This window comes from Cornus florida, unplaced genomic scaffold (assembly GCF_030987335.1).
Source record: "Cornus florida cultivar Cherokee Brave unplaced genomic scaffold, ASM3098733v1 CherokeeBrave_3.0.0_Hap2_Chr06, whole genome shotgun sequence".
NCBI classification, from domain to species: domain Eukaryota; kingdom Viridiplantae; phylum Streptophyta; class Magnoliopsida; order Cornales; family Cornaceae; genus Cornus; species Cornus florida.
The window spans coordinates 58,964,451-59,036,539 of NW_026775576.1; the positions used below are offsets into that span (position 1 = coordinate 58,964,451).

Consider the following 72,089-nt stretch of genomic DNA (forward strand, 5'->3'; position numbering starts at 1 on the left):
GGTTGGATTTGCAAATCGGTGCATCATTGAAGGCGTAAAATCCAGTGTGTCGCGGTCCATGGTAGTATGGTGAGCCGCAGATCAGCACCATGGATGCTGCTCGATCTAAGGAAGATGAATCCAGTGTGTACGGCATATTATAAGGTTGTGTGAAAACTAATCCAGTGGCTGAGAAGAGTTGATGGAAGGGCGGTTGATTCAGTGCTTCGCGGCACATGATGGGCTGGTACACGTTAGCATCTGGACCATAGATATGGTCCAGCCAACTAAAAATGATCTGGTGCGAGCAAGTGCACCAGAACGCAGAAGGGCAACCAATAGGGACAAGCCACACACGCGCTGAGAGTATAACAGGCGCGTGAGGGCGCGTGCAAGCGCGTGGACGCGCCTGCCGGTAAGGGGAAGCGCGTGGAGGCGCGTGGGAGTAGTCTAGGGCTATGTGGCGGCGCGTGAAGGCGCGTGGGGATGCGTGTGACGTCCTGGAAAGTTGCTTGAGACTCCGGTGAAGTTCCAGTATTTATCTTAAGCTTGTTAGGGTTAAAATTAATCATTAGAGGGTGTGTTCTTGATATTTTGAGAGCCTCAGAGTGTTACTAAGATACCTAGTAGCATTTAGTGGTATAAATATAATTAATTAAATATTTTTGCAATGAAAGGAGGTGTATATATGTGTATATATATGTAGATATGATTTTAAATAGTCAACGATTGGTATGGAATGTATGATACACACATATATATATATATTACAAAATATATGTGTATATATATATATTATTTAAGATTATTAAATATTATAAATCTTGTTTGGTATGACTTGATTCGTGTATGGTATGGTTGATTTAAAATCGTAATAGATACATGGTTATTAAATTAAGGACATGCTTATTATATGCATGTGAAGTCTAGTATAATTATACCTAGAGTTAAGTTTAAAATTAATACATGGTTGAATTGTAGGCATGGATGAGTTGCCAAAGGCTTTGATATACTGCCTTATTGGTTATGGATAAATTTCATATATGGGAAGCATGGTTGAATTGCTAATTAATTGTAAAAGTAAATATATTGAAGGAAGCATGGTTGAATTGCTAGTATATAAATAAATATACTTATAAATGGTATGGTTGATTTGCCGGTGCATATTTAAATTGCTATATATGTAGATGACTAAATTACTGTTTAGGATGGAGTTAAGGTGAGTGGAGTTTACTTTATGAGAAAATTATAAAAGGGGGGGCTTGGTCTAGATATGACTAATAATTAATTATTGGTGAGTGGTTTTGACAATTTAATGCCCTATTAACAGATAGGATTCTTGTACTATATATATAAGTATTTATATATATTGGTAGCATCGTATATTAAAGTTAAAGCTTAATTAGGGATGGTTTTGGTAAAGATGATCTGTTTATTGGTTTTCAGAGGCTTGGTAGAGAGAACTTGCTCGTAGGGTTTAACCCGCGATTTATTTTTCAGGTTGTTAGAAGGTCAAGTCTCAAGGTTGAGGATCCGCAGCTGGAGGACTTATCCATTCCTTCTATTTGCTTAAAAGTAGGATATTAGTTTTGTTTCAGTTGATATTAGTATTTATTTGGTTGAAATTCTAAATAGTAACTTTTGGTTAAGGGGTCCTTGAGTTACGGGATTCCCGAGTTGTAACCATTTGGAAGTTATTAATGGATTTACTATTAATTGGATTTCTTCAGCGTTTTATTTTATTCTTTATTTCATTTTGTAATCCGTGCTTGTTTAAATACTTTAATTGGTTTGATATCCCCTGATTTTGTGCGCGGACTTGATCAACCCGTGTTCCGAAATTAGGGGGTATTACAGTTGGTATCAGAGCACTCCAGGTTCAAGTGTCCCTAGGGTGTCTTTCGTTATGTGAATTCCGCTTTGTGTACTCGTTTCTTTAGAGCTTAAGTTTAGGATACATTGTATTCCTTTACGGTCCGTTAAAATCGTACTGATGTCTGTCGTTCTATGTTAACAGCATGGTTAACACTGGAAGAGGACAGAATCTGAACCGTCGACAGAGGAGAGCTGCACGTAGGCAGCAAGAACACCTGCAACGTTAGCAAATGGAGGAAGAGCAGCAACGACTTGAGTTTCAGGATGAGGGTCAGCTTCAGGAGGAGCAAGAGGAAGTTCAGGCTCCGGCTCAGGGCAGGGATCCAGAGTATCCTCCTCACATCAATGACCTCATTGCTCGGGCTATAGAAGCTGGGGTAGCAGCTGTACTTCAGAATCAGCCTCAGGTACAGCCGGCACCGTTACCAGCACCGGTTGTTCAGACTGATACTTGGGAGAAGGCCAGGAGTTCCTTCACAAAAGGGAGTCCACCTGAGTTCACGGGCTCCACGGATGCGAGAGCAGCTCACCAGTGGAAACAGGACATTGAGCGACATCTTCGCTTGGTTCAGTGCACGGAGGTTCAGAAGCAGATGCTTGCTACCTTCAAGCTAGTTGGGGATGCACTGCAGTGGTGGGAGTCAGTTACCACCATAGAGGAGAGGATGGCATTGACTTATGATGAGTTCAGTGCACGCTTTGAAGAAAAGTATTTCCCTTATGCAGTTAGGGCAGCCATGAAGACTGAATTTCTTAATCTGCAGCAAGGGAACATGACAGTGGCGGAGTATGAACAGCAGTTCACACGCTTATCTCTCTTTGCACCGGAGGAGGTGGATACAGAGGAGAAGAAGCGCAACAGTTTTGTCAAGGGACTGATGTGGTCTATCAAGAGAGCTATTACTGGTAGTCCAGCCTACACTACTTATGCTCAAGTGGTGGACGCAGCTTTGCAGCTTTATCAACTGAATGAGGATTTCAGACAGACTAGGGCTGAGAAGCGGGGTGGCAAAGATTTTGCTAATCAGCCAGCTGCGAAAGTGAATGATAATGGGAACCGACAGAATGACAAGGGCAGATTCCAGGGCCAGCAGCCTTGGAAGAAGCACAAGAGTAATTCAGAAGTTTAGAGAGAGGGAGTTTCCACTCAGCAGACTGGAGCACCTCAGACTGGACTGGGACAGCTACAGGGTAATCACCAGGAGGGGCAGTCAAGTATATTTAGGGGTCATTGCTATAAGTGTGGAGATTATGGGCATTCAGCCAAACGGTGTCCTGGGTTGGCTCAGAAACAGCATGGGCAACAGGGACAGTGGCAACCATTACCTACTCCACAGATTCCACGTGTGCAGGCTCAGACATTTTCGGCCTTACCAGCACCACCGCCACCACAGGGACAGCCTATACAGCAGTTGCATCAGGGTATGGTGTACAATGCCACACCTTGCAATGCATGGGTACCTCAGAAGAATTGAGGTATGTTTTTTTTTTATTTCAAGGTAGATGTAGAAATGACTTAGTAGATATAAGTGCATCATGTTCATTAGTATCTGGATGGTTTTGGCTTATGATGGTGATATATATTTATACATATATATACAAATCATTGACTGTTAGTATATTACACCACTAAGTGTTTAAGTAATTTACACAATTGTGAGCATTTTATTATAGATATTTACATATTAAATATCTTACATGGCAAACAGTGGAATAAGGGAAAATGAAAGTTTGGGACAAATAATCAAAATTTCATTTCATGGATTCGTGAATTCCGAGGACGAAATTCCTTTTATTAGGGGGGAAGAATGTAATACCCCGATATTGTAAAAAGGATTTCTTAATTAAATTAATTTATATTATATTTATTTTTAAGTGATTTGTTTTATTTAATTAGGTGCTTGATAGTTGTGATTTGTTTTATTTAATTAAGTGCGTAGGTAAATTGTATTGTTTTAATTAAATTATATATTTTGTAATTTTATTTGTTAAATTTATACGGTGTTTGATTTGTGGAATGCTAGTTAGTGAAGTGTTTATTTGATTTGCGTGATTTTATGTTGGTGTACCTTTATTGTTAATTATTGGTAGCTATTAAATTTAATTTCATTATTTTAGGTATTTAAGTTATTTGTATTGGGATTAAAGGAAGTTGGACCAACGGATGTGGTATTGGGCTTGAAGGAAGCCTTTTTGGGTTAATTGGTAAAGGCCCGTGGTTGTGAGGATATTTAATAATTATCTTTGCATAATGATACCTATATAATTACATGTGTATATTAATTCATTATTAAATCATGTGGAGGGGTATATATGTCAATATAATTATATATTGATATATATAGGTATATATAATTTATTTAACTAATGGTTATATATGGAAGGTAATATATATATGTTTATAGTAAAATATATGTATGTATATATATTATTTAAAAGATAAATATTATTTATTTTATATGATAATCCTAATGGGAAAAGGATTTAGTTTTTGTATGTATATAAATAGACACATAGGACTCTAGGGTTAGGAGTTTTTCCACGTTAGAAAAATAAGAGAATTAGAGAGAGAAGAAGAAGGGCTAACGAAGAGGAGGCCGGATCAAAGAACGTAAGAGGAGACCGGATTTGGAAAGGAAAAGGCGAGTTCTTCTCTACTTCTCCTCTTAGAACTCATAAGCTTATCACCTTAATTATCGAAATTTTAATTTTAACTTATTAAATCAAATTGTTAATCAGTGTAGATCAGCATGTTTATTCTTTACAAAATTATAAATTTAAGCATGTGAATTGTTCTGAATATTTAAATATTGTATGTGGGGTTAGGTTAATTAAATTTTATTTCTGAAATTTTTTATAGTTTGCTTTAACCTTGTGTGGTATGATGAATTAAATTAAATAGATCTTAATTTAATTATATATGTTTAATTATGCCCAAAATAATAAATAAAGCTTTTGGGATTTTTTTAGGATTTTCTGGAAATTTTCTAGAATTAATTTATATTTTGAATGTTATTTTAGAAATTGTTTTATTATATACTGTTATATATATATAAAGATTTGTAGTATAAACAACATACTGGGGTTGGATTTGCAAATCGGTGCATCATTGAAGGCGTAAAATCCAGTGTGTCGCGGTCCATGGTAGTATGGTGAGCCGCAGATCAGCACCATGGATGCTGCTCGATCTAAGGAAGATGAATCCAGTGTGTACGGCATATTATAAGGTTGTGTGAAAACTAATCCAGTGGCTGAGAAGAGTTGATGGAAGGGCGGTTGATTCAGTGCTTCGCGGCACATGATGGGCTGGTACACGTTAGCATCTGGACCATAGATATGGTCCAGCCAACTAAAAATGATCTGGTGCGAGCAAGTGCACCAGAACGCAGAAGGGCAACCAATAGGGACAAGCCACACACGCGCTGAGAGTATAACAGGCGCGTGAGGGCGCGTGCAGGCGCGTGGACGCGCCTGCCGGTAAGGGGAAGCGCGTGGAGGCGCGTAGGAGTAGTCTAGGGCTATGTGGCGGCGCGTGAAGGCGCGTGGGGATGCGTGTGAGGTCCTGGAAAGTTGCTTGAGACTCCGGTGAAGTTCCAGTATTTATCTTAAGCTTGTTAGGGTTAAAATTAATCATTAGAGGGTGTGTTCTTGATATTTTGAGAGCCTCAGAGTGTTACTAGATACCTAGTAGCATTTAGTGGTATAAATATAATTAATTAAATATTTTTGCAATGAAAGGAGGTGTATATATGTGTATATATATGTAGATATGATTTTAAATAGTCAACGATTAGTATGGAATGTATGATACACACATATATATATATATATTACAAAATATATGTGTATATATATATTATTTAAGATTATTAAATATTATAAATCTTGTTTGGTATGACTTGATTCGTGTATGGTATGGTTGATTTAAAATCGTAATAGATACACGGTTATTAAATTAAGGACATGCTTATTATATGCATGTGAAGTCTAGTATAATTATACCTAGAGTTAAGTTTAAAATTAATACATGGTTGAATTGTAGGCATGGATGAGTTGCCAAAGGCTTTGATATACTGCCTTATTGGTTATGGATAAATTTCATATATGGGAAGCATGGTTGAATTGCTAATTAATTGTAAAAGTAAATATATTGAAGGAAGCATGGTTGAATTGCTAGTATATAAATAAATATACTTATAAATGGTATGGTTGATTTGCCGGTGCATATTTAAATTGCTATATGTGTAGATGACTAAATTACTGTTTAGGATGGAGTTAAGGTGAGTGGAGTTTACTTTATGAGAAAATTATAAAAGGGGGGGCTTGGTCTAGGTATGACTAATAATTAATTATTGGTGAGTGGTTTTGACAATTTAATGCCCTATTAACAGATAGGATTCTTGTACTATATATATAAGTATTTATATATATTAGTAGCATCGTATATTAAAGTTAAAGCTTAATTAGGGATGGTTTTGGTAAAGATGATCTGTTTATTGGTTTTCAGAGGCTTGGTAGAGAGAACTTGCTCGTAGGGTTTAACCCGCGATTTATTTTTCAGGTTGTTAGAAGGTCAAGTCTCAAGGTTGAGGATCCGCAGCTGGAGGACTTATCCATTCCTTCTATTTGCTTAAAAGTAGGATATTAGTTTTGTTTCAGTTGATATTAGTATTTATTTGGTTGAAATTCTAAATAGTAACTTTTGGTTAAGGGGTCCTTGAGTTACGGGATTCCCGAGTTGTAACCATTTGGAAGTTATTAATGGATTTACTATTAATTGGATTTCTTCAGCGTTTTATTTTATTCTTTATTTCATTTTGTAATCCGTGCTTGTTTAAATACTTTAATTGGTTTGATATCCCCTGATTTTGTGCGCGGACTTGATCAACCCGTGTTCCGAAATTAGGGGGTATTACAATCCTGATCCTCACCATCATAGCATCAAGCACACAAAATTTATTGTATTCTACTATTGGTGTGTAGGAATGGAATGCTCATTCCAACCATTCCTTTGTTTGGTCATAGTCGAGCCGAGCTTGGGCGGCTGGGCCTCAAAAAAGCAGTGTGTGTAATTGTGTGTGTATAAATAAGTCACAGGGTTAGGGTTAGGAGTAAGGGAATAGGGAGTAAAAATGATATCTTCTTATATAAAAACGGCTGCAGTAGATACCCAATCTACGGTAGTTATATCTTTTCACCGATTACGTTGATGTAGGCCGACGAATCCAGCGATTTTTTAAAGCCTCCTCCTCCTCCGGTAGTGTTGGTTTGACTCCTTTTCCCATCCAGATCCAATGTGAGACAAGCTCTCTTGTAAGACTAGTCCACTACTCAAATAATTATGGAAGTCATTTTAAGGTAAAAATTTGTAACTATGGCAACCTTCCATCTCTAAGATGTATGTACATAAATTTTTTTCTGTTTTCCTTTTTCCCGTGAACTTCCAAGAATATAAACCAAAGTCTACAAACACATGGAAGGCACCACCAACAACATAGCGAACTGAAAAACCAGACCATTACAAAGCAAAATAACCAAAGGAAAAAAACAGAGCAAATTGAAAGAACATCATGGAATACTCCTGAAGAACAAACCAACAAAATAAGGAATTATAGCAAACACAAATAGATGTATGTTCGTTTGCCTCTTGCTTTGACGTGAATATTAATTTATGTAATATATTTTAAGCAAAAGTGTAAAAAAAAAACTCCTCAACTATCACAAAAAATGAAAAATACCTATCTGAGATTACAAATTGGACCATCTAAACCAACTTTGCAAAAAGGACCCTCCAGTGAGATGGTCAAAATTACCAAAATACCCCCACTTATTAATTTATATAAAAATTGTAAAATATCATAATGTACAATACCCATAATACCCTTCAGAGGCCATATTAAAACTAACCAATAGTTTAGGAATTTTTTTTTGCAATTTTGCCTAATAATAATAATAATAACTAATAATATTAGTAGTAATAATCTAAGTTACACAATCTTTCTCAACAGGTATTACTCTCATGCTCCGAGTGCGCTCTCGCTCAAATTCTTACTACTTATCACTTAATTCTGCTACTCTCACGCTTACGAATTCACTCTCGCTCCTGCTCCCGCTTTATGTGACTTAGGTAGTAATATTAATAATAATTATTATTGATATTTTTGTTATTATTATTATTATTATTATTATTGATATTGTTTAACATTATTAGGTAAAAAAAATACTCTGAACTATTGGTTAGTTGCATTATAGTTCCTAAAGGGTATTATAGTAATTTTAACCCTCTGGGCGCCGAAAAATGTGGTCTGGTGACCGATAGGGTCCTTTTTGCAACGTTGATATAGATGAGGATTTGATTTGTAACCCCAAATAGTTTAGGGGTATTATACACTTCCGGTGATAGTTCACGAAAATTTTTTACAATTTTGTCAATGTTTTATGATTTTTTTTAATGGATTTTGTTTTTTTTTTTTTTTTTTTTTTTTTTCATTGTTTAATATGTGAATGATTTTGTTTCCATTTCCTTTAAATCTTATTTTTCAGCCCTAATTGCTTCAGATGAATTTTCAATCCTAGGTTTCTTAGTGACAGAAAAAAATATAGGACTACAAATGTATGAGAGAAAATTGGATTGGGGATGGAGTATAGAAGTGAACCAATGAGAGAACAAAAAAAATTGAATGGATTGTGAGACTGAACCAGAGAGAACAGAGGGGAGAGAGAGAGAGAGAGAGAGAGAGAGGTAAGGGGGGTTTGGAAGTGTCCCACTAAATTTTTCTTTCCACGTCAGTCGGTGCGGAGTCGGGAAATAAATTGTCGTTCAATTACCATTTTCCAATAAACATAGGTCATAGTCGAGCCGGGGCGGCTGGGCCTCACAAGAATGCGGTGCATGTGTGTAACCGTGTGCGTGTATAAATAAGTAACCATTTTCCAATAAACATGGGTTATACTCGAGCCGAGCCTGGGCGGCTGGGCCTCAGAAGAGTGCGGTGCTGTGTGTGTGTATAAATACGTCACCGCGTTAGGGTTAGGGTTAGGGTTAGGGTTAGGGTTAGAAGTAAGGAATTGGGAGTAAAAATGATTTCTTACAGAGAAGCGGCCGCGGCAACTTTCCACCGATTACGTCGATGTAGGCCGACGAATCCAGCGAGATTTTTTAAACCCTCCTCCTCCTCCTCCTCCTCCTCCGGTAGTGTTGGTCTGACTCCTCTTCATGGAATCAGTTCCTTGTCAGCATCGGCGGTTAGATCAATTTCATCGTCATCGCTCGGATACCCCCTTTCTCTCGGAGAAGGCTTTGGGAGATCATCTGTTAGCTTTTCGTCGATGCCTCATCCGGCGACGGAAGGAAAAGAAATCCTATTGCCAAACAATAGGATGCCGCCGTGTTTGATGGTACCTTCTGGCTTATTGTTAGCTGAGGGCGAGAAAAAAGTGTCCTTTGTCAGGCTTACTACTTCTAAAATGGTTGAGAAAGAGGAAGAGGAAGAGTACAATAGTGCTAGTACTAATAATGATTATTATGACTTGTTGAGTGTTGCAGGTAACAAATTAGTATTGAAGAAGAAGATGAAGAAGATGAAGAATGTTCCCCTTCCATGGCAGAGAGACTTTCTTCCAACAGACGATGCCATTTGCTTTGGTTCCTCTCATGGTTGGTTAGCATTTATTCACCCTCGCAACGCTTCCATCTACCTCTACAACCCATTAACCATGGATCACTCTTTCCCTTACATACCCCTTCCTCCAGCCGAGACTCTTCCTTGTGTCATTTCATCTGTCCGCCGCTCCTGCAAAAACTCCACCACCACCACCTCTATTACTACGGAATTCACCATTCGAGAGCAGATTTCGCCAGTCTCGTCTGAACACCTATGTCGAGGTCTGTTGCAAAAGATAGCTTTCTCCTCACCCCCTCCATATGATTGTACAGTGATGGCGATCGTAGTTGAGCATCAACTCGTTTTCTGCAGGATTGGGGACCCTTCATGGACTGCCTTACGGGGAAATGAGGTAACCGCCATAGACATGGTATACTACAGAGACATTGTATACATGAGTGAGCACCAAATGTTTTATACTTATGGCAGCAATGGTTTAGAAGCTTGGGATCTTCGGAATCCTGCATCTCCGAAGTCTACTTTGTTATTTCAAGATCCCATGCCTCAGGAAATTGGAGTTGTGCGAAGGGTGGTGGGATGTTATCGTTCCAGAACATATCTAGCGGAGTCGTCAGGGGATCTGTTACTGGTTCACAGGTACGGTTCTAATGTTGATGACAAGACGGTTGCATTTGATGTGTTCAAGTTCGACTTTGTGAGGAAGGAATGGGTGCATGTGCCAAGATTTGTTGATGATCAAGTATTATTCGTTGGTCCAAATCACTGTCAGTCTCTCTCTCCCCGTGATTTCCCTCCTGGGACGTTCATCCCCAATTCCATTTACTTCACTAACGAACCTGTGGAAAAATGCCACGGTTTTGTATCTAATGATTTGGGTTTCGTGAACTTGAAAAATGAAACTAAAACAATCTATAGCCGCCACCACTTGAAGGAGGCGGCGAAGGTTCAACCGCATGCTACTTGGCTGCTGTATTAGCGTCCTTGGTTGCCTAAATCTCTAAAAAATATATGTAGTAGCGTGGTCTTTTGCTTTTGCTCTCCTCTATTTTGGTTCCTAGTATTTTCTGTGGTACGTGAAACTGTTTCCTTAAAAATACTGTCCGTTCTTTATTGCCTTGTGAATGGATGGATAGCAGACCCTGTTGGATCTAAATTCTGTTTTCCATTACTTTTTCAAAAGAAATGGCCTCAATCCTGTTTAACACCATGATGAAATTCCTTCTAGAATTGAATTTCCCATACTAGTCATATTTAACTAATTTGTTTCCTTACAATATATTGTATGGTCGGCCATAACTATTCAAATAAATAAAGCATTAATCAATCAATATATACCAAGTAAAAAACATGCAAGCAAAACAATGAAAATATGCCACCAAACCCTTTGTTTGGGTGGTGGCTCCTCCGCGTCTCCAAAATAAAAGTATGAGGCTTCATCAACAAGCACAACATAAATATACCTGTAAGAGAAGGTGAGAGACGCAGAATAGATTATTGCAAGTAAACACGCAATTAATGGTTCGTCATAAGTACTGTACTCAAGCGTATAAATAACTTTTTGAAACGAAGGAATGTAGCTATTTTATTTATTAGCTTACATCTTAGAACGATAGCAGTAGGACAAGGTCCATCCAAGTTCAACCAGACACGCTCATTCCTCCTCTTCTGCCTCCTCCAGCCATGTTACAAAGGGCTCCAAAGCCTTCACAAAGGTTTGCCTGTAACATTTTATTAACAACGGATAATATCACAAAATTCAATAGGAACCGGACAAAAAACATAAAAGGCGCAGGTAATGCTACAAGCAGAAAAAATTATCTTAACTTGGGCATCCAATGGACCTGGTTCAGGTCACATTAAAAAATAAAAAAAAGTCCACCTTTCCTTATCATCTGTAATAAACCAGAGATGTTGTGCCGGTGAAAACCTGAGTCCCATAGGGCTTGCGGAAGCGGTCTAGCAATAATGAGGTACATTAAATATCACATGCATTGCTCACTAATATCTAAAGTGATTTCTTTATCAATTATATGTGATTAAGTGGATCCACCGTCAAGAAGTATGATTAAGAAAAAGAACTAAAATGCCACCTTGGTTAACCATCCCACCTGTGCGGATAGACATTTTAGATTTTCATCATAAATTTTGGTGATGGATCACCGAAACACTAATATTATCAATATGAAAATCACTCAACAATAATGGAATACAACAATAAGAAGCCAGACTTTTTTGTGGCATTCCACAGTGACAAGCAAACTAAGAGTAGACTTGTTCCTTCCCGTTAAAAAAATTAAATGGACACTATTATTATCTTGGAAATTTCAATTATAATACACAACAAAATCTAAATAGGGAAAGAAGACTTCAACAAGTATGAGGATTGCTGGTTTGTTGGACATGCGGGCACTTTATTTCTTCTTTTCAATAACTAATCAATTAGTAAAACAAGCGCCAATATAATTAACTTAATTATTAAAACAAGTATCACATAGCTACCCTTCGGGTTCGATCCTTTACGGAACCAGTGAAGAATGGTGTCTTCTGCAAGCACATCCTGGTCGTATAGGGACCTCACAATTTCAGGGAATAACTTCATCAGCTTAGTATCCTCATAGCATTGGACCTGGACTTTGTACAAGAGTTCCAGCTCAAGCTTTCCACTGGTGCAGAAGGTATTTAATAAATTTGCCCAAGTTATCACCTGGATATAAATTTGGAATTTTATAATGAGTTCCAGCTCAATTTTTGCTGATATCATCAATTTGAAATTTTAGAATATCTACTTTTGCACTCGTAATGCATGTGAAGACTAGGGATGGCAAACACTGAGGATTTGGGACGGATTTGCTTAAACCCTACCCCAGCTACCCCACCCATCCTAAAAAAAAATTATCCCATCCCAGTCACAAACACGGGATGGAGATTTAGTCGCACTACCATCTCTGTCCCAAGAAGAAAGTTGAAAGCCCATTCCTGCCCCATTTAATTAAGCCAACAAATCTAAACTCAAGTCTAAATTAATCCAACGAAAATCTTAGATTCAAACAATACAATAAAACATTAACATAGTACGCATTACCTAAAAGAAATACCGCATACATTTGAGATATATCTACATAACCAACGGGCCAGTGGCCTAACGGTATCAGACCCTTCCCAAAAGGAGGTCAGGGGTTCAAGCTTCGTGGAGGCATGTGTGTGTGAGTACCAAGGGAGTGGCCTAACGGTATCAGACCCTTCCCAAAAGGAGGTCAGGGGTTCAAGCTTCGTGGAGGCATGTGTGTGTGAGTACCAAGGGGGAAAAAAAAAGGGGACAGATCTACATATATAGATTTGAAATAATGTGATTAAATTCCACAAACACGCACAAGAGAGCTGATGGAAAGATTCGAGAGAGATGTGTACCATAGTCCTTGTGTGTGACAGTAGAAGAGATGATATATATATAGAGAGAGACGTAAATGAGCGGTTGCATGGGGAGATTGGTAGAGATGAACAGAATAGATGGGTGATCGGAAGAGCTAACCTGACTAGAGGAGCGTAGCGGTTGGCTACCAGCTGTCATCGCTCGCATGCAAGAAAGAGAGAGGAAGAGAGCTGTGAAGTGTGAAGCAGTAAATTTTGGTTTAGGTTTTTTGAGAGAGATATATTATATATACGGGCATCCAAGGAATCTAAAATATATTAGGGGTATATATATAATTTCATTATATAATCAAGGCAGGACGGCTGGGAAGGATTATGCTCCCTATTGGGGAAAAGGAGGGAATCTATCAGGTCAATCCAAATTGCCGCCCAAGCAGAGACACTATTATTCTTAGTAACAAAAAATTACCTAAACACCTCCTTTTTAACAAATGAAAAATTACATAAATACCATGATTCTGTAACATTTGGTCATATTTTCCCTTTTCCTCACTTCATTTCTAAGGTCCCAATACATCTGTGATATCTATATATACAATGTCATGGTTGTTAAAATCCCCAATGATTGCAAATTGCTAAATCAATCCGGATCACGTGTAAAATAGCTTGGAGGAAGGAGCTATAGGAACGAAGAATCGCATAGGATTGTACGATCCTGCTAAATCATGTTTTTTGTTCTTCTCGATTTATTACAGCTCTTTTGGGCAAAGAAACTTGAGACATTTAAGTAAAATTCCTAAATCTTTAGCCTAATCGGGAGAGGGGCAAAAAAATAAAAAAACCCACTGTCAAAGGTAGAGATGAACCAACTCTGAACTTTAAAGGTTTATCTCGAAGCTTCAAAAAAAAAAATCTAGTTTGCTTTATTCCTCCTTTTTTTAACAAAAAATTGAAAGAGCTGCTTTGTTTTCCTGCCTATATCTCAAAAGCTTCAAAAAATAAAAACAGACTTTGTCTCTTTTTCTGTTGTTCTTTCTCTCTAATTTTCTTTTAACCGAAAAATAATCTTCTCAAATGAATTGCTCGTATAATTAGGCAACTAATGATTCCTCAATTTCCTTCTACTCTTTGTTTAGGATTTAATTTTTTCCCATGAAATTCTGCTTGACTGATATGTTGATGCTTTTGTATAGAGGAAATCGAGAAATTGATTTCAAGTGTTTCTCATATTTATTACTCTCTTAGTATCTTTTTATGCTAATTGATTTTGCTAGAATGTTGACAATGTTGGTTGTTTAAACATATTCTCTATTTATATCAAAGATACTTTTATTTAGAAAGTTAGTTTGAGTTAATTTTCTAATAGTTTTATAGAATCTTACGATCCTCGTTCCAATTCTACGATTCCGATCCTATGGACACCTATCGTCCTACATATAGAATCCCAGTCCTGACAACCTTGTACAATGTACAAAGTATAAATGATATGTATACAGAAGGTGAGCTTTATTCATATCAGAACCTAATAACATGATTATGGATATTATTATGTATTCTCATTTCTGAGTGCTGAAAGCTTAGACAGAGAGGGGGGTAGAGAGAAAATACTCTCAAAAAGAGTACGCTTCACAAGGGTGAGACCCTTGATTGCAATTTGTTCCTCTATTGCCACTCGCAAAGGCCAATTCCCATTCACCACAGGAAATCTTCATTTGCCAATACAAGTAGTAAAAAAGGACAAGGGTTTTTCGAGATCTTCTATTTTGATTCCAGAAACTAAATGTTTAAGCCACACAGATGATTCGAGTATGCGGATGGGAGGAGAGCAAATTCCGTTTTTGTATGGTATATACATACACACACACACACACACACACACAAAAATAGGAAGTTCTGTTATTTATGCACAAATTATATAGATTTGAGATAGGTTGGATTATATTCTTTATTCAGCTAATTATAATCTCTATGTGCGCGCGCGCGAGTGCATGTAGATAGAGAGAGAGAACAAGGTACACCCATGTGTCTCTTTCATATGCCCTCTCGCAGCGACAATATGATTAAGAGAGATGTATTGGATGGGGTGCAGTGTTGAAGAATATCATGACACAAGAAGTTGTAGGTTTCGGGAGAGGAAGACTTAAAGAGCACACATTATAATTTAACAACAGAAAAATCCAAAGAGAATTACCAAGGGCAGCCTAGTGGTACTTTCTTTTCACCTTCCAAAGTAGAAGATTGAATATTTAAGCTCCCATAGAGGCAAAGTGGGTGTGCTAGTTTCAAATATGAGGGGAAAAAGAAAATCAAAGAAGAGATATGAAAGTCAGAAGAGATTGAGGAAGGTGGTGGTTCAGCATGTGTGATCCATAGATCTTTGCTTCAAAAGCATGCTGCATTTCAGAGATATACTGTTATGCAGCTGGCAAGGTATAAAGCAGAGATAGGAGCTCTACTGAGTGAAAAAATACTGTTTCAGAGAGGAGAGTGTTCAGATAGAAAATAAAATAAAGTTGGTATAAAGCAGTAAGAGAGAGAGGACAATCACTTCTTTTAGTAAGAGAGAACAGCATCTGACAGATTCTCTGAAAGGGGAGATCGGTCACATTTTTTAAACAAGAGGGGAAAGGTCACTGTAATTATGGCAAACCTCAGGAAAGGTGGGTTTAATTTACCCAAAAACCTATCCCATCAAGGATTATCTGGTTATTCTATTTACCATTTGACCATACAATGGGGAAAGATAAGAGACTCCGAAAGAGGTGACTCCTATACCAACACTTCTCTAATCAGTTTCTGACAAGATACATCTCTACATAATACCAACAGCACACCAAGAGACAAATGAAGGCTTCATCCTCATATTACACTGCACATGTCAACTGGAAGAAACAATCAAAATGTTTTTCAGATAATATTTAAAGATAATATGGCATTTACTGCATTAAGTCCAATATTCTAGACAAAACCATACAACCAAAAAGATGGCAATTACAGAGGCTGGACCAAAAAACTCTACCTTAGCGTAAATTGAATGTGATTGAATTATATTTACCAGACTTATCAAAAAAAAAAAAATTATATTTACCAGGGTGACAATTTTTATTTATAAAAAAAAAAATGTTATTTTATTTTTAAATTTTAAGGGAGAGTGGGCATATTATGCTTTAAAATATAGCCTCAAATATAACAACTATAATATAGAAATTTACTATAAAGACACAGCCATGCCCCCTCCGCGCTGTATGTGGCTCCTCTCATAACAAGAAGTTTTTGCAATGTATCACCTGATTCGCCTCTTAAAAATAAGAATCACATGTAATTGCACAAAGCAACCGCACGAAGGTCTAAATATGCAATGTGTGATTTGTACATTCAAGAATTGGGATGGTTTGGGTCCGAAGTCCTTGTTCTTCTTTCTTAATAAAATTTCTCGTGTGTATCACCGTATCATACAAAGAAGTGTCGATGTGCAAAATATTGCATACTGAGATCAGAAACGGAGAAGGCTTTTTTACAGGGGCAAAAGAAAGAGGAAAAAAGGTCCCTTAAGTGATGAAACACAGATTCCATGTAACATAGTCCAGAATTCAGTATGTAAAATGTAAATAATAAGAGAAAAATCATATTGTTACTAAACAGGTAAGATGAACAACTCTTGCCTTTTATTCCTAAACGAAAAGGTGATAACACATCAAGGGACAAAAAAACCAACATATAAAATATCAACCAAGGGTTTAAAACTTTTTTCTGGGGCTCAACAAGTTTAAATGAAAAAATTATGAGCTTTAAAATTTTAAATGTTTCTAGTTTGAACCAAATTAAAATTATGCATATAACACATACCTGGCGAAGAGCTGAATTAGCATTCTGCTGTTGATTCTTCCCAGACCATTGAACAGCATCCATTAGAACATCCCAAAGAATCCGAACAACCTCAATGTCTGATAATTTAGCATCTTTAACATGTTGCTTCACAGATTCTATGACTTCAGATATATCAGTTTCCTCTGCTATTTGGGTTGTCAACACAGATTTCATCTCCTTCAGCTTCACCTCGAATATCTTCTCAAAGTATTCAACCCAGGGTATGAGCCCTGCCTTGCTGGAAATAAAAATCCCCATACATGGATAAGTTATTCCACTAATAAAGGAGAGTACACACTACAATTGTAAATAAGATTCCCAAATGGACACTTTTTTTTTTTTTGGGGGGGGGGAGGCGTTCAATAGGGGAACGCGTCCCATAGACGTAAGAGAAACCGGGAACCAAGGCCCCAAAGAATCCAAAAGAGAAATTAAATCATCAGAAGAGGAACAAGAACTTCTGTAAATAAGATTCCCAAATGGACACTTAAAAAAGTCAAGTAAAGAAAATATACTTATTTCATAGATAAAGTCAAGTGGGGGGCGGGGGGTAATAAACTACTGCAGAATATAATACTTTATGATTGCACTTTTGACATCATTAGAGGGTTTAGGTGGAAGCCTGACCTCTCTTTAGGCCTTTCTCTATTAGGATAGCCTCCTCCTAAATAAATGCCAAGTGAAGTTACAACACCAATGACCTAAAAACTGTGAGATGCTAATTAAAGTTCTGTAACATAGCTAAGTTCCGCTTTAGATAATCATGAGAGCTGCCTCAGTGAAAAGCACCCTAGCTTAGATCTCCAAATGCCAACTTATAATCAAAGCAAAATATTCACTTGACATTTCAGAGATAACATGATCCAGCTATTCTGATAACTAATATACACCTTTACCTAATCCATCAGTTCACTAATAATCTCAATCTACAAGGCGCAAGACTCCAGAATTTTCAGCCACCCAAGCCAAAGAATTTTTTTTTTTTTACTCAAACAAATTAAGAAATAAGGCGACCCATTTGCATCTCTGAGCATCACCATAACCAAATGATAAAAAAATATATTAACTCCAAGAAGGATACCCAAACAAAAATGATGGTACAGTTCGGCCATTTAGTTTCAGCCACACAACTCAGTGAGTGCTGGTATCCTTTTTTGCTAATAAGGAGATGCATGATCATCCACCATGCATTCTATAATGAAGGAAGAACCATTCTGTAATCCACTATGACAGAGACAAAGAAAAGGGTAAAACACTGTAAGTCTACCTAATCTATTGGTTTGCCTTAGTTTGCCTCCAACGACAGCATTACCACTAGATTGACTCCAACCCGGAACCTCCCAACGCAGCTATCCTATCAACATGATCACGCCCTTGCCATATGTCTTCTCTTCAAAGTCATCACCAGGCAATACCTCCCACAAACACAAATTATTATGGATAAGATTTAATGATGATTTTCTAAATTGCCAATTACTCTTCCAAAATCTACAATAGTGTTCCTCAAAAGTCAGATGTCACATACTCATCCTAAACTCTCAATCACACAAGTATGTGTAATAAAAAATTTGAAAACTCGTAGTACAACTGAATTAGATTAAAAAAACCTAACAAGTTCTCTTTTTCTCTCATTTCACTAACGCAAAAACCCATTTTCTCAAAAGTATATTTGTAATATAAAACCCTAGTCCAAGCTTTAAAAGAGTCAGAAACAAATCTAAAGACCTTTTGATAAGATTGGAAACCAAATGAATGAATTTCGGATTTAGAAACCTTAATTTTACAAATTTCTGCATTGAATACTGGTGCTAGAATTTGAATACGGTGTTCAACTATCTGTGGCGTGTAGTAATGGTCCTCAAAAGTGACTAACGATGCTCACACAGAACCAGCACTCAAAAAAGTGACTAACGATGCTCACACAGTTTCGCACAAAAAAACCTATTTAAATTCAAACACATCCTAAGTTTTTCAATAAACAAGTTGAATAACAAATAATGACAAAGACCAATGAAAATGTTTCCAGAATACTTTTTTAAAGAGACCCGGTCTACAACACTTACTAACCTGAATCTAAAGTGTGATCACAAGATGTCTCGACATTCGGTGAACTCTTCCCATGAAGCACAATCTTCAAGTAAAACAAATGCTACTCTGTCTTATTCCACACATAAACTACTTTGTGCATGTTTGGGTTTGGCGTTGCAATTAGGCAGGTTTAATGTGCTTCTAATTTGAATCACTTTTAATTGTGTTTGGTGACACACACACACAAAAAGAGAGTTTAGCAGCAGAGAAGCACAAATTTAACGCTTTTGCAGTAGAGATCACATAAATTGTGTGGTTGCAAGTAGCAGTAAAATTTATGGAAGAAGTATATTTATGGAAGCGCTTTAATATTGCATCCCCAACCAGTATATGGCTTTTTAACAGTCAGCAATTTTTTGACAGGTCTACAAGAGAAAAAGCTTTATGGAAGTTATAGCAATGCCAAACAGGCTCTTCACATTCTGTTATATAACTTTACCAACAATATTAAAACACACACAAACTTTCCTATGCACCACACAGTGAAAGCATGAAAGGAAGCCAAGTGTCACAGGCCTAGAGTTCGGGGTGTGACTCAAGGCATTGAATTTTGGCCCCAATTTTCAGCTAATGATAGATTTATCATGATATTTGACAAATAATTGAAAAAATACATTCAGATCGCTCAGTGGATAGCTGTGTTAAATTAATAGGTTCTGTACATGTTATGCTCTGGAACCTGCATGACCCAAGAAAAATATTTTAATATCCTTTCTTTTATATATGTCAAATAATTTTACTTAATGTTTATCCATATTACTGTGGAAAGAATAATATTATAGACGGACAGAACTACTATAGGAAGTCCAAAAACATATCTGCCTATTTCAGCAGCAGTATGCGGAGATGATGCAAATTTCCTCATTAAAATAATAGGACTTCCGTACTTGAGCAAAAGCCAAGCTGAGGATAAACATAATAATTCCAATTCTTTATCAAAGCAAACCAGAGCATATAGGCACACAGCAGAAATAACAAAAATAAAACTAATTAAAGATACTTTTTACAGCTGTCACAATAATCCTTACAAACTATAAGGAGATCAAAAGCATTCAGCATCCCATCCATTAACATTGCAAAAGTCAATGGGATTTGTATTAGCAGATACATAATATATTTACAATTAGCCAATATCGATATAACAAAAATTCCTAAATAAAACAGTTCCTTCATTTATAAACGGAACACCAACCTGAAATGCTCCGAGAAAGCTTCAGAAGACCTCTTTGAAGAGGGGAAGAAGTCGAGAAGGTTGTCCTCCATTTTACCCCGCTTCAGAATTGAAATCAAATCATCAAGGCTATTATCGATCAGATATTCCTTGAAGAAAGCTGTTACAAAAGAGAGAACTAGCCCTTTGGCCACAAGGTTATCCTTAAGCAGTGGCTGGAACACAGTCTCCGGTGGGAGAGCTGACAGCTTCTGGGAAAATGCAAGTGCTATGAAAATTGCAAGCGTAATGCTTTCATTTTCCTCAAAAAGCTCCAATGACTGAAGGAATCTTCGCATGACATTTTCAAGATTTTTTATGAGAAAGGGATTTTGCCGCAAAATCTTCTGTATGTAGATTACGAATGGCAAAATAGTCTCACGTTTAGGCTAACTGGATATTATAGAGTAAGGGTGATGCTCCCCCTCATCAGGTTTAGACTGGTTAGTTGTGCCAGGTTGTGTGCGCCCACCTATGAAGACAACCTGCAGTTATGAAGATCACGTCAGCACATAAAGTGTCCACCAAAAGTAAATGATGATACGCACGTAATACTATTAAACAAATGGAAAATAAATAAAAAATCTAATGTCCACAAGAGCAATTAGCATTGTGGAATACAAGTTCCACAACATGGTACAGTTCCATTCCATTAGCACCAAAGTTAGCAACCCAAATTAAATTTGGTGTTAAATACACATATATAGACATAGCTTATTACTTAACTCTAGTGGATCAACTTCATGGCTGAATTCTATTCAACCTTTAGGAATGGAACATTGCAGGAGCAACAAAAAGTGAAATGGGTCATTATTGACTACATTTGTCCTTAGTTTATAGAGCTAGAATAACCGATAATCAGACTTTTGGTGCCCAAATTAGTAAAAGTCTCTGATGAATTGAGCTCCATGTTAGTCATTTTACCTAAATCTACTACTGAATTAAGTTCAAGCCTGAACTTGTCCCCACCTCTAGAAATCAAGCACAAACAACATGGGAAATATATGTTCAGCAGTATTTGTTCTCAGCTTTTTGTGTGAGGGGAATCTAAGGTGCTGTTTGATAACTCAATTCAGCGTGTTTCATAACGCAATTTGACGCTAAGCACAACTTCAAATGGGGTTAAAATTTAAGTGACACGAACATCGCTTATCACTCAATACGCTGAAAATTTTAAAAAATATCAAAAATTTATTTATTTTTTAATTACCACTTAAAAACTTCACTGCTTAAAATTCAGCTCTTAAAATTTTCAGTACTTAATTTTCAGTTTTATCAAACAGCACCTAAGTTAATTAATTTCCGAGAAAAAAAGAATCTAAGTTAATTTAAATATTACTTATACATCTCGAGTCTCAAGTTAATTTCCACCAGGTAATAAATTTTCCATTTTGTACTCTTGGCAGGAATCATTTGAGCCAGTTTAAGAGTTTAAACAGTATTGGTTCTGTATTTTCCATCAGGTATTGGTTATGACAAACCAAAACTATTGAGTTATTTTCCTGATTAACAAATGAAAATATCCCTATTGGTTCGAGCATGGATCTCAAAAGAAGTATTCATTTATCTCTTTTTCACTAATTTAACATTGTTCACAGGCCAGTACATCAACACAGTTAGAACCCGTTAACCACCATCTACTCTAAAAGCTTAAGCTGATAGAGAGGTGTAACTTATATATTTAAATCCTTCAACAAGCCCCCTCACATGTGGCCTTATTTTTCTGGTCCAACACCCGTTTCAATTTTAAATTCAGGGCAACATTGAGGTTTGAACTCGAGACCTTTCGCTCTAATACCATATTAACCACCATCTACTCTAAAAGCTTTAAGCTGTTAGAAAGGGTGGAACTTAAATATTTAAATCCTTTGACATAACCCATAGTTAAAATCAACTAGTTTAGAAGCGTAATTCTAATACTCTTATGTAACCAAGCTAAACAACCATTTTACCCTTACAGTTCAGCCTTGGAGCCTAAGATACCAAAGTTGCCTTGCATCAAAGTTGTGTTTGCACAAAAGAAATATAAAATCTCATAAAAGGAAAAAACCTGAACAGCAACGCACAATGATGAAAATTTATAATACTTTAAAGGACTAAGTTGGGGCTAGATAGATGACTGACATTGAAAAGGCAAATAGAATCTAAAGCCAGAAGATCCAGGTAACATGCTGGGTATGATGACTTTTTAGGTCAATTGACTACAATTAAGATTATGTTAAATGATTTCCATGCAGCATTACTCAAAAAGCGCCAAAAGTCTCAAACAAGGACCCCTAGTCCCCACTTCAAAGTCATCCTTTTCCAAACAACTGTTGAGCATAGTTTACTTCCAGAAAATTATTACTAACATGATAGAGCGACATGGCTCAAAAATTTAGGAAATATCAATCACCACATCTAGTAACAACACTTCTTTATTATTATCATGATGTTTCTAATTCAGACACGATTAAGATATCCTAAATGTTTAACAAAAGTAACAATTAGGTTATGTTTCGGGGAAGATAGCGGGAGGATGACCTGGGACGTGCACTTTGTGAGGCATTTCCTGGGAGCTGGAGGATGCATTGGGCTCTTGGGGTTGCTATACAATCAGAAGGTGGATTCCTGGGTCTAGGTGCCCTCATCTCAAGGGAGGTTTGACATTCGCTCTTTCTATAGGAGACACTCATATGCTTCGGGGCCTGCTTTCCCGTGGAAGCCTGTAAGATGCACTAAAGCTCACCCTAAAAATAGCCTTTTTTGCTTGGACAGTAGTTCTGGGGAGGATTCTGACGCTAGATAATAAGGAGACAGATATTGTCCCCTGGTATTGTATACATGATAGACAACGGGTCAGTAAATCTTCTTCTTTTGCATTGCCCAGTGTCCCAGGACAGTTGCTCTTGAGTCTGCTTGGGGTCCAGTGGGTTATGCCTTGGTCTTCGAGAGGCACAATAGAGGCTTGGAGAGGTTATACATTGCGTTGCCAAGTCCGTGACTTCTGGAGGGTTGCGTCCTTGTGTGTGGTGGTGGTGTATGTGGATGGAACGAAACAGGAGATCCCTTGCTGGTGAGGAGCCTCAAATAAATGCACCAAAATTCTCTATTATTACATCTCTTTTTAATGCGTTCATGGGAGACATTGTAAATCTTTAGGTAAGATAGTTGATTTTTTTTTTTATGTATAGAGAGTTTAGGGGCCCTATTTGGTCCTTAAGTAGTATCTGTGCGCAGTGTTCCCTGTTTGAATGCTTCCTAATGAGGGGAGCTTTCAAAGACTTCTTTAAGAAAATAATTAGCAATCAAGAAAACCACTTACTCACTTTGACAACCTAAATCCAAATAGCATGCAGCAACAAAGACGCGAATTGGAAAACAGACCACATGATAGAGGGGAGTAAAGCAAATTCAACAAAAAGCACATATTCAGCTTATGACATGTTTCTTAGCCCTAAACGCTATATAGTTAAAAGTCTCGGTCAAGACTAAGACAAGAAACCTTAGTCGACCATCTGATTGTGGGTCGAGAGATATTATAACACAGCTGAAGTTCAAGGGTCGTTCAAAATGAAGATCAGCCAACCTCATAGATAATAATATCACAAGGCACGTAAAAATTAACTCAGCAAGACAATTCAAGGAAAATAACGCGTTTTCAGCAAGGAAACTTCTCTTGAACCACGGAACTCATTTTTTGCAACTAGAGACATCCCAAGGGACCAATCATTTTGAAGCTTATTAGAGGCTTAAGTTTTTGGTTCAAATGACAATGATGGACTCCAACCCTAGGTACAAACTAGTGACGTGAAATATATACTAAAAAACTACCCATAGAATGAAGAATTCAGAGTACCACTTCTGTAACAGACTAACAGTTCACTGTTCAAATAAATTCTTATGAAATATATCAAATCATTAAAAAAAATATTGAAGATACTTGCCTCAAAAAACAAGTGTCACCGTATCTTGAGAAATTAAGGTCTGAAGATTCAATGCTTTTAGCGACAAGTTCCTGCATGTAACAAAATGCTCATTTTGGTCCATCGTGACGATAAATTCTCACACACGCACACAAACACAAACACAAACACAGAGTCAACAGGATCATAGATAAACGGATAAATTTACCAAATCACCAGCATTATCCACATAAATCTGGACCACTGCATCCGAAAACGTTGCAGGGTCCAGCGGTGTTGCAATATTCCGTTTGCGGGTCTTAATCCGCGTACCACTGTGATTACAAAGAAATTATAAACCAAAAAGTAGTTCAGTGCAACAAATTTAATAGCAAAAGCAGAATTCAAGATCATCTCAGCAAAGTAGTCTCCACGATCTAGATTATGTGTGTTATTCTAAACAACACAACATATCACCAATGATACAATATGTCCACCACCTAGAATATACTTGCATCACAATAGATTCTATACAAGTATTGTAGGTTCAAAATTTGACAAGCCAAAAAGAGGAACTGGATCAGTCAATATTCCTTAGTTGTTTAATACTAGGGGAACGCTAGCATCAACACTCCTATGGAAAAATCAGCACACACTTCTAGTACGGAATTAGCAAAATATATTACAAATCAGAAGCACATGTCAAACATTATTGTCACTTTGCCTATTGATGCATTTTTTTTATTCTTCTTGGTAAATGAACCCCATTCAAGTTAACGAATCTGGAAATGCAAGTGATCCTTTCTAGGCAATGTCACAAATACTTGAAAATTCAAAAATTGTTTTTGTTTCTTGCTTTCCCACTCTATTCTCAGATGATGTCAACTGTCAACAGACAACAATAAGTTCAACACTCAAACTTAGCCTCGCAAAGTTAAATGGATATTACAAAGGAGGAGCATATCTGCATCAAACATGGCACCCTCCAGCATGCATTGATGCTTAAGACACTAAATAATTCACGCACACCCTATACATCAATGGTTGTAAGATGATTTTTAAGACATAGTACACATACCAGTATAGTTCATAACATGCCACAGTAAGTAGAGACATGGCTATTCTCTTCCAATATGTGATAAACAATAAACTTGGAAACTAACAACCAATAGTCCTTTTGGTGCCATTGTCATGCATTCAAGATTCAGAAGCTTAATATAATCTTATATAATGGACCAATTGAAATTCTTGGGTAGAAACAAAACTGAAGAATATCCTAGCAAAAATAAATACAATATATGATTACAAGATACAAGATAAGGAACATAAAAAATATTAAAACTTAATAAGAAAACAAAACTTACCCAAGAGTGGGTCTCTCCTTCGAGCTGCACGGATCCAAAAAAAAATAAAAATAAAAATTATTAATTATAGTTCATCTATGATTTCAGGAAGAAAAAATAAATAACAGCGCAGTGTTCTTAATACCAATATAATTGATCATACATGAAGACTCAAGAGGGGGATAGAAATAAATAAATAAACATAAAAACACATAATTTCATCAAATTCGAATCTTTCTTTACAAATAAGAAAACAAATTAAAAGTCCAGTAGCCCTAATCAACCAAAAGACACTGAACTGAGCAAATTGTTGTGAAATATATATCTACGTATATGCATAGATGCACAAACACATACAAGTATAGAGAGTAAAAATTCAAACTTTTAGTACATAAAATTTTGTGTCTGTGTGTGAGTGAAAAAATACAAACTTTTGAATTCAAGTAAAGATCTTGGAGGATAATTGTTAAAAAAGGTCAAAGAGGGTTGATTTTGGAAAAGAAATTTCATCAAGAAGTACCGATCTTCATATGTTCAGAAGTACAGATCTTCACAGATAGATGAAGGAAAAGCGAGAGAGGTACCTCATAAACCAAGACCGAAATAAATCGTAGATCTCTCTGCGTCTAAACTGCGATACAGAGAGATGAGAGAGATGAGAGAATCCTCGCTGGTGTTTGGGACGTATATTAAAAAGGTTATGAAGTACAATTACAATTCATTAGGGCTCTGTATCTCGCGAATTCAGCCGTCTGATCAAAAGCATTCGCTATCCAACAGTCCCGATTGTGCGCTCACGTAAGAGTAACTTTATGTTAGATTTTACCGCTAAATCACTATTTGAATGCGCTTCTGTGCTCCGCCCGTACATTATTTGTAATTTAATTATATCATTTTTGCCCTCCCACCCCCATTTTGTGTGACTTAGCTAGCACCCAAACGTGATTGACAATCAAATAAAATTTAGCGCCTTTTTAACAAATTTCATCCTAACAAACCCTTTAAAAATACAAAGAAACCAAAGTTATCCTTCAATATTAAATTCATTTTAATATAAAAATAAAACATATGTTTCAACTTGTAAAATAACAAATTTTGTCCACACTTATTAAAGTCTTATGTACATGTCTCACCCAACACCAAGGGCATTGTACACAATATTATATTTTTTTACACTTTTTCAAAATATTATATTCTTTTTAACTTCTTTTTTTTTAAAAAAAAAACATTTTATTAAAATATTCTTTCACACTTTTGACTTTAGTACAAGCAAATGGATTGTTTCCATCACATTTTTTTTCATCAACATTTTCTTTTCCGCGAGACTTCAACATTTCACGGTGCGGTAGACAGGTAATATGATTTTTTTTTATCATCTAAATTTACGATTATTATTTGATATTATAATTTTAATTAAAAAAATTATTAGTTATTACTATCAAAATTATCTTAGGACTTGTTGTTCTTTCAAAATTTAGTTTGTGTAATTGTGTTACTAATTATTATTTTCTAAATAAGACTTAGATTTTTTTTTTTTTTTTTGCAACCTAAATCAATTATCACAGATTCACCGACTCTTCAAATTTTTCGATTGATTGAATTTCTGGTTATAACTTATAAGGTTAGTTATCTTCATATCTTGCTTTTAATTTTATTTTTTTATTTTTAATATGAATGAATTTTTATTATGAGTAGATTGACAGTCTGACATAGTAGTTATTAAGAATGTTTGTTACCATGAAAATTTTTTGAATGAAATTAGTTATCATGGAATTTTATTTTAATTTTTTTTTTTTTTTTACATATGTGATATATTAGAACATTTAGATTTAAGTAACGTTGTTATTTTATTTTTTCATATCTTATTATTGATTCATTGAATATGATTTTTTTTAAGTATATTTAATTAAAGATTGCCCCACAGAAGGAAATTCCTAGCTATGCCACTGTGTAGACCGCAATGGGTTTTTGTTGAGAAATAAAAAAGGGTTTGATTTAGAATAAGAAAGATAAAGAATGTGGTGGTGGTGGGTGTGAAGGTTAAAAAGGTAATTTCATTGTTTGAATAGGTCAATTAATAAGTCAAGTGGCAGTAAAGTCAATTCATTATATGTCAAATGTGTCCGGAGTGTCTTTGCTAATCTTATCAAACGTGAGGGGTGTGACTGTTTAAAAAGGAGCTAAGTTTTATATGGTTGTCAATAGGGTAAACCTGTGTAATTAACTCTTTTTTTTTTTAACGCAACCCCAGGATGATAAGTGCACCCTTTCTTTTCATAATTCATTTTTTTTTTCCTTTCTTTTTCTCTCTTTAATTTAAATAACAAGCATTTCATCCTATGTTGGGGGTGGTTAACGTGTGTTGGGGCACGGATGAGGGTGGATAGGAAAGGCTACTCCATTTCGTGTCCGTTTGTAATAATAAATTATAATTTTATTCTTATAATTTATTTTATATATAAATTATCTTATTTCAATTACTAAATATCTTTTTGTAATATTTTTATTTGAGAAACTCTATATATTATTTTGATGCTTCAAAAATAAAATAAAATTTCAAATTTCAATTGAGAATTATAAGAGAAAATGAATCATTAGTGTGGTTGAAAATTGTTTCATTATTTACTTTCATTATATTTGTAATATAATTACAAAAGTATTATTTTAAACTTGTCCCAATCTGTTAAACGGTTTTTGATAGAGATGAGAAGCTCTAATAAAAAGTTATGGGATGGGGTTGGCGATTCTACCCCAAACCGTCCATGTTGTCCTATTTATGTATTGGGAATATTAATGTCATTTCACATCAAGAGTGGATTGCATTTAGTGAAAAAGGAATGCACACGTAAATTAAACACTAGGTATAGAAAATTATCAATTTATAATTAGCATTTTTACCATACTTGAAAATTTAAATTTTTAAATGTTTAATTTTGAGTGTTATCAAATAAATTATAAGGTTTCATTTGCATTTTATGATTTGAAATGAACAATTTTGTTGAAGCAAAAATATGCATGGTCCGAAGCCGGTGGTGATTCTTGCAAGACAAGAGAGAAGTGACGACCAGCGTGGTGCCAACCGGGGGTGCACTCTGATGGTCAAATTAGTACTTGACGATTAAATATCCAATAAAAGGATTAAATATGAGATTTATGGCATACCTTTCTAGGTTGACCGATGACTATTTTTATAATAGTTTTAATGGTGGCAGTGTTTTGTCATGAAACCAATTCATTTTCCTTGTCCATCACGAATTGGAAGAGTCATGTGAGAGTGGTAATAGTTATCTTTACCTCTTTGAGTGTATCCATATACCCTTTGGGTTTTTGTTTTGCTTGAACTTCCTATCCAGTCAAATATACCGTATAAGTTGCCCCCCATTCCCGAGTTTACTTGTCAAACTTAGGGAACATTAAGTTGTTTGTGCTCTCCTTTTCTAATTGAACGATGTTTTGAATATCATGTGTTTACCCCTGAACAGTGCGTTATTCAAGCAATGCCCTTCATTTGAAGTTAGGCTTGAAATTATTCTTTCTTGGAGAGCTCTTTGGTTTGGCTTTGTTACGTTCCAATGATGTTCAACAAGAATAGAGATGTCAATTTTTACCGCCCCGTCGAGGCCCCGCCCCATCCTGCTTCGTTAATAATGGATATGGGAACACTTTTTATACCATTAGGGCGGACATGGATACAAATTTTGTACCCGTCGCGAGTCACGGGACGGGTAAGGGTTCAGTATATATATCCTAGGGGCCCCGTCCCGCCCCGTCCTAACAAGCATATAACTATATATATATATATATATATATTAATAACTTATTTTAGCGGTTTACCCAGTTACCCATCTCTTACAATCCTAATTTGGGATGTAAGCTTGGTATTAAATTTACTTTTATTTTGGTTATGGTGGAAGTTGGAGTTTAGAACTTCTTGTAATTTAGTTGTATTAAATTTTTATTTTTGTTTATTATGTTCTCTAAATTATGTTATATGCATATTATTTTTTTATTTTTGTTGGGATACATAATTTCATTTATGTTGTGCCATTCCCAGGCTTTCCATATTTAAATAGTAGGAGCTTAAGTTCCAAAAAGTGGGAGAAAAAAATTTGTTAGCAGGGCGGGCACTGGTATTTCCTAATGGGGCGGGGCTGGACATGAAAATCCCACCCGTTACAGGTCTCGGGGCGGGCATGGACTTGACAAAAATTAAAAGGGGTGGGGCGGGATTTAGGGAAACCCGTTCCAAACCCGCCCCGTTGCCATCCCTAAACAAAAATCCTAATAGCTTTTATCGTCATGTTGTGCTGCTTTTAATATAGACGAAGCATACTTGATCTTGATTATCTTGCCCTTGACAAAGGGGAGTTCTTAATTTCATCACTTTAATAAGGGAAGGAAGTGTTGTCGGCCTCTCATCCATTTGATGAGGGAAAAAGTTGTAGTATATTTCTTGTCCCCTTAGTGAGGAGGCCTTTTTAATACGAGATAAGTTGATTTTGATCCCTTTTAGTACGGGAACGACAATTTCAAGTTTCACTCATGCTGAGCCTTTGTATTACGAGGCACTTCATTATCATCCTTTATAGCACATGGACGCTGATTACGGAATTCATTCAGCCCGGGCCCTTATAGTACAGGGCGCTTCATTATCAACCTATGATACTTCCTAATTTCAGAACATGGGTTGATCAAGTCCGCGCATAAAATCAAGGGACACCAGCCAATCAATAATAAACAAGCACAGAATATAAGAGGAAAAATAATTAAATAAATAAATAACGCTGAAAAGGAAATCTAAATTAATAATTAAATAATAAATTCTCTAATACTGTAATCTCCAATAAATTCTCATTATAAGAATAAAACCTCCAGAGTACAACTTGGGAATCTATACAATGTGGACCCCTAATAAAAATCCCAAACTGTTAAATAAATAATGAATGTCTATCTATAAATAATAAAAACATAATGTAAAGTCCTACGTTGATGACACTGGAGGAGTGAAGAAGACGGGCGTCTGCTCTACACAAACTGAATCTATACCTAGAACTGACGAGGACCTGAAAAAATAACAACAAAGGTGGGTCAAAACCCATGAGCAAGCCCTTTCTACTACATCCCAAACAGAGACCCGATAAACGATACATCATAATTCGATTCATGTAATAACTACGTAGGTCAATATACATAAGTATACACACTACAGACTCTCACTAGATCATAAGACAGCCTCAACCGGATAGTAGCTCTCATGCAAGCGCACACAAGGTGGTCATGAGTACCTCTTCTATCAGGGCACACACTGATCGGTTGAGTCGATTACAATTATAAATCAACCTTTGCAATAGCACGAATCATTTTAAAATAGGGCTATTGGTCGGGTAAGTCAAACCATTGGGACTGCGCTAATCTATGGCAACCTGAGTGTCTAGAATCTTTTTAGAATGATATGGGGTGTTCATAGAGGATTTGTTGGTTGTCACTTAAGCTATGAAATTAAGGTGCATAAATTAAAAGCTTGCAAGAATTTAAAGGAGATGAAATACAAGTAAAGAGGACTAGGGAAGTGAATCCGCCTCCATCCCTATACACATGTTAGATTAGAGCTAAATTGGGGGAAAAACAATATATATTATGGTCATGATACATAGCAACACTTGGTTGCTATAATATCCTCAAGAATGTTCATTAAATCTGAAGCAAGCATGATCCATCAAAGGTTAACATGTCTAGACTACCTAACTAAGGTGTAGCTTAACCACATTTACTTGAATGAAAGACTATCAAGCCCTAGATAAAATGATGAATCACATGAAGGTAAGAAATAAGCATAAATCATCAAAGGTTTCACTTAAGCAATGATCTATCAAAGTCTTTATCAACATGCCATTAAACCATTTCATAACCTTGCTTCCATTCGCACCATGAAAACTTAAGCAATATGATTAATATAAGACATCATCTAAAACAAGATAATCAACTTAAAGAAATCATCCATACATATATCAACATTCATTACAAGAAATGAAGTGCTCTTGGTTATGAAAAGACCATAAAAATATACATTGTAATCCCTAAAATATAGCCTAAATTAGAACATGCTTACAAAGGAGGGGCCTCATCACCTCCCTAGATGGAGGTTTATTTACCCATGGGAGCTTTAGAAGAAGGAAGAAGCTTGGATGCAACCTCCATTTTCGAGCTCCTTTGTTGTAGCTTCAAGAACTCTATCTTCTCCTCCTTTTTCTCTCTCCAGAAATCTTGCAAGATGAGATATGATATGTTATGTGTGGCTTCCCTCCACTTCTAGACATCTTCCCCTACCAAACAAGGCTCAACTCCCCACCAAAAGACATCTCCAACCAACCCATAAAGATGGAAATCAGAAATGAGAGAATCAAGGTGCAAGTGGGCTGAAGTGATGGATCCCGGAGAGCATTCGCCCATAGTTTGAGCGCTCTAACTAAGCACTTCGAGCGCTCGAAGTTGGACCAATATGCTCCTTCCTCTTGACCTACTTTGCACTACTTTGGTAAAATAGCCATAACTTTCTGCTCCGAACTCCAAATGACAAACAGTTTGAAGATTTAGGAAAGCTAATTCAAAGCTCTAAATATGCCATGTTTTAATGGAAGTCCAGTTCTAGAGTTTGATAGGTAAAAAATGGCGAGCAAAGTCAGATTCCACTGCTACCAAAACTTTAGCCTTGAGCACATTGCTATTCAAAGCTTGAACAAAACATCATTTTTGCTCCTTTTTTGCCAATGAACCTGAAAATATATAAAAACGTACAAATGAAGATAATCTATATAGAATAATCGAATAATGGACTTAACTAATGTAGCTAAGGGCGCTTGAATATGCAATATTCGGCGCTTATCACACCCCCAAACTTACATTTTGCTAGTCCTTTAGCAAAACTAAAATGAAAAACTCAATGAAATGACAACAATGGGAATGCTACCACAAAAATATCAACTATGGCAAAATGAAATATATACATAGCTCAAATATAACTCGAAATAGACACAGGACTGGAGACGGGGTCATTGAGTAGACTACCATGCATATATGAAGCATTGATACAAAAATTGGCTAAACACATTTCAATATACATGCATCAACATCCTAGTCCATATAAATAACTCAATTGTCATCTCTTGACTGTAAATCAACTCTAACTTCAGTGAAAGTGGATTGGATTCACAACATGCGGCTTTTACTTTCTTTTTCCAATTTCAAGACACAAGTCTTCAAATCATTAAATTCCCTTTTAAATGAAGTCCCTAAGGCATGAATTTATTTACAAAACAACTTTTGTTGCTTGTTGACAATTTATTATAACTCAAAAATGATACATAAAATGGTTGTGCAATGCTGGAATCCTTTAAGCTTTCTAACCAACCCATGTAGCAAGCGTTAGGCCAACAACTCCCAAACTAGATGGCTTTAGGGTGCTGAGTGTAGAGACACTCCTAGGGCTTAATAGCTTGAATTGGCAAGGCTACGAACTCTAACAAACCATGTTTATTACAATATATATACATATTTTTTTTGAATGACCGTGCAATGTCTAAGTCTTTTAAGCTTTCTAACCAACCCATATAGCAAGTGTTAGGCCAACAACTCCCAAACCAGATGGCTTTAGGGTGCTGAGTGTAGAGACACTCCTAGGGCTTAATAACTCAAGTTGGAAAGGTTATAAACTCAAACTGGTCACTATTTTCTTCTTTTTTTTATTTTTATTTATTTTTTATTTATCAACTTAGAAAAATCATGCCAAAGGTATCCATCCAATAGGTTCATCAACTCAGATTAACTAGGTCAAGGTTAAGGTCAAGGTTAAGGTCAATCAAGTTGCATGCCTCACAGTTAAGTTTTCGATGTGCATCTGTGCATTGTGAAGCATAAAAGAGTATAAGATCCAGCGAGAATTTAATTGAAACAATTATAAAGACTAAATTGCATCCACATGATCATTTCAAATTCACATTTTTCTTTATTTTCAAAAATTCACAATTGCTTCTATATATAAGGTATTAAACATATGCTCCATCTTCGACAAGTTTCAAATTATACTATCATTGCTTAGCAAAAATATGGAACCAACAATGCAAAATTGCACCCCCAAACTTGAAGTACACATTGTCCTCAATGTGTGAGACAAAGATGTATAAATAATGGGCATAGGGGAGAAAAGGAACAAAAATACCAGGTGGAATAACGAAGGCAAGGGTTTCCATTTATGTGAATGCGCAAATGTTTCCCCCAAACTTAAAATGTGCCACCTGAAATGGGACACAAGGAAAAGGCAGAAACAACTACAAAAATAGTAACAAATAGTAAAACATGGAAGGAAAAATGCTGAACAGAAGATAACAGAAACGCTAGAGAATTTTCATTCAAAATGACATGATTACAAAAGGAACTGAAAGTCAATCATGTCTAACCAGAGCAACTTGTGCATAGCACAGTCCTAAAGTTTAAAAGTAAAACAAAAACAAAAAGGAAAGAAAATAATAATAATAATAATACATATGCGAAACAAAACGATAAAGTCCAACACTGGCAACTATCTATGGGGCCGGGGGAAAACGGGCGAAGATGGCATTGAGGAGAGATTGAGTCTCACGCCGTTCCTCCTGTGCCACGCGACGGTCCTCCGCCGCAACATGGCGGTCGTCTGCAGCAAGACGACGGTCTTCTTCGGCATGGAAGTAGTCCTCACGCACAGTCCGAGTGTAGTCTGCCAAAGAAATCTCAAAATGATCCATCTACTCGTGAATACGGGCAAGACTAGCCCGGATGAAGGCCTGGTCCGACGGAAGATCAACAGGAGGCTTGTCCCATTCAGCGTCCTCCGCCATGGGATCATCCTCAAAAAAAGGAGGAGATGGAGAAATGGGCAATGGAGAAGCAGCGAGCTGAGGGTGCCGAGAATGGTTTAGAACATTGGTCCACCGGCGGAGAGTAAAAGTTTGAATCTTTTTGCCTCTCGGTTCATGAGGAGGAACAATGAAGCCTTTGTGCTTTAAGAGCTGGATAACGAAGAATGGCAATGGCAAGGGCCGATTTTTAAGACGCTGCTGCCGTGCATTGATACACTCGTCCCAAAACCGCATAAATGTGTCCCAAATGAGCTCCGGGACAGAGAACCATTTGCCTTGGTCCATGGTATACAAGGCTTGCAACATCAGGCCTCGGCGCTCGGTGCTGTGCGCCAAGAGGTAAACATTATGCTTGAGAACGGAGTCAAGGAACCAAACTCGCTTCGGAAGGGTGGATTTGAGGGTAAAACTCCAGGGTCGATGAGGGTCATTCACGTTGCAAATGGCAGCGACAACCTGCTCCACAGTTAAAATATCCGGCTCCTCATATAAAGGGTGATTCTCATGATTGACAATGTCATCGGGGCACTCCAGAGGACAGCCGGAGACCGCCACCATGTCAGCAAGAATGAAGGAAAAATGGATGCCATCAATGGATGTGGTGAGAGAGACCGGCGGCTCTTCAGGGCAATTAAGATTCTGGAAGAAGAGCCGCACCACACGTGGGTAGGTGACCTTTGCAACGGGATGGCAAATGTGCTGAAGGCGCCGTTGACTAATTCCGCGGCAGCCCATGAAGTGGTGGGAAGAGTGTCAAAGACACCCGTGAGCGGGAAGAGAAGCTCATAATTGAGCTTTTTGTCGAGCCAAGGGGCTCGGGGCTGCTCATAAGGAACGACGGGAACATTCGCAGAGGGTCTAGGACGACGAGAAGGGCCGGCACGAGACATTTGGAGAGGCAGACGTGGTTGAGGAATTTCAGCGAGCACCTGGCATGCATCAAGAAAGAGAGAATGTGAGAATGAGAGGAATTGATGAAGAAACCCAAAAATTTTCAGACACAATGCTCTCTATGGTAGAGCATAGCAACAACCACAACCAAACTCCAAGGATTTGATGCCCATACTCCTCAAATGTAACACAAATGGAACAAAAAGATTGAAGAGAAAGAGGGAAGAGACATACCTTGAAAAAGGAGTGGAGAGAAGCACGGATGGAATGAGGAGGAATAGTGGGGGTGATGGTTATTTATAGGGATGGATGTGGAGGAAGGAGAGGAGTGAAATGGGTAGATGATTATGGAAGGAAGGGGAAGTTGGAAGGGTTGAGGTCGTGGGTTATTGGTGAATGAAGGAGAGTAGTGGGGTGGGTTAGGAGTTAATGGAGGAAGAGAGGAAGTTAAAAAGGTTGAGGTTGTGGGTTGATGGAAGGAGTGGGAAGGGTGGAAGGGAAGTAATGGAAGAGAGGAAGTTAAAAATGGAGGAAGGAGGTCGTGGGTTGAGAGACTGGAAGGACGCGGGAGAGAGAGAGTTCAGATTTAAAAAGGAGGGAAGGAGAGTTAGAGCACTCGAAGTTAGGCCTTCGAGCGCTCGAACTTGGGGTAGTGAGTTTCGAGCGCTCGAAAGGGACACTTCGAGCGCTCGAAGTTTGGACAGTGTGTTTTTATGGACTTTCGAGTGCTCGAAGTGTGTCTTCGAGCGCTCGAACTTAAGGCAGTAGGCTTCTTGAATGAAAAATGGAAGTTTCGAGTGCTCGAAGCTAGGACTTCGAGTGCTCGAAGCTAGGACTTCGAGTGCTCGAAGCTAGGACTTCGAGTGCTCGAAATTTGACAAGTGAGCAAAAGCCTGGATGAAATGACTGAAATTGCCAACATCTCTTTAATGCATGGATGGCATTTGGGGAAAATTTTCAAACTTTGCAACATCACTCCAATACCTGGATGGAATTTGGGGAAAATTTTCGAATTCCAGGCAACATTGATACTTCGACTCCCCGGTTTGGTTGTAAGATTGGACCATTTCTTAGCGAAAATAAAGGGGCAAAAATCTTTAGCAAGTTTGATTGTAAAGCAAGTTTCTGGCAAATCAAATTACGAAAGAAATCCAAGCCATTAACTACTTTTAGTACTTCAAGAGGTCATTATCAGTGGACCGTTATGCCATTCGGCCTCAATACTGCACCTCAGATCTATCAACGGTGGATGGACTCTATCTTTAATGATCTTAAAGATTTTATTGTCGTTTACATCGATGATATCTTGGTCTTTTCTAAAACCAGAGAGGAACATAAACAGCACCTCCTATGTCTTTCAGAAAAGCTGAAAAATTATGGGATCATCTTATCTCCAACAAAGATAGATGTCGAAAAAGAATCAATTGATTTTCTTGGTCTAGTTTTAACCCACAAAGGAATAAAGCTACAAGATCACATCATTATTAAAATTCGTGATTTACCTGACACTCTTCAAGATAAAAAGCAACTACAGAGTTTTTTGGGAATCTTGAATTATGGTCGTACGTTTATTAAAGGGTTGTCCCAAAAGGAACTTCCTTTAATAAAAAAGCTATAGAAAAACTCTGCTTTTGACTGGACTGATAGTGACACTACCATTATCCGACAAATCAAAGCTGATTTAGTCCATATTCCTGAAGTTTATTTTCCTCAAAATGGTGATAAACTTATTTTAGAAACTAATGCTTCAGATTTCTACTGGGGTTGTGTTTTAAAGGCCATTCCTCAAGATAAATGGGCTAAAGCTTCTTCTCCAACCTACATGATACGAGCCCGAAAAACTCCTATCACAAAAAAGCTTCAAAAAGAAGAACTAATTTGTGGTTATAATTCTGGAAAATTCAAACCTAATGAACATAATTATATTATTTATGAAAAAGAACTTCTGGCCATTAAACTAGCAATCAAACGTTTTCATATTTATCTTGCTCCAGAAGACTTTATTATTCGCACTGACAACCAAGCAGTGAAAGATTTTCTTATAAACAAAAAAAATTGTTTAGATGGACGGCGATTAAAATTGTATAATGTTATTGCCCAATATTCCTTTGCTATTGAACATATTAAAGGAACTGACAATTTTCTTGTTGATTTCTTAAGTAGACCAAAAGAAATATCTAACCCTGATATTTTTCTCTCCATGCATACAGATGGATGAACAAGGTTATCCACCCAAAGATAAAGATCGTTGGATCATGATTGCTAAAAAGGCAGTTGATAAACCAACTCCATCACAACCAAAAAAATGGTTCGTGGTCTTTGTTGGTCACCACCCAGGCATTTATGAAGATTGGAATAACTGTCACAAACAGTTTCGTTCCTTCAATGGTTCGTGTTTCAAAGCCTATGATACACTTATAGATGCACAAACCGTTTTCTATAACGTGGGGCAAGCTTCTCAAAAAATATTTTCAAAACATCAGGATGCTGCAGAAGTTAACGACTTCTATAATCTTGGTCTTCCAAATGATCTTTATGAAGAAATTAATAACGTTTGGAAAGCCCATAAACTTGGTGCACAAAAGAAATTCAGACAACATCTGAGTGCTCTTATGGCGCTTATAGCTGAACAAACAGCCATGACTGCTGCGCTTAAAAAGCTTTGCATCCAAATCTGTCTTACTATTGACTGGGAAAAAGATTTTTCTTTATCTCAAATTAATTGTTTTTTTAAACTTGCCCAGTTAGTAGGAGAACAAGATTTCCCTCAAAATACGTTTGCTAAAATCAATCGTATATGTCTTCTTTAAAAAGCAAGAGACAGTTTTCCACCTGATCTGTTTCAAATGATTTTCTCTTACATCGAGGATCATTATAAAACCATAAAATATTTCTATCATGAAATGCATGAAGACATCAATACCTTTGATGTACTCTATAATGGCAAGAAAGTCCCAAAACTGGATCTTTTCATTATTCCTTATTTTGAATGGTCTATGGACCCAATTGACTGGGGTATTGTGAACAAACTCACCTTCACCTCTACTGATTCTTACTGACCTTTTCCCGCCATGATCAAATCCATGGTTTACAAAGTTAGTTCTCGGTGGAATTACAGCCGTCACCTCACCTTTTGGATTTTTAGTACCATTGGCAGTCGAGAAAAAACTCGATTCTTTCAACCTTATCAAATTTGGTTCCTCAAGCTCACCGCACACGATGAGTATGAACATCACCAACTTTTGAATTCAGAAGAAATTGCTAACAACATTCTTCCATACTACTTAGAAATTCACAGTTTCTTATACCTTTAAGATACTGCTCGCCGTATCAAAAACGGTTCATACAACAACCATGATCGGATGTTCTATTGTTGTGACGGAAGAAGACTTTTTGTCACTTCTCTAAATATGTATTATGAAGAAAATGAAGAACACCAAATCCAGGTTGCATAAGCATTTCTACAAGAAATTATAAATATGACTACACTGGATATTCTTTCTCGTGTTAAAGAAGGCGCCGACAGGCTTAATCTTGAATGGGATCTTTCTGATGCACAATCACTCGCCAGCACTCCTCCACATGATGAATATGAACTCCATAACATCATCAATGCCATGGAAGGATAATCTGATACTCTTTTCCAATCGACTGCAGACTATCTAGCACACGACAAAAAGAGCTATCACGTCTACTTTACCAAAAGCAGCAAAGTAGCCGAAAGTTGCCGACACACTATTCATCCACAGTAAAAGCTGCCGACAATCACTTTTTCAAACAGTAAAAGGAAAGATTCGTTCTTATCTTCTCTAAGAACTGTTTACCTTTTGTAATGTTATTTAAATCGCAACTCCACAAAGTTTTCGGCATCAGTTTTTATCTTGTAATCTTCTTTTTAGTTTTTCCTTTCTTCATTGTAAATTTCTATAGTTCCGCAACTACTACTGTAACTGTAATTGGTATCAGAGCCGTACCTCGAATCTGGACCACTATTGTAAGTTTTATCTTTAAAGTGTTCAATCTATTTGTGCCTTATTACTGTTATAAATCTCATATGTTTGATTACTGTTTAAAGCCCATATTATCATGTCCTTGCTTATTTGTCTGTGAGACTTTTATTAAGCTTATAACAGGAATTTTCGGTTTTAGGCACCAAAACAGAAATCAAAAGGTCTTAAGAACCCAAAACTGTTTGTATGGCACAACCTAGTTCTATAAACTGTATTCGTAATATTACAGGTCAAGATCCGAATAGTTATCGGCACTTATCTCATTTCCCACATTCAGAACAGCTCACTTTTAACCAAATTGGAGCAGGAATGAACTTCCTAATAGATATGGTTACTGATTGGAAAATTGATTTCCAACATAACCTTAAGGCTACCAATACCCATATGGATTCCTCATTTGAAGATGTCCAACAAGGAATGATCTCCTTGAATGACAAACTTGAAACTCTCACCCAGATTTTCACTCTGTCCACTCCAAATGACACAACCGTCATCCAGGAACAAATCCGTCAAATGACAATTGACTTAGCTAAACTTAAAAAGGCTAAAATGTCTGATCGCTATCCCCCAGATCCATCAAAAGAAGAACCTCCTGATAAACCATCCGAGGAAGAACCTCTTCTTTCTTCTTTCGACGAAAAGCCTCTTCGCTATAAGGTTAAACCCCTTTTCTATGGCAATGAAGAAATAAAAGTTTTAAAGGAAACACCTTCCTTTACTTACAATAGAGATGAGTATGACAGCATCATAGATCAACTCAATTGTTTACAAGCTCTATATGTTTACCCTCAAATTACTTTTGATGAAAGCACACATATCATCAATCAAATGAAACAGATCTCTTTATAAAATGAAGATCTCCTTTCTCACTTCGGTTATTCACTTACGACTAGTGACTCCGAATCTGATGGAGAACAGATCTATATCTTCTCCGACAACTCTGAATCATCTTCTTCAGAATCTCTCGATGAAACTATAGAAGCTGATCCCCCGCCTATCACAGATTTTCAACCAAAATCTAAAAAGAAATCTAAAAAACGTGTCGCAGACACTGTTTTAGATGAATCTTTTTATGGTGAGTTTCCTTCTGAAGACATACTCTCGGCAGAAGAAATTCCATCCACAAGCCTTCCTACCGATTCAACAGAAAAAGAAAAAGAGCCTAAAAAGCCTTCTGTTTACACCCCATCATATAAATATGATTTTTCAACCGTTCCCACATGGACGAGAAAAGATGACCTTAATAAGTTTCCTATTTCACAAAATGGAACTTATCTAGATCTTTCAAATGTCCCTTACAAAGATCATTTGAAAACCATCGACGAATGGGCACAATCATTAGCTATCCTCGTCAATAATCAGAAAGGAACGTGGCAGCGAGATCGATTTCTCGATTATATCTCTGCAACTCTCCAAGGAGATGCTCTAGATTGGCTTCGCCAATGGGATCAAACCACTCAAGGCCAACGACAGAAAGAAGAACTCTTAAATAACTTCGACAAGATCGATGGAGTTCTCAGAGGATTTGTCAAAATCCTGAAAGAAGAATTAGTCGGTCATACAGGAGAACAACTCCTTACCGATGATGCAACTTGCGCTCTCTCCAAAATAGAGTTATGCGACATTTGCCGATTTCTCGCTTACGTCAAAATTTTTACCAAATATTTTCGATGTCTTCCACCAAATACTATCGAGCACCGTTACCTCAATTTTTTCACAAACTCCCAAACCCATGGGATGAACTTGCGGCCAAAAGATATCCTGACTTTCTTGTTCGCATCCAGAAACTCGATAACATTGGATTTCGTACTAACTTCGTTATTCGTCTCATCAACAAAAAATGTCTTGAGACTAAAGCCAAAAAGCAGGTGAAGAATCAAATCAGCAATACCGCAGAAGGACAACGCTGTTGTGATAAAATTCTCCAAGAAACTTGGAAAATTGGCTGTGCAACTTACAAAGCTGCTACCACCAAACATCACCATTCTGCGAAACGCAAAAACCTATCGCTGGCATAAATGGCAATCTGGAAAAAAACCGATACGCTCTTCTAAGAAATATGTTACACCAATTTCTCCTCCCTCAAAGCCCAAAACGCGTAAAGGGAAAAAGAAAGCCTCTAAGGCTACTTCTTCTAAACAGCCTGAAATAAAAAAAGATTACAAATGCTAAATTTGCAATGAAGCAGGTCACTATGCTACAAACTGTCCTAAAAAAGGAAAGAGTGCCTCTAAAATGATCAAGCATTTACAAACGGATAATCTCTGTGTTGTCTATGGTAAAGATCTTTCTGACTCTGAAGATGTTCTCTACGAAATCTCCAGTCAAACATCTAGCTCTACTGATGACTACTCTGATAGTGCCTCTAACAGTGATAATAGCACTATCGATACTATCTGTATGATCAATTTTACTCCTTCAAAACAGGACGAAGATACCACTATCAAACTTAGTGATATAATTGGAGAAGAAGCTTCAGCCCATTTATCTTGAGGAATGGCCTTTAAAACACAACCCCAGCAGAAATCTGAAGCATCAGTTTCTAAAATAAGTTTATCACCATTTTGAGGAAAATAAACTTCAGGAATATGGACTCACTAGCTAACAATCCGACTGGTGCTACATCATAGGCATACTGGTAATGTAGATAATTGTAACCATATACATATGAACTGAGAGCAACGAACAATTCTTAACATCCGATCATAGTTGTTGTATGAACCGTTTTTGATACCGCGAGCAGTATCTTGAACAGTGTGTCGGCAACTTTCGGCTACTTTGCTGCTTTTGGTAAAGTAGACGTGATAGTTCTTTTTGTCGTGTGCTGGATAGTCTGTAGTCGATTGGAAAAGAGTATCAGATTATCTTTCCATGGCATTGATGATGTTATGGAGTTCATATTCATCAAGTGGAGGAGTGCTGGCGAGTGATTGTGCATCAGAGAGATCCCATTCAAGATTAAGCCTGTTGGTGCCTTCTTTAACACGAGAAGGAATATCCAGTGTTGTCATATTTATAATTTCTTGTAGAAATGCTTGTGCAACCTGGATTTGGTGTTCTCCGTTTTCTTCATAATACATATTTAGAGAAGTGACAAAAAGTCTTCTTCCATCACAACAATAGAACATCCAATCATGGTTGTTGTATGAACCGTTTTTGATACGGCGAGCAGTATCTTGAAGGTGTAAGAAACTGTGAATTTCTAAGTAGTATGGAAGAATGCTGTTAGCAATTTCTTCTGAATTCAAAAGTTGGTGATGTTCATACTCATCGTGTGCGGTGAGCTTGAGTAACCAAATTTGATAAGGTTGAAAGAATCAAGTTTTTTCTCGACTGCCAATGGTACTAGAAATCCAGAAGGTGAGGTGATGGTTGTAATTCCACCGAGAACTAACTTTATAAACCATAGATTTGATCATGGCGGGAAAAGGTCGGTAAGAATCAGTAGAGGTGAAGGTGAGTTTGTTCACAATACCCCAGTCGATTGGGTCCATAGACCATTCAAAACAAGGAATAATGAAAAGATCCAGTTTTGGGACTTTCTTGCCATTATAGAGTACATCAAAGGTATTGATGTCTTCATGCATTTCATGATAGAAATATTTTATGGTTTTATAATGATCCTCGATGTGGGAGAAAATCATTTGAAACAGATCAGGTGGAAAACTATCTCTTGCTTTTTCAAGAAGACATTTACGATTGATTTTAGCAAACGTATTTTGAGGGAAATCTTATTCTCCTACTAACTGGGCAAGTTTAAGAAAACAATTAATTTGAGATAAAGAAAAATCTTTTTCCCAGTCAATAGTAAGACAGATTTGGATGCAAAGCTTTTTAAGCGCAACAGTCATGGCTGTTTGTTCAGCTATGAACGCCGTAAGAGCACTCAGATGTTGTCTGAATTTCTTATGTGCACCAAGTTTATGGGCTTTCCAAACTTTATTAATTTCTTCATAAAGATCGTTTAGAAGACCAGGATTATAGAAGTCGTTAACTTCTGCAGCATCCTGATGTTTTGAAAACATTTTTTGAGAAGTTGGAAAGAGTGCCTCTAAAATGATCAAGCATTTACAAACGGATAATCTCTGTGTTGTCTATGGTAAAGATCTTTCTGACTCTGAAGATGTTCTCTACGAAATCTCCAGTCAAACATCTAGCTCTACTGATGACTACTCTGATAGTGCCTCTAACAGTGATAATAACACTATCGATCCTATCTGTATGATCAATTTTACTCCTTCAAAACAGGACGAAGATACCACTATCAAACTTAGTGATATAATTGGTGAAGAAGTTCAGTTCACAAACGAACAACTCATTCAGTTTGATAAACTTCAAAAGATAAAGAAAGAAGAAGTCTATAAGACTTCACGTTTCTCACTCTTCTCCAAACGAATTTTGGAACAGTTTCGTGGCAACACCACTATCGATTACACCACCACTGGTCGCTGTGGTTTCTACATCCTTAACAAGGACAAAATCGAACGATGGAAACAGCAAAATCCCCTCGCAAGGTATATTCATATCGAATTGGTACAAATCAAAATTACCTCTCTTTTCTGTCGTGGAACCGACCAACCAGTCGTCGCAATCGTCATGGATAATCGATTCCATAAACCGGTAGATGCCCTTATAGGTGGAGTACAATCCAACCTTGTCAATAATCTCATGTGGTTCAAAATTAAACCCAATTACTTTGTTTCTCTCTCAGATCCAAACATCGAGAAAGTTCTTCAAGTAAGACTCTAATTGTCTAAACTACAAATGGACTATGATTCTCCCAGTCTCGGTATCCAATGGAAAGTTCTATACGAACTCATTCGTGAACCCGAAACTGCTACCATTCCTACAATTGACTCCAAACTAGTCACTTTATTTGAACCCCGTCCATTTGATACCATAATTGAGCCAAAATTACTCAATTGGACTGATCTCAAAATTCCTCGAAATTGGCTCTTTGATAACATCAAATCTGAACCAAAATTACGCATTACAGAACCCACTATAGCTACTATTCACGCCTCTGGCTCCAACCTTTACATCACAAATAAAGCAAAGCCTCCTCAGTTACAACGCTCTACTTCGGCACGAAGTACAGAACGGGACAAAATCCTTCCTCCTCGAATGTCTATCGATGAACCCCCTCGGCGACGATTTACTTGGACAGAAAAAGGGAAAGCTCCTGTTAATCCTCACGGAAACGCTCCCTTTTTACCCGGTTCAAACCATTCTATGAATTCTGCAAAATTCTTCCATTTTCGCATAGGAAATGATGAAATCCTTATTGCACCCTCACAAGGGAAAAAGCGTAAATATACCTATGTAAATGGTATATTTAATTTCAAAGGATACAAACCCTATAGCCTCTGCGTTCTCATAGATACCGGAGCAACTACTAGTTGTTGCCGATACAACGCCATTCCATCAGAAAAATGGCAGCAGATGAAACATCCGATTGGAGTTCAAGGTATCGATGCTGAAGCTCCTATGAATGTCATCCAATTCAAAGCCAAAGATATTGCTATATGGTTAAATGATAAAAAGTTCATTATTCCAAAAATTCTTTGTTTCCCCTACATGCATGGTGATTTCATTCTAGGTTGTAACTTTATCTATAGTTACCTTCCTTTGCAGTTAAAAGAAAAAACTATTTCTTTAACTTTAAAAGATCAAACAGTTGTTGAGATTCTAATACAAGAAAATCTAGCCTCTGTTTGTAATGAAAAATTTTCTCCCCCAAAAAGAGAGAACAATGATTTACTTGTCTTTAATGATACCCACTGGTTATATGATTCTCTAAGACAAAATTTTTCTGATAATCCTTTAAACTTGTGGAAAAGGAGTCCTCGTCTTTGCAGATTAACATTTAAAGATGAAAACGTCATCATTCGTGTTAAACCAATGATCTATCTCCAGAAAGATATTGACGAATTTGACGCCCAGCTTCAAGATCTTCTTGAAAAGAAGCTCATTGAACGCACCTGCAGTCCTCATAGCAGCCCTGCTTTTATGGTAAGAAACCATAGCGAGGTCAAAAGAGGTAAAGCCAGAATGGTAATCAACTATAAAAGGCTTAACGAACATTTAATCTTTGATGGATATTTTATCCCGAGAAAAGATGTTCTTATCAATCAAACTCGTGGAGCAAAAATCTTTAACAAGTTTGATTGTAAAGCAGGTTTCTGGCAAATCAAATTACGAAAGAAATCCAAGCCATTAACTGCTTTTAGTACTACAAGAGGTCATTATCAGTGGACCGTTATGCCCTTCGGTCTCAATACTGCACCTCAGATCTATCAACGGTGGATGGACTCTATCTTTAATGATCTTAAAGATTTTATTGTCGTTTACATCGATGATATCTTGGTCTTCTCTAAAACCAGAGAGGAACATAAACAGCACATCCTATGTCTTTCAGAAAAGCTGAAAAATTATGGGATCATCTTATCTCCAACAAAGATAGATGTCGAAAAAGAATCAATTGATTTTCTTGGTCTAGTTTTAACCCACAAAGGAATAAAGCTACAAGATCACATCATTATTAAAATTCGTGATTTTCCTGACACTCTTCAAGATAAAAAGCAACTACAGAGTTTTTTAGGAATCTTGAATTATGGTCGTACGTTTATTAAAGGGTTGTCTCAAAAGGAACTTCCTTTAATAAAAAAGTTACAGAAAAACTCCGCTTTTGACTGGACTGATAGTGACACTACCATTATCCGACAAATCAAAGCTGATTTAGTCCATATTCCTGAAGTTTATTTTCCTCAAAATGGTGATAAACTTATTTTAGAAACTGATGCTTCATATTTCTGCTGGGGTTGTGTTTTAAAGGCCATTCCTCAAGATAAATGGGCTGAAGCTTCTTCTCCAACCCACATGATACGAGCCCGAAAAACTCCTATCACAAAAAAGCTTCAAAAAGAAGAACTAATTTGTGGTTATAATTCTGGAAAATTCAAACCTAATGAACAGAATTATATTATTTATGAAAAAGAACCTCTAGCCATTAAACTAGCAATCAAACATTTTCATATTTATCTTGCTCCAGAAGACTTTATTATTCGCACTGACAACCGAGCAGTGAAAGATTTTCTTATAAACAAACAAAATTGTTTAGATGGACGGCGATTAAAATGGTATAATGTTATTGTCCAATATTCCTTTGCTATTGAACATATTAAAGGAACTGACAATTTTCTTGCTGATTTCTTAAGCAGACCAAAAGAAATATCTAACCCTGATATTTTTCTCTCCATGCATACAGATGGATGAACAAGGTTATCCACCCAAAGATAAAGATGGTTGGATCACGATTGCTAAAAAGGCAGTTGATAAACCAACTCCATCACAGCCAAAAAAATGGTGCGTGGTCTTTGCTGGTCACCACCTAGGCATTTATGAAGATTGGAATGACTGTCACAAACAGCTCCGTTCCTTCAATGGTTCGTGTTTCAAAGCCTATGATACACTTATAGATGCGCAAACCGTTTTCTATAACATGGGGCAAGCTTCTCAAAAAATGTTTTCAAAACATCAGGATGCTGCAGAAGTTAACGACTTCTATAATCCTGGTCTTCCAAACGATCTTTATGAAGAAATTAATAACATTTGGAAAGCCCATAAACTTGGTGCACATAAGAAATTTAGACAACATCTGAGTGCTCTTACGGCGCTCATAGCTGAATAAACAGCCATGACTGCTACGCTTAAAAAGCTTTGCATCCAAATCTGTCTTACTATTGACTGGGAAAAAGATTTTTCTTTATCTCAAATTAATTGTTTTCTTAAACTTGCCCAGTTAGTAGGAGAATAAGATCTCCCTCAAAATACGTTTGCCAAAATCAATCGTATATGTCTTCTTGGAAAAGCAAGAGATAGTTTTCCACCTGATCTGTTTCAAATGATTTTCTCCCACATCGAGGATCATTATAAAACCATAAAATATTTCTATCATGAAATACATGAAGACATCAATACCTTTGATGTACTCTATAATGGCAAGAAAGTCCCAAAACTGGATCTTTTTATTATTCCTTGTTTTGAATGGTTTATGGACCCAATTGACTGGGGTATTGTGAACAAACTCACCTTCACCTCTACTGATTCTTACCGACCTTTTCCCGCCATGATCAAATCCATGGTTTACAAAGTCAGTTCTCGGTGGAATTACAGCCATTACCTCACCTTCTGGATTTCTAGTACGATTGGCAGTCGAGAAAAAACTCGATTCTTTCAACCTTATCAAATTTGGTTCCTCAAGCTCACCGCACACGATGAGTATGAACATCACCAACTTTTGAATTCAGAAGAAATTGCTAACAGCATTCTTCCATACTACTTAGAAATTCACAGTTTCTTATACCTTTAAGATACTGCTCGCCGTATCAAAAACGGTTCATACGACAACCATGATCGGATGTTCTATTGTTGTGACGGAAGAAGACTTTTTGTCACTTCTCTAAATATGTATTATGAAGAAAATGGAGAACACCAAATCCAGGTTGCACAAGCATTTCTACAAGAAATTATAAATATGACTACATTGGATATTCCTTTTCGTGTTAAAGAAGGCGCCGACAGGCTTAATCTTGAATGGGATCTCTCTGATGCACAATCACTCGCCAGCACTCCTCCACTTGATGAATATGAACTCCATAACATCATCAATGCCATGGAAGGATAATCTGATACTCTTTTCCAATCGACTGCAGACTATCCAGCACACGACAAAAAGAGCTATCACGTCTACTTTACCAAAAGCAGCAAAGTAGCCGAAAGTTGCCGACACACTATTCATCCACAGTAAAAGCTGCCGACAATCACTTTTTCAAATAGTAAATGGAAAGATTCGTTCTTATCTTCTCCAAGAATTGTTTACCTTTTGTAATGTTATTTAAACCGCAACTCCACAAAGGTTTCGGCATCAGTTTTTATCTTGTAATCTTCTTTTCAGTTTTTCCTTTCTTCATTGTAAATTTCTATAGTTCCGCAACTACTACTGTAACTGTAACTGGTATCAGAGCAAAAGAGATAAATTTTTGAGACAAGAATCAAAGGAGGAGCCAAAGATAGAAAAATCGTCCATGAAAACTTCCAAGAATTTTTCAACCATATCGAAAAATATGGACATCATACAACTTTAAAACGTTGCCGGAGCATTGCATAGCCCAAAAGGCATGCGTCGATATGGAAAAGTTCCAAAGGGACATGTGAATGTTGTTTTCTGTGATACCCCCGAATTTCTGAATGCGGGTTGGCCAGGCCCATGCCCGAATACCCGAGGATATCAAAACAAATTGATAATAAACGAACTCAGAGTACAAAAGAATAAAGAAGAATAAATAAAATGCTGACAAGAAACTAAAATGATAATCTAATAATAAACCTCATAATATATTTCCATTAATTAATAAACTCTTCTGATACAACTGATCCTCCAAAATATAACTCGGGAATCCATACTGTGTGGACCCCTAGAAAATCCAAACTAAACAAATGACAGTAATCTAAAATAGGAAACTGAATCATAAAGGAACTCCTATGTAGCATTGGAAGAATGAAGTAGACTGATCCCCGCTCAGCACGAACAACCTCTACTCGTGACGAACACCTGGAAAATAATGGTGGGTCAGGCCCACAAACAAGTTCTACTCTACTACAGTCCAAGCAGAGATCCGATACACGTATACATCCTAGTCAATCCAACAGTAACTAGTAGTCCGTATATATATATACACACACTAAAGGAACCTCACTAGACTATAGGGTTGTCTCAACCTGAATAGTAGGCAACATGCAAAACGCACAAATAGTGGGCATGAGTACCTAGACCTACCAGGGTACACAACTACACTATATTTAGCTACACATCCCTGGCGATATACGTGCCCTAACCATTGATCCCGAGACTCAAGCTCATATCATGGCACCATACTTATATATATATATAATCTAGTAACCATCCTATCCAGTATAAATTATTCCTCCATAAGTCATTCAACTTGTTCAGTTGACCTGACTTGAATATAAGTAGGACTTAACATTTTAGTTAATCCATTCCCTTATATAATAAATTAATCTTCCATAAGTCATTCAACTTGTTCAGCTGACCTGACTTAAATATAAGTAGGACTTAATATTTTAGTTAATCCATTCCCTTATATAAAATAGGTAGGACTTAACTGATAAGTTAATCCATCCCTAGAATGCCACCGTCCCATACCGGTGCATTAAACCACACAATTTAACAATTGATGTAACAATTAAGGAAATATATCAAACATTCCATAAATAACTATGATAAATATGATATCAAGTTATCACAAAATAGGAATGACTTATTATTTCTTTAAACTTCATATATCATATGTCCTACACAAACTGAATCTTATACATAATGATATTTTATTATATTGTTAAATAAGGATTCTCTATATCCAATTCATCCTATACATTTAATCTCAATTGCTAAAATATTTTAAAAGATTAAATTCATTCGTTTGTTTAAAACATTCAAATAGCAAGCATCATTATGATTGAGTCTATTTAAATTTATTAAAACCCAAACCTAGTCCCTATTTAATGTTCAGGAATCCTAGGCATGTTTCTACGTTCCATCATTCCATAGATATGAAAAATACATAATTTAAACATGTAAAAATTCACATAAGAAATCAAATCAAAATCATACATTTTATCAATTCATAACACAAGAACAGATATGAAACAATTTCATAAAACCTATGTTCTAACCCAATTAAACATGCATAATTATTTAATTTTATATGTTTAATAAATTCTGGAATTTCCTAGGCATGTACAGAAACACGAATCAAAGGGAAATAGATAGAAGAAAAACTTGCCTTAAACTTTCGGATCGAAAGTTAAACTTCTTCTTCCTTGATCTTCTCTCTATAAGGTTTTTCTCCTCATTCCTTCCTTTTCCTCCTTCCCTCTCTAACACTATCTTTCCAGTATATATCACGTGAATATTTCTAACCCCTTTTACAACCTATAGCTATATATTTATAGGCTAAATAAAATAACCTTAACCCTTTTCCCAATCTAAGTCAACTAAAAAAAAATGAAAATAAAAATATTAAAAAGGTAAGCAAAATATGTTACGTATATAATTTATGTATATGTTTATTAAATAAATAAATTATACACATTCCTTTATTTATTAATGGATTATCCAATAATATTTAAGTTACCATAATATTAAAAAGTAACTTAAAACATGTTACGTATATAATCTATCTGTATCTTCATTAAATAAATAAAATATATACATCAGATTATTTATTAATACTAAAGTTACAATAATATTAATAAATTACTTTCCTTTTTATATATATGTATATACATATATATCTATATATATACATATACAACTATTCATGGGTAATTATCCATACCCATCCAACCTCCTATCCAAGTAATCCATAGGACCCAATTAGTTAGCCCATTACCACTAACCATAACCATAAAATAAAATAAAATAAAACATTTAATCATTTAATTTACAATTAATTACAATTAATCAAATACATCATTTAAGCATCCAATCTAATTAAACAAATAATACAAATAACACCTAGACAAAATACAAATAACACATAGATAAGTAACCAATTAATCAAGTAACACTTAATTCAATTAAACACATAAACAATTAGTCAAATAATCAATTAAACAATTAAAAAAAATACAATAAAAATAAATAAATAAATACCGAGACTATCCTTTTAAAATTAGGGGTATTACATTCTTCCCCCCTAACAAAAGGAATTCCGTCCTCGGAATTCGCCCTTACTTTCTTCTATTATGCTTGGAAACTGTGAGTGAAAAATATCCTCATATTCTCAAGTAGACGCAACCTCACTATGAGGGCTCCACTTAACTCTAATATACCAATTGGTATACAGGTTTCTATATTTTAAGAAATACAATAATCATACAATGCATAGGTTGTATCAAACAATAACGTAATCCTCCCATTTCGACAAGGGAATGATCTACATACCTCCAAGTGCCATAGAATATACGCACAAACTCCTATGCACCCAGCGCTAATAATTTGGTAACGTTAATTTAGAGGCAACTGCCTTAATTGCGAAACACAATCGTCTAAAAGTCAATGTAATAAGTAAAATTGACCTTTCTCCAAAAATCGCCTTTCTTCCTACATAGAAAACAGAACGAGCAAACTACTCCCTGCTAGAAAAACTCTAGTATACGAGTTCAACTATTTACAACATCCTACTATTGCCTCCCAACCACGCGCAGTTCAATACAAAGGGAAGTATCTATTTTCGACATATATTTAAATGACGTCGAGTCTGATTGTACAACCCTTACTTCCATTTCCAACCAACAAATGAGAGGAATGCATTGTGAATGATACAAAACCTCCAAAGTTGTCACACTAACCTCCTTGTGCCAACAATATCACAGACAAAATTCTGACAAGTGAAGTAAACACTTCCAACAGTCTATGAAAATCTAGGATATACGCCTCAAACATATCCTTTATGGTCTAATTTAATCTCTCGATTAATTCCTCCGTCTATATATATGAAGTAGAGCTGCTGCTCCAAAATCTTCATAAAGCTCCTTCAAAATAGCACTTTGCATCCACTAATATGGACATCCACATGCTATAACACCACTATCACTGAACTATATAACTACTATGAAGTTCTAAAATAAGCATCACCCAAATTTATGTCCTCAAGCGATCTTTCTCAATCCACCACTCGGATTCCATATGAAAAATTGAAATTCCAAATCAATGTCGATCCTTCCCACCAACTATCACTCCTGTTTAGTTCAACTTCCATATTTGTTATAGGAAGTGGCTAAAGATTCCTATGATATCTAATGATCAATTTTCCACCTTTGTAGTAGGTTTTACACTTAGGGCAATTATATACACGTCCCTATCCGTACCTGTTCACCAAAACTGACATTTGATGTCGTGATGTACCTTCTAACCGTCTGGGTGTACCAAGAAAAATTATAAATTTCCATCTCAGTCGCCCGACAGTCATATCACTATTTATAGAAACTACTAACTCCTCCTCCAGTACCTTAAACTCCATCTGAGTAAGGTAACACCTTCTCTAGGGTCAGCTCCGATATTCAAAATTGACCTCCTGAACTACCTTGGTAATAACAAGTGTTATTATTAACACTTTGCATCCATCTAAGCCGTCTCGTGATCCGTTATATTCGTATGAACTGATATCTTACCAGCTCGATCAAAATAGACAAAATAAAACTGATTTAATTTTATCAGTCAACCAATATCACATCTAGAATCCTGACCCTTGCATCAAATCAGCAATCCCTCAACTAAATCAGTGAAAATGCTCTGTCATTTCCACTTCAGTATAGAAAATAGCTGCAAGAATCCAGTGATCTCTGATGGTCCATCTCTACTATATAATAAATATTAGACTTAGAGAAAAAAAAACACTATATTCCTCTTCCTGCATGTCCACCAAACATCTGCTTCATACTGTGAAGCATCATGTTTCTACTAGGGTGAATAAAGAACTAAGAGTTGTGAAACTCAATCCTTGCATCCTCCATCAAATTTGTCTACAGAAAGTACCGTTAGTCCGGTACCACCAGCTTTCGTCTGTACCCATTGTTTAAATTAGAGCATCTTCAAAAGCGAATTCTGTAACTAAATCTATCCACCACTGATCCGTGCTAAACTTGCCGATATTAAAAATCAATCGGTAATTCAATTTATCAATAGTTAACTATGACTTTAACTCAACAAAAGTCAACAAACTACGACCTTTCCATACATACCATGCACCTCATCTTTATATAAGTATTTGGTCTCACCATCTTGTCTTTGACACACCCTGCTTCTTTAAGACAAGTTAATGACAATCCGACTTCTTTATCTAACTTCAAAAGAATATGAAATCTTCCCATCCTCTACATAAGTCATCAATTTCCTTGCAACAGCTAATTGTTGCAAATTGTGACTAAAAAAATAATTCCATATTATTTATGGAAATGAAGAGACTTAGTTTCCTCCTTCATGTGCAACACCGGTAAATTCCTCCCAATGACACACCCTCTTGAATAAATTCTTGATTAAGAATTTACTGATGAATATTTATTCAGTCTCATATCCTCACTCGGTGTCATTCCAATAAGTACTTAATCCAGTACTAAATCCTCCTTCTGACTTGGTAACAACTTCTGAAATTTTCAAGAAGATGTTCAGCAAATCCAGCACCTCTGATATATCATCATGGCATTTTAGTGATCTTTATTTACCACTACCTCACGCATACCGAAACATTAACAATCACCAATATCATGACGTTGTAATATGATACGAATCCATACCTAACGTAAAGTATATCAAATTAATCGTTCTAGATTGTTTGACTCGTAGTGATGGTTTAATTATCCCATCCCAAAACACACCATAATGACATATGTCCAGGTCCAATAGATTGGTTAGATTTATGTGTATCTACCAAATCCTATGACCGTATGCTCACAAATTTAGCGTAAATAGCGCTATGACTCCATGTTATTAAAACAATAATTGGTTGATCACACACTTATGTCCCCAACTAAACCACATACCAAATCCCGAGTAATTAACAAAAAAATAAAATAAAATAAAACACGTATGATAAACACAATTGAACAAAATATTCTCCTACTTAGGACATCATTCTTTCTAGAAAAGAAAGTCTCATTTGAAATCAACCTTACTAGATTGTTTCAAAATTTCCTTTTATAGTTTCGTAAATAATCATTCAACTTCGAAACATATCCTTTAAAACATCGCTTAAAAGCACAAATGTTTTCCTAAGCAAATACCAAGGGCTTAACCCTCATCCTCCTTATATGCGGAATGTAAACTGTCTTACTTGACTTTATAAATCGAATTAGAACGTCACAACATAATACCAATGCCTTTTTGTATGTGATTTAAAAATTATGTATTTCGTTCTAATAAGAACACATCCGATCCCCAAACTCCTGAACAATACTTCTTATATACCTCTTTTAGAGATGATAAGAAAGATTTAATTATTTGTAGATTGATCAACCCCAATTCTACTAATAACATTCGCTATACTACTAGCAATTCAGATAACCTCGCGCAATCATCCCTTTTCAAGATTTAGCACCCTCTCTATTGGATACACATAAATCTCCTCCATTAGGATCCTCTTCGGCTCCTACTCCTTGCTTGTCTCCTTTTTGAGATCAACTGAAGTCGTGTTGGTCCCGATATGGGGTGACCTATCACGTACACCTAAATCCTTCCTTGGCTTATACTTTTAAAGTAACGCCAAACGAACCTAAACCGTTAATCCTTAACTCTGCCTTCTGGCAATGAAATCGATAACATACTCCTCTACTCCTTTGGGTCTTTATTGCTTTCGCCTTGAACCCATCCTTTTTGTAGTCCCAACCATTCTATGACTACATAATATAATTGACATCAACTCCTCCTAACAAATCGTAAATAAAGTACAACGAATCCTAATATGGGCTCTAAGTTTTAAGAGACGCAACGCGGAAGTCACATAACGAAAGACACTCCTAAGGACACTTGAACCTGGAGTGCTCTGATACCAACTGTGATACCCCCGAATTTCCGAATGCGGGTTGGCCAGGCCCACGCCCGAATACCCGAGGATATCAAAACAAATTGATAATAAACGAACAAGAGTACAAAAGAATAAAGAAGAATAAATAAAATGCTGACAAGAAACTAAAATGATAATCTAATAATAAACCTCATAATATATTTCCATTAATTAATAAACTCTTCTGATACAACTGATCCTCCAAAATACAACTCGGGAATCCATACTGTGTAGACCCCTAGAAAATCTAAACTAAACAAATGACAGTAATCTAAAATAGGAAACAGAATCATAAAGGAACTCCTATGTAGCATCGGAAGAATGAAGTAGACTGATCCCCGCTCAGCACGAACAACCTCTACTCGTGACGAACACCTGGAAAATAATGGTGGGTCAGGCCCACAAACAAGTTCTACTCTACTACAGTCCAAACAGAGATCCGATACATGTATACATCCTAGTCAATCCAACAGCAACTAGTAGTCCGTATATATATATACACACACTAAAGGAACCTCACTAGACTATAGGGTTGTCTCAACCTGAATAGTAGGCAACATGCAAAACGCACAAATAGTGGGCATGAGTACCTAGACCTACCAGGGTACACAACTACACTATATCTAGCTACACATCCCTGGCGATATACGCGCCCTAACCATTGATCCTGAGACTCAAGCTCATATCATGGCACCATACTTATATATATATATAATCTAGTAACCATCCTATCCAGTATAAATTAATCCTCCATAAGTCATTCAACTTGTTCAGTTGACCTGACTTGAATATAAGTAGGACTTAACATTTTAGTTAATCCATTCCCTTATATAATAAATTAATCCTCCATAAGTCATTCAACTTGTTCAGCTGACCTAACTTAAATATAAGTAGGACTTAACATTTTAGTTAATCCATTCCCTTATATAAAATAGGTAGGACTTAACTGATAAGTTAATCCATCCCTAGAATGCCACCGTCCCATACCGGTGCATTAAACCACACAATCTAACAATTGATGTAACAATTAAGGAAATACATCAAACATTCCATAAATAACTATGATAAATATGATATCAAGTTATCACATAATAGGAATGACTTATTATTTCTTTAAACTTCATATATCATATGTCCTACACAAACTGAATCTTATACATGATGATATTTTATTATATCGTTAAATAAGGATTCTCTATATCCAATTCATCCTATACATTTAATCTCAATTGCTAAAATATTTTAAAAGATTAAATCCATTCGTTTGTTTAAAACATTCAAATAGCAAGCATCATTATGATTGAGTCTATTTAAATTTATTAAAACCCAAACCTAGTCCCTATTTAATGTTCAGGAATCCTAGGCATGTTTCTACGTTCCATCATTCCATAGATATGAAAAATACATAATTTAAACATGTAAAAATTCACATAAGAAATCAAATCAAAATCATACATTTTATCAATTCATAACACAAGAACAGATATGAACCAATTTCATAAAACCTATGTTCTAACCCAATTAAACATGCATAATTATTTAATTTTATGTGTTTAATAAATTCTGGAATTTCCTAGGCATGTACAGAAACACGAATCAAAGGGAAAGAGATAGAAGAAGAACTTGCCTTAAACTTTCGGATCGAAAGTTAAACTTATTCTTCCTTGATCTTCTCTCTATAGGGTTTTTCTCCTCATTCCTTCCTTTTCTTCCTTCCCTCTCTAACACTATCTTTCCAGTATATATCACGTGAATATTTCTAACCCCCTTTTACAACCTATAGCTATATATTTATAGGCTAAATAAAATAACCCTAACCCTTTTCCCAATCAAAGTCAACTAAAAAAAAATAAAAATAAATATATTAAAAAGGTAAGCAAAATATGTTACGTATATAATTTATGTATATGTTTATTAAATAAATAAATTATACACATTCCATTATTTATTAATGGATTATCCAATAATATTTAAGTTATCATAATATTAAAAAGTAACTTAAAACATGTTACGTATATAATCTATCTGTATCTTCATTAAATAAATAAAATATATACATCAGATTATTTATTAATACTAAAGTTACCATAATATTAATAAATTACTTTCCTTTTTATATATATGTATATACATATATATCTATATATATACATATATAACTATTCATGGGTAATTATCCATACCCATCCAACCTCTTATCCAAGTAGTCCATGGGACCCAATTAGTTAGCCCATTACCACTAACCATAACCATAAAATAAAATAAAATAAAACATTTAATCATTTAATTTACAATTAATTACAATTAATCAAATACATCATTTAAGCATCCAATCTAATTAAACAAATAATACAAATAACACCTAGACAAAATACAAATAACACATAGATAAGTAACCAATTAATCAAGTAACACTTAATTCAATTAAACACATAAACAATTAGTCAAATAATCAATTAAACAATTAAAAAAAATACAATAAAAATAAATAAATAAATACCGAGACTATCCTTTTAAAATTAGGGGTATTACATTTTCTCCTGCTCTTGGGGGGCGATTGCCACTTGGTTATAGCCGGAATAACCGTTAAGAAAACAATAGTAACTTTGGCCGGCTAGCCTTTCTAGGATTTGATCAATAAATGGTAGTGAAAAATGATCTTTCCTAGTTGACGAATTAAGCTTCCGGTAATCAATACACATACGCCACCCGGTGGTGGTTCGTTGTGGCACGAGCTCACCCGCTAAATTTTCAACAACGGTGAGACCGGATTTCTTGGGAACAACTTGTGTGGGGCTTACCCACTTGCTATCAGAGATGGGGTAGATGATTTCCGCATCTAGTAATTTTATCACTTCTTTCATTACCACTTCCTTCATGTTAGGATTTAACCGGCGTTGAACCTCTCTAGTAGGCTTTGCGTCCTCCTCCATATGAATGCGGTGCATACAAATGGAGGGGTCAATTCCCTTTAAGTTAGCCACTGCCCAACCAATAGCTTCTTTGTGCTCTTGTAGCACCACTAAAAGGTTAGTTTCTTGGTCCTTTAGAAGATCCGATGCAATGATGACCGGGAGAGTTTGATTTGAACTAAGGAATTCATACTTGAGATGGGCCGGGAGCGGCTTGAGCTCAAGTAGTGGTGGAGATTTCAGAGACGGAACCGGAGGAGTAGTGGAAAGCTGAGGAAGCGGCTCTCTTGGAATTTTCCAAGGGGGAATATCCATGATAGCGTCGACATCAAGCAGAGAATTAACTTGGATGGATTGATCAATGTCAAAGTTTAAGAAGTCGAAATGAGACATGCAAGTTTCAAGGGGGTCCTTGCTTAGAATGAAGGGGAGAGATTCTTCGACCACTTCATCAATGACATCAACAAGAAAACAATCATCCTCATTGGAAAGATGTTGAGTTGCATGAAAGATATGGAGTTTGACTTGCATGTTTCCAAAAGCAATGTCCATCACCCCGGTTCAGCAATTAATTGATGCATTAGCCGTAGCTAAGAATGGCCTACCAAGGATCACAGGAATATGTTTTTTTGGATCGTGGACCGGTTTCATGTCAAGAACCACAAAGTCTACCGGGAAGTAGAATTTGTCCACTTGGATGATAACATCCTCAAGAATGCCTCGTGGATGCTTGACCGATCTATCGGCAAGTTGCAAAACCACGGAAGTCGGCTTTAAATCTCCCAGACCAAGCTGTAAGTAAACTGAGTATGGAATTAAATTCACACTAGCTCCTAAGTCAAGGAGAGACCTCTCGATTTTGTTGTCACCAATGACATAAGAGATTGTGGGGGCACCCGGATCCTTATACTTTGGAGGAGTGTTGTGCTAAATGATAGCACTAACATTTTCAGTTAATCTTACTTTCTTTGGCAAATGACTTTTAGAAGTGCGCTTTTGAGTGCACAAGTCTTTGAGAAATTTCGCATAGGGAAGGATTTGCTTGATAGCATCCAAGATGGGCAAGTTGATCTTCACTTGCTTGAAAACTTCCCACATGTCTTGAATTTTACAATTCTTGTTCCCAATATGAGTTGACTCTTGAAGACGTTGAGGAAATGGAGCTTTTGGCTCATAAGTAGTTTCCACATTTGGGTTAACATGTGTGGGATTTCCGTGAATGGTATTTGGACGAGAAGAGCTTGGAATTTGATTGGAAAAGCTTGAATTTGGATTCTTCAAAGGAGGTTCTTTTTCATTTTTATCTCCATCAACCTTGTTGCCGACCACTCTACCACTCCTAAGGGTGGTGATTGCTTGAACATGCTCATGACTCGACCCATTCGATGGAGGGGTTTCATCAATCATATGCATCTCTCTAGGATTTTCAAATGGTTGAGTGGGAAGCTTACCTTTGTCTTTTTAAACCAATTGGTTCACAGAGTTAGCTATTTGGCCCACTTGATTTTCGAGCTTTGCTCTTGATTTGGATTGGAATATTGCTCTAGTGTGGGGCAATCTTCCGTGAGATGGAATGGACTAGTACATGATGAGCATACCGAACTTGCCGAATTTTGAGATAATGAAGGAGAGAGATGTGGTGCCATCAATTGATAGAATTTATGAGCTATGGCATCCACTTGGGATGATTCCTCCCTTATTGATTTTGGTTGACAAGGATTGGTATTCTTTGCATTGGTTGAGGTTGGAGCCCTACGAGAATTATGTTGAAGTGAATTTTTGCTTAAATTCTCTAGTAGGGTCCAAGCCTCATCCGTATTCTTGGACATGAACATCCCACCACAAGAAGAGTCAACCATGAATCTACGGGGTTCGGTCAAGCCAGCATAGAAAGCTTGCACTAATTGCCATTTTGTAATCAAATGATGCGGACATTTTCTAAGAAGGTCTTGTAGCCTTTCCCAAGTCTCGTAGAGTTTTTCTCCATTCGTTTAAGAAAAGCTAAGAATAGAACGCCTCATTTGGTTGGTTTTACTCACCGGATAATACTTCTTAAGGAATTCTTGCTGTAATTGAGCCCAAGAAGTGATGGAATTTGGAGTGAGTGAGTTTAACCAATACTTTGCCCTATCTTTTAAAGAAAATGGGAAAAGATACAGATGGAGTGCATTCTCAGGAAAACCTCTCAACCGGATGGTCGAACAGATTTCAAGGAATTTATCAAGATGCTTATACGGATCTTCATTATCAAGGCCATGGAAAGATGGAAGCATTTAAATGGTACTTGATTTGATCTCATATTGAGCCGCATCGATGTTTGGCATCACTATGCATGAAGGTGAAGCATATGTAGTAGGGATGAAATGGTCCCCGAGAGTCATTGGCTTTACATTTGGAATTTCAGCCCTATCATTATTAATTCCCTCATTTCTAACATTTCCTACATTTTCAGCCATTGTGTTAAATTCAGTTTCAAGTTCTCTTACGCTAGAAGATTCCCTAAGGTTTCGTCTAAGAGTTCTTTCAAGTGAATTTATGTCAACTGGCGAGTCAAGAGTTGGTAGGGAGAGCGATCTACGGCCAAACATCAACAATACATAATGCTATCAACGTTACTATTCATCATTCACAACTCGACATACGATGTTCCCATTCTCCTTAATTATCAAGACAGAATTTAAATGGCCACGACAAGGACCGATGCTTGTACACGAAATTTAAACAAGATAATAGCCTCAACCAGGGCTTTAAAACTAAATTATCACTAAGGTTAACACATGCACAATATATTACAAATTCGAAACTAGAAGGTCAAGAAACTTACCTGGAGTCCCCTAGACTTATAAATTTGCTAGCGTTCCCTTAGTGAGCCCCGAGTTCCTAGAATCTCACACAACTTACAACAACAGAATTGTCAAAACCACACAAGAAATATCCACACAACACAATATTAACAATCACACTAAAATTAACCCTAAAACTTCGGTTGCTAAACCGTTTGCAGTCCCCGGCAACGGTGCCAAAAATTGATCGGTTGAGTCGATTACAATTATAAATCAACCTTCACAATAGCATGAATCATTGTAAAATAGGGCTATTGGTCGGGTAAGTTGAACCACTAGGACTGCGCTAATCTATAGCAACCTAAGTGTCTAGAATCTTTTTAGAATGATACGGGGTGTTCATAGAGGATTTGTTGGTTGTCACTTAAGCTATGAAATTAAGGTGCATAAATTAAAAGCTTGCAAGAATTTAAAGGAGATGAAATACAAGTAAAGAGGACTAGGGAAGTGAATCCGCCTCCATGCCTATACACATGCTAGATTAGAGCTAAATTGGGGGAAAAACAATATATATTATGGTCATGATACATAGCAATACTTGGTTGCTATAATATCCTCAAGAATGTTCATTAAATCTGAAACAAGCATGATCCATCAAAGGTTAACATGTTTAGACTACCTAACTAAGGTGTAGCTTAACCACATTTACTTGAATGAAAGACTATCAAGCCCTAGATAAAATGATGAAGCACATGAAGGTAAGAAATAAGCATAAATCATCAAAGGTTTCACTTAAGCAATGATCTATCAAAGTCCTTATCAACATGCCATTAAACCATTTCATAACCTTGCTTCCATTCTCACCATGAAAACTTAAGCAATATGACTAATATAAGACATCATCTAAAACAAGATAATCAACTTAAAGAAATCATCCATACATATATCAACATTCATTACAAGAAATGAAGTGCTCTTGGTTATGAAAAGACCATAAAAATATACATTGTAATCCCCAAAATATAGCCTAAATTAGAACATGCTTACAAGGGAGAGGCCTCATCACCTCCCTAGATGGAGGTTTAGTTACCCATGGGAGCTTTAGAAGAAGGAAGAAGCTTGGATGCAACCTCCATTTTCGAGCTCCTTTGTTGTAGCTTCAAGAACTCTATCTTTTCCTCCTCTTTCTCTCTCTAGAAATCTTGCAAGATGAGATATGATATGTTATGTGGCTTCCCTCCATTTCTAGACATCTTCCCCTACCAAACAAGGCTCAACTCCCCACCAAAAGACATCTCCAACCAACCCATAAAGATGGAAATCAGAAATAAGGGAATCAAGGTGCAAGTGGGCTGAAGTGATGGATCCCGGAGAGCATTCTGCCCATAGTTCGAGCGTTCTAACTAAGCACTTTGAGCGCTTGAAGTTGGACCAGTATGCTCCTTCCTCTTGACCTACTTTGCACTACTTTAGTAAAACAGCCATAACTTTCTGCTCTGAACTCCAAATGATGAACCATTTAAATATTTGGAAAGATAATTCAAAGCTCTAAATACGCCATGTTTTAATGGAAGTCCAGTTCTCGAGTTTGATAGGTCAAAAATGGTGAGCAAAGTCAGATTCCACTGCTGCCAGAACTTTAGCCTTGAGCACATTGCTATTCAAAGATTGAACAAAACATCATTTTTGCTCCTTTTTGGCCAATGAACCTGAAAATATATAAAAACGTGCAAATGAAGATAATCTATATAGAATAATCGAATAATGGACTTAACTAATGCAGCTAAGGGCGCTTGAATATGCAATATTCGGCGCTTATCACACACATCACTATGTCCAGCTACCCATCTTACCTGGCAATATACTTCAACCCTAACCATCGATCCCAAAATCGCAAGCTCGTATCATAGTACATACCTAAAATATACATATGCAAGTAACCTATAGCAATATCCTAACAATGGCACAATTTAAGGTTATATCCATATCCTTACAATAGTATGACCAAAACGCATGGGTCTAGACTTATTGGTCAGCCCATATGTGTAATAGTAAGCCATAACCTAATAATGGTGCTGTTAAGACCATATCTTGACAATGGTCCTCCAATAATAATAATAATAAAAAAAACGTATATCAAAGCATATGCAAACTCATGTACACATGCGGTCACATACATGATTAATATTATTCATAGTAGTTGATAAAACAAGACAGACATTTATAGTAGTCTGATAATTAACATGCAACTCAAGTACAACCATATTACTTCATATTATCCTCCTTAATAATTACTAGGTAAATAATAATAAAATAATAATAATAATAATAATATTAAAACAATAGAAATCAACTTATAAACAACTTACAGCTCAAGTAGGATTTAAATTGCATCATATCCCAACATGATAACCACCTTTACTACATTCTGTACCTTATACAATCTATTCAATTAAATAAAAATTAATAAACCCAACAATTGACTTGAAACTTTCCTTTGAATGAATGCATTCTTAATTTACAAAAATGAGCAAACAATAGCATAAGTATACAAGCCTTAGATCCTGATTCGCCACTTCATGCAAGGGGCTGTTTGTATCCCAGTCAAAGAAGACTAAGCTCACAAGTATGAGGGGTAAAATAAATTTAAAGTAACTAATTCATACACAAATACTTATGAATCTCAGAAATTAATTCCATGTATATATATATATATATATATATATATATATATATATATATATATATATATATATATATATATATATGGAATGTTCTCAATATTCATAATTAGCTTGATAAGATAAGTTTAAGCAACTAAATCATGCATAAATACATTTAGTTTCAAAAAATAATAACTAGGTTCATTATTATTAATATATATATATGTGTGTGTGTGTGTGTGTGTATGCCCACAAAATTTCATTCTCTCTGTTATAGTCTGTTTGGCATGAAATTCATAAATCCATAATTGTAATTAAATCCTAGCATCATTCTAGAGATGAACCGTACACGCAATCTAAGAGAATGAATATAACAAGGACTTACCTCAAGAATTTCGGCCCGAAAAGCCGCAAAATTTAAAAGAAAACAAAAAAGCGGAAGCGACGTTTTAAAAACGGACAAGTTTAGCCCTAGGGGCAAAATGGTAATTTTTAGAAAGTTATGGATGCTACCGAGCACACCATTGGATAGACGGTTAAAAATTAACGAAGATAGACTCAAGAATCACCTGATTCGGAGTCCGGACGAAGAAGTTATAATGAAATGGAGAAAAAGGGTCAAAAGGAGCAACACAGGGCCATCTAATCGATTAAATGCCATAACAGTAAGTTGGAAAATCTGTGGAAGACCATCTAATTGATTAGATGGGGCTGATTGCCAGAAAATGTTGAAGAAAAAAGCTGTTTTGAGGGCCAAGATAGACTTTTTTGGAAAAACATGAAGAAGAAACCCCCCTTAAAATAATTTTTCCAAGCTGACCATGTCAAAAGAAAATTTTAATTTTGACCTGAAATGCCCATAATACCCCTGAGATCAGTTTTGAAGCAAAATGTCAAAATACAATTTTGCTTCAAGTGTTTAAATGACCAAATATGAAGTTATGGACTAAAACAATTGTGCACGCAAGTGTAATAAGTGTATTGAAGTATGTGGGAATGGTCCATGACTCCCAATTATGCCCAATGCAAAATCCGAACTATCAAACCTCAAAAATGCCTTAAAATGGGAAATTTGAAGCCTACCATCAACTATAACATGCAACCATGATAATTTATGCAATGTGAACATTCTAGCAAGTGTAATATACATAAAGAAATGTGTCCTAATGGCCCATGGCCTCAAAATACTCCAAATGAAAAATATGACATGCTTGAACCCCAAAATCATGAAAAATACCCTTTTAAGCAAATTTTGAAGTCAATCATCATAAATGCATTCAAAAGACCGTTAGACCCTTGGCCACATTTCACATATGATACAAAAACATTATGAAAAATGATAAAACGCACTTCCCACCATCCAAGCTAAAAATGGCATACTAAAGCTTTGCATTTTTCTATTTTTCACATAGTAAGCATAAGTTCAAGTTACATGAAACTAAAGCATAAAGTCATTGGCCCTTGGCCCCATCACATACATGTCAAATACATCACAAAAGGTGTACTTACGTGCACATTACATATTTAGAACAAAATATACAAGTTTTGACATTTTAAACTAAAAATAACATTTCATGCTAACATTTGCATGAATCAAATACTTCAAGTCTACAAATCATCCAAGGGATAATGCAAATCTCGAATCTTAATTCATGTACCTGAAAAATGTCCCCACTACATGGGTGAGTAACATAAAGCTACTCGTAAGAAATGAACATGCGTATAACCTAAAGTTTTACAAGTCTTTATAAGTTGATATAAATCAATCCATGTGGTTCATGCCACTTAACGTCTATGTCCAAGGTGAGACTAAGGGATCATCCGAAGGTACATTAGAACATCCACATCATAAATCACAATAAATAAGCAATTAAACAACATTGAACTTCAAATACCAAGTAATGAAATATAAATCCACAAAGTAAACAACTTGGAATTGAAATGCGAAATCAAACAAACGGAAGGATTAGGACATACGATCATAAGACCGAGCAAGCTGTTCTGGGCAATTACGACCCTCAAGGAGCTACCTAGTGCGCACTTATGACTAAGAGAGACCGTGTCCTCGTATTAGAGCCGAACCCTAGCCATCACATAAACTTACGTTCCTACTAGCCTTCCAAAATCAACAAATTATGCATAACATGTATATACACATACACTAAATGCACATAATCAAATACCACACACAACCAAGATGTGGGAACACGCAAGACATGCCCTAAGTCCTCAACTATCATGGCATGTAATATAATAGGCCTTGAAAACATCAAAGATGCAAATAAATCATAAATTAATTAAATGGAAACTAATTAAACAAAAATTAATTAATTTCTCTAGATTGCAAAACATCACCAAATGATATAAAATTAACACATAATGAGCAACATACCATGAAAAACTCAACTATCAAATAAAAAGTTTAATTAAGCCACTAAAACACTTAATTAATTTTTAATTAACCTAATTAATTAAAAATCTCTAGATTTCAAAAGTCATCCAAAAATTTCACAAATAATATATGATGAACTACAAGTTATGGGCTCTACAAATATCATATTATTAATTAAATCTAAGCATGCTTCAACTATGAAATTAAATCATCATTAATTAAATCATCATGTTTTAATTAAAATAAAAACTATTTCTAGATCTGAACTTTAAACATGCATATAACTTATATAAACCTCAAAACATGTAAAACACTAAGATTATGAAGATGAAACAACCCCTAACTCATTTTGAGATGAAATCTCAAATCCCTCCAAAATCAAACTCCACAAAATGTGATGAAACTTCGGGGTTTTGACGGGGACAATAAGGAGAGCAAGAAATCCTCAAGTGAAAAGACCTAAATCCAAGTTTGAACTCACAACCCAAAAATCAAAGTGCTGTAAATTGGAAACCGATCGAATAGAAATGACCGCGTCGTCGAGGAGATAAAAAAAGTCTAAACCGCGAAGATGAAAATCAAAGAGAAAATAGATGAAAAGAGGGGAGAGAGAGAGAGAGGGCAGCTCGAAAGTCCTTTAATGGAGGCTATGGCTGCTACTTTTACATGGAAGAAAAAGTGAAATGACTTTCTCTTTCATCCACTAACCCTAAATAGGTCAAAAAGGTGACCCGAGCAGTCTGAACGAGCCTTGTCTGGGTCTAAAAAGTGAAATCTGTGAAGACGCGCTCAAATATAGATGGTCTATGAATGAAATTTTTTTGAATTGGAATTCTAAGATCAACGGAAGAAACAGGGTCGAAAATCGAGTCCCGAGCGAGGAGATATGCCCTGGACAAGATTGATGACTAGCGGGGTTCGAAAATTCAAAATAAATGAAATAAAAAAAAAAAACAAAAATTGGAAGTTCTAAAGTCAATAAAAAGTGAAAATAAACCCCTCATGAAAGTTTGAACTCAAAATGAGAAACTTTTCTGAAAACTTTCCATAATTACACAAATGTCCCTCCACTAAATAACTCAAAAAGTGAATTTCTCAGAAAGCCCAAAATGAAGTGCCATTCAAAAACTACATTTAAAATAACTTTAAATACAAAATTTCATCAAAAGATAATTACGAAAAATAACTCAAGTAAAGAAAACAATTTTCAAGAATCTTTGCATTTATACCTCTACGGGCAAAAGTAAACATATATCATGCTTTTCTACAAAAGTAAAAATATGGATCATATAAAAATTAAGTAAAATGAATGCATGCAAGGTTAGAATCAAATCTGAGCATGACCCGATAGGTTACGTAAATTGAAAAGGTAGTGAAAAAGTGACGAAAAAAGAAATCTATGAAAAAAATTTATTCGTAAAATTTGAGAAAATGAAAAGAAAGGAAAATGGTTGGGCCATTACATTATTCCTGTGAGTTTTTATGTGTAAGTGGTATGTGTGCATATGGTTTGTTGAATTGATTTAAGAAGCATGTTTAGGTGATTGTGTTTTTATCCCTTATGCTTAACTGCTGAAATTTGGTTGTTAATGAGTATGCTTTATTTTTATGAGAATTTCCTTATTAATCATGTAACATTGTAAGGTTGGATTGTATAAAATTATGACATTTGGGAAGCACGAAGCATTCATGCATTCCATTGGGAAAGGAAAGGGGAAAATGTTTTGAAAAGCAAATGAAAACTATTTTGGGAAAAATATTTTGAAAAGGGGTTGCAAAAATCTGGACGCCTAGGAGGTGCCTAGTGGTTCATGGTGTTAATTTAATCTAGAGGGAACTAAGGAGAAACCCTAGCATGGTTGAGCTACCTAGGCCCAGAACGACGCCGTGGAGGTGCCATGTGGTCGGGGATAGCTAGCCAATCCTCCCCTCGTGGCGATATAGAGGTGCTATGGGTCGGGTTGCATTAATAGTTTGGAAAGTGAAATGGAATTGTTTAAGAAATGGGGAGCAACATTGGCATGACATTGCACTTCATTGGCATACATTGTGTATTTTATGGTTGGATGACCTGTACATGTACTTGTTGTAGCTATTGTTGTGGTGATACTCCCTATAGCATGATCTCGTACTTCTTTTATCCTATGCTTTGTGTGGATTCTCGGGGTGATTAAAAGGTGTGTCTTAGACACCTCCTACTGAGCGGCTGGCTCACCCTATTACTTTAACATTTTTCAGGTAACAAGAAGGAAGTGGCAGACGACACTCCTCCACAAGTTCAGATGGGTTAGTGAACTGTTTTGACATCTTTTGTAGCTATGATCTCATTTTTATTTTTTTTTTATTTTTTGTATAAGCCTTGGGATGACACGTATATTATGTATCGATGTTAGAATTAACCATAATGTCTTAGATAACCTCGGGTTCGGGTAAGGACCCGGTTAGCGGTTCGGGCCCTCAGGTTCGAGTCGTTACAAATTTGGTATTAGAGCAATGGTTCAAAAACCAGTAGGATAATGGGTAGAGGCCTACCTAGGGTTATGTGGAAGGTGAATTGCATTGTTTATGTGCTTATGTGTTTACTGTTTTAAAAGGCACGCTAATTTTGCTAAATGTTCACATGCTTACGTGTTTAATTGTTAAAATATGTGTTATATAGCCATGATGATGAAATGTATAAATAATTGAAAACATATTAATTATGATATGATGACAAGTGTGATTTAGGTGGTAACGGCAAGTAGTGAGCACGGTAGGTGCAATCATGTCTCGTATGGTATTGTGACAATTATTTAAGTATGGTTATGCAAGTTTTTTTTTTTTTTAATGAAAGACGGGGTGTTTAAATTTTTTTTTTTTTAAATGATGGAACACGATTATATCATGGTATGGGATATGGTTATATATATATATATGTATGTATACATGTATAGGAGTATGCGGTTGAGCATGGGATGGTTGTCGGTATGTTAGAGTCCTTGTTGTGACATGAATGGTGGTGTGAGTTTTGACCTGAGTAAGCAATGAGCTCAGTTGCTCTAGGGTTGTTTGGGTGCCGATTCTTATTGAACAAATGGCGTAGTTCTTTAGCTCGCGGATCGAGCTATTCGGTGCATGGTTGCTTCAATTTTCTTGTTGTCTTTAGGGTGTAGTGCTTGGGGCATAACTTTTGAATGAGTACGGATGGCACAGTGTGGTATCCAGGTTGGGACGTATGAGTTTCATGTGTTAGCGCGTGGGTTTCTATGATCGTGGAGGTCAGGTGTACGATGTGAGGTTTTCGTGAAACATGTATGACTTTTAGGGGTTAGTGTTTGTGACTTAGGTCACGATTTAGTACTCAGGTTCTTTTCGAACCGGTTTGTAGTGGGTATGATAGAGGTTATTAGAGTCACGAGTGTAGTCTATGGGTTGTATACATATATTTTGGGTATTCTGGTACGGTCCGAGGAAGCGTGTTGGTTATGATTGTTAAGGGGACTTATTGGACTTTGTAAGTCTAGGGTGACGTAGGTATTGACTATAGTTGGGTGATCGACTGTTTGATTTGATTCAGTTCGTGGGTTGTAAAAGTCTATTGGAGAGACTGGTTAGTTGAGGAGTGATTCCCATTTTGAATAGCGACAAGAGCGTGTTGTGGGTAATTGACTCTCGGTTAGTTGATTGCATGGCTCAGTGGATGAGCGGGGTTATAGGTTGGTACGGTTGTCTAGAAAGTCTTGAGGTGGTGTGTAGTGGTCAGTTTTAACTGTGTAGTGCAGGGTTGCATGATAAGGCAGGTAGTATAGGGTCATTGAAGTACTTGGTTGGTTATGGAAGAAGTGATAGATGGTAGGTACTGTGTTACCGTATGCATTGTGTTTTAGAAATTGAAAGTTGTGGACTGGAGTTAAGTTTCATATTGCGTCTGGGGTATAAGGAGATAGTGCTAGTTATTTGAGGATCCAAAGAGATAGACTGATGATTAGAATGATTGGGACAAGAGTGATCTCATAGGTTTAGCTGGTAGCCCATTTGACTTTTGTCGGGGCCAAGGGTGTTATGAGGAATGACGAAGAGGGGAGGTAATAATGTTGAATCTAGAGTGTGAAGTTTTCTAGTTTAGGCATGTAAATTGCCTTAGGATTAATGGTTCGAGTAACCGGCTAAGCGCTAGTGACTGATTGTGTTGTTGATGGCTTTGAGGAGATAATTAGATGTTGACCATTCTGGTTTTTGAGCCCATTTTTCCTTTGGGATTTGTCAGCATGACATTGCCGTATGGAGGTTCTTTTCTAGTGGTAAGTAGTGGTCATTGTGGGGAGTATAGAAAGTAATGCTTATTCTTTTATTATGATGGTATTATCTTAAGGATGTTTGAGGAAGAATCGCTTGATGGTGGTTTGATAATCTTATGAGATGAAGGGTTCGAGTTATCATTCGAGAAGAATGGCAATAGAGGTGTAATGGTGTGGTGTTTAGTACTGATGAGTATAATAGTTTAAGGTATGATCTGAGGAAGGATTAGAGATTGTGAGTTGTTTGTTGTGTGTTGTCAGGTAGGTGCTGGGTTGTGTGCTAGTCGAGGCGATTATGGACTGTTTAGTCTTTTAGAGCTAGTGAGGACAATGTTACCAGATAGACACCTTTCTCTTTTGACTAGTCAGTGGGTTATTGTGACTGAGGTCACGAGTCTTGTGTGTACGGTGATCGAGGTAGTATCGCCTGGGAAGGAAGAGATAGAATGGGTGGTAAAGTGTCTTTTTATGGCTTAGAGGTTATCATTTGGGAATGACTAATTCTTGATAGAATGGGACGCGATGTCCAACGTACTATGATTGTTCCTAGTGTTAGTACGCTGTGAGCAATTAGTGTTTTTATCTGATTGATTTTGGTTAGTATGGGTGTTGCGGAGTAGTGTATATGAGGTTCCAGTGTTGATTATATATGACGATCCGTTAGCGATAAGATCGTCTAGATTTGAGTTCATAGTTCTGTACGAGTATCCGGTTGGTTCTCCTCCTTATGTGTAAGGAGTTCATTTCATCTCAAGTGAGATTGGGTGTCCACGGTTGGACGATTGGTGAGTAGCGTGTGACAGGGTGTTGGGTGTATTCGGGTACAAGTCGTTAGTCTTTGGTAAGTGTGGGTTCATTACCCTTCCATTTGTTCTGGTCCTAGCAAGGACGTCATTTGTCTTATGTCTCGTCCTTCATCTAGGAGTTGTGCGCGTCCGCGGATGGGCTGACCCGTGTATGGGTTGTTATGTTGTCAAAGTTCATTGGTAAAGGTTTGGTTGAATGGGTCGACTCACTCCCATGGAGGGAGGTGGAGTCTTTGGTTTTAGTAGCACTTGTTTTGAGAGTGGTTTTGACCGGTGGTGTGTGAGGCATGAGTTGCCGAATAGGGATTGTGTGTTTTCGGTGTCTAGTATTAGCAGTGATGGCTAGAGGTGTATCGTAAACTGTAAGTTCAAGGATGGTTAGGTGATGTGATGTGAGTCATGTACTCAGATGTTTTTATAGATATCTGATTTGAGCTGTGTCTTGAGGATAAGTGTCGATATCGCCTTAGAACTACGTGATTAAAGAAAGTGAATATGGGATTCTGTTGAGGAATAATGTGAATGATTGATTTTGGTTTTGAGATTTCTGGCATGAAATGGTCGTATTGTGTGTTTGACGAGATAAGAATTGAATCGAATGATGTTATGGAATTGTCTACCTGGTATAGGTGTTGTGAGAGATTGGAGAGCTTTTCTGTGGGTCAATGATTGTGGTATTTGGTGTCGTATTGCTTTTAACTTGTTATAGTTGTGTGATTAAAGTGTGATTAGGATTTTTAGAGCAGGTATATGACTGTATAATTGTTGAGGTTACGTAGAGTGATAGATTAATAGTGAGTGGATCTCATAGTTGTTTTGTGGACTGTGTGAGAGTGTGTTTGAGGTTCAGACCTGAGGATGGGAACGACGTCGGTGTTGAAACCCGGTTGATGATGAGAATGGCCTAGCCAACCATTTCTCCTGAATCAGTGCCTCTTTAGCACGATGTCGGGTCAAAGGTCAGTGATTGTTTCGAATTGTCAGTGACAATGAGAGCAAGGTGTCGTGTGTTGTGTCAATATGATAGTGTGGATCTGGTCTGGGAAGGACATTCATTTGAATAATAGCGTTTTATGGATTCAGATGATATGTCTTGGGTGACGAGGTGTAGAGGTATAACCAAGTGTCCGACCATTGATTATTGATGATCTTGTTTTGACGATTTGTGTTCTGGGTATATGATAGTACACTTTACTGATTTGGTGACTCATGTTTATGTGGTATTGGGAAGCACGAAGCATTCATGCATTCCATTGGGAAAGAAAAAGGGAAAATGTTTTGAAAAGCAAATGGAAATTATTTTGGGAAAAATGTTTTGAAAAGGGTTTGCGAAAACCCGGACGCCTAGGAAATGCCTAGTGGTCCGTTGCGTTAATGTGATCTAGAGAGAATTAGGGAGAGACCCTAGCGTTGTTGAGCTACTTAGGCCCAGAACGACGCCATGGAGGTGCCATGTGGTCGGGGATAGTTAGCCAATCCTTTCCTCGTGGCGCCATAGAGGTGCTATCGGTTGGGTTGCATTAACAGTTTGGAATGGTGAAACGAAATTGTTTCGGAAATGGGGAGCGACATTAGCATGA

The 72,089-nt window shown here is 36.5% G+C and overlaps 1 pseudogene; it reads right to left on the reverse strand.

Moving 5' to 3' along the window:
• Window positions 1-11,130: 11,130 nt before the first annotated feature.
• LOC132311615 (uncharacterized) lies at window positions 11,131-25,929 on the reverse strand (annotated as a pseudogene).
• Between the last annotated feature and the right edge of the window lie 46,160 nt (window positions 25,930-72,089).